Below are 69,878 nucleotides of genomic sequence, written 5' to 3'. Positions count from 1 at the left end.
AGGCTACAAACCGCCAAAATTTGATACGTTCAATGGAACAGGCTACTCTCATACACATTTAAGGGCTTATTGTGACAAACTGGTTGGAGTGGGCAGAGACCAGAACATAAGGATGAAGCTCTTCATAAGAAGCTTATCTGGCGAGACACTTACTTGGTATACACAACAGGACGTCCGTAAATGGCGTGGTTGGAGTGACATGGCACAAGACTTTATGGACAGATTCAGTTTTAACACCGATATCACGCCGGATAGAGTCTACATGACTAAGTTGACCAAGAAAGTAGCTGAGACATTCCGCGAGTATGCGCTACGTTGGAGGTCAGAAGCGACCAAGGTTCAACCTCCGATGAATGATAGAGAAATGACTGCTACCTTCATTGAATGCCAGGCTGGCATATTTTACGAGAAAATGATAGGTATGATGGGACAAAAATTCACAGAAGTTGTCCGAATGGGAGAAGCCTTAGAAGAAGGAATCAAATCGGGGAAAATTCAGGATCTTATTGCTTTACAAGCAATAAACAAAGCTATTCAATCTGGTTGTATCAACGGGGTTAAAAAGAAGAAGGAGGATGTCGCTGCAGTCATGAACGTCCGAGGGCAGGAGCCGAGCCAAGCCATTCCATATTTTAACCACCCACAACAACCTTTCTACCCTTACCACTACCCCGAACCCTACCAAGCTCCACTATCTCCTTACCCTGTCTACAACACCCAAGCTAACTACTACCAACCCCGAGCACCTCCACATCAAAACCCACGTCCGTATCAACCCATCCAAACTCCAACTTACCAAAATCGACCACCTGCTGCACCTAGAGCTCGTCCAAACCTTGACACCAGAAACACCCGTAACTACACTCGGATCGCTGAACCCTTGGCTCAATTGTTTGAAAGAATAAAAGAAGCAGGCGTAATACAACCGATTGAGGGGAAAATTCCCGATCCTATCCCAAATGGTTTGATGGTTCCAAGCGTTGTGCCTACCATTCTGGAGTGGCTGGGCACGCCATTGAAGATTGCTATGGGCTTAAAAACAAAATCGAAGCCCTGATTAAGGAAGGAGTGATCCAGCTCGCTGAAGCTAAGCCCAATGTGGTCAACAATCATTTGCTTGCTCACGGAGATGCCAAGATTTGAAGGAGTCCAGTGCGGAAAGGGACCTGTCATCAACTTTTGTCGTTCCCGTGAACAATCCAAAGACAAACACATATGAAGATTACTGCTACAACTACTCACAACACCGAGACACCGACCATCCGGGATGCCGAACCAGGAGAGACATTGGAGAATTGGATTCTTACTCCGGGAGACTCGGTAGTTTGAACATATAGTAAAATTGTTTTTTTTTTAAATTGAGGCTTGAATCACGCACAAAACTTTTGTTGCTTTGCCTCGTCGTTGGGAAGTTTAAATTGCAGAAACTATGAATGCATTTCTGATTTTCCTTAATCATCTATTATTATTATTTTTCTACTCAAATTTGCCAACTCTACGATTGTGACATAAAACGAACGAATAAATAACATACAACAAAGAGTTTAAAGGACAAGACAAGATTCCACTAAAAAAAAAGAATTGAAATAGCCGATAGGTGATAACATAAGCCTGAAAGCTAGCAATCCAAGAAGAAATCAAAGGATGACATTAGGTAAGACGACCTAGTTTGCAACCTTTCCTTTAACAACCAAGTACGAACTACGCTGACCTGATTCCCATGGGGGGATACGTAGGCAGCCCACATAGGGTTCGGTTGCTTTATAACAAAAATCCAAAATATCTTATGCGTACGAACTACGCTGACCTGAATCCCATGGGGGGATACGTAGGCAGCCCACATAGGGTTCGGTTGCTTTATAACAAAAATCCAAAATATCTTATGCGTACGAACTACGTTCCGACCTGATTCCCGAGGTGGGATACGTAGGCAGCCCACATAGGGTTCGGTTGCATTTAGAACAAAAAATCAAACGATTTTGCATGCTTACGAACTACGTTCCGACCTGATTCCCGAGGTGGGATACGTAGGCAGCCCACATAGGGTTCAGTTGCGCTATAACAGAAAATCTAAAAAATTATTACACAAAGAAAACCACACAGGGCCTGATTCCCTTGGCAGGATTCGTAGACTATCAACATACAGATCCGTCGCACCTAGATAAAAATCCAACAAACCTTTTACCGTTTACATAACAGAACTACGCTGACCTGATTCCCTTGGTGGGATACGTAGGCAATCCAAATCGGGTTCGGTCCCTTTATTAGAAAATTTCAAACCATTTCATATGTACTTACGAACTACGTTCCGACCTGATTCCCTTGGAGGGATACGTAGGCAACCTATACAAGGTTCGGTCACACCACAACATAAATTTAACATACCCTTCTGAACCCAAAACTGGGGCATATTTTGAAAATATATATAGACAAAAGAACGGTTGGACATCGACAAGATTGAGGCTACCAGATAGGAAGTATTATAGACCAATTACTTTAGAAGTGTCACAATCTGAAGTTGGCAGAAATATTTTACAACTTGCATACATATTTTCATATATATCTTTCCTTACATACATACATTTACATATACATATTTCACAACTTATATACGTATAGTACATTTCCTTATACATATACTTACATACCTACCTTTCAAATGAAATACTTTCTTGTAATTGTTTCACTACTGTTCACCTACCGAGGCTTGAACGGAGATCACAAGATCCAAACAAACAAGACGAATGGAGAGCCAACAACGTCAAGCTTCGAGTCAACACGAATCAACTTCCCCTCCCAAACTAAGATTTCTTTTTTGTTTGAGTGCAGGAACTTAAAATCGCGAGATCAACAGTCAAGTCTATCAATCAGGGCCATTGTGGCCTCGCCTCAAAAGCCATACGGCTTTACTTCCAACCTTATCTTTTAATTTATTTTTATCAAAATAATTTTATAACTTTATACACCTGTTTTTGTAGGTTGACGAGATTGAAGGCGAATTAAATCAGGATTACGTGTCCTAAATTTGGCCTGTCACGATACCATCAACATCATGAGCCAAACGGCTATTCCACCACTTTACTCCATACTTTATCAATTATTTTATCATATACTTTACCAGCTTTAACCATTTCACTCTGAACTTTGCAGGAATCATTGTTAAGTTTCCAAAGACAGCTGAAGACATCTCCCAAGACCACTGGAGGCATCAATATCACACCCCGAGGATAACTATACATTTTAGGCTCGTCCGCCTTTAATAGGACATCATTTCTTCAAAAGCATCGCACTACATATGCACTACTGCTTTCGAATGCCCGCACTGCAAAAACACCGCCCTGCATATGCACTACACCGGCATTGCATTATTACTTTCAAATGCCCGACAAAGGGACAACATCATTGTTCGCAAACGCACAGTATTTAGGATCGTCCGCCTTTAATAGGAGACATGCTTTAGGCTCGTCCGCCTTTAATAGGACACTTTAGGCTCGTCCGCCTTTAATGGGATATCATCTCTTTAAATGCCTCACACGGCATATGTATCATGTCCTCGAAAACAACCGGAGACATGCTCGGGTTCTTCCACCCTAAAATAGGATATGTGGGTTCATCCACCCTAAAATAGGATACATTGGGTTCGTCCACCCTAAAATAGGACATATTGGGTTCTTCCACCCTAAAATAGGATATCGGGTTCTTCCACCCTAAAATAGGATATATTGGGTTCGTCCGCCCTAAAATAGGACATATTGGGTTCTTCCACCCTAAAATAGGATACTTGGGTTCGTCCACCCTAAAATAGGACATATTGAGTCATTCTACCCTAAAATAAGAATTCACATATTTATCTTGAATTTTACAAGATTGGCGTCGAGTCTCTGAACACAACCGGGGGCATCATTCGGCTATACAGTCTCATATGCATAAGCCAGACGGCTACACTATGACACTACTCTCTACTTTATCATTCACTTTACCAATGCTAACGATTTTACATTGAACCTTACAGAAATTATCATTAAGACAACCGGAGACATAGCATCAAGTCCCCGAAAACAACCGGAGACGTAGCATCAAGTCCCCGAAAACAACCGGAGACATAGCATCAAGTCCCCGAAGACAACCAGAGACATAACATCAAGTCCCCGAAAACAACCGGAGACATAGCATCCAGTCCCCGAAGACAACCGGAGACATAACATCCAGTCCCCGAAGACAACCGGAGGCATAGCATCAAGTCCCCGAAGACAACCGGAGACATATCATCAAGTCCCCGAAGACAACCAGAGACATAGCATCAAGTCCCCAAAGACAACCGGAGACATATCATCAAGTCCCCGAAGACAACCAGAGACATAGCATCAAGCCCCCGAAGACAACCGGAGACGCATCATCAAGTCCCCGAAAACAACCGGAGACATCGCATGTCTACACGGCCTCACCTGCATAAGCCAAACGGCTATACACTTATTTTACTCCTTACTTCATTTCTTTATTTCATCATCTACTTTGCCTACTTTCACAATTTTACCTTAAATTTCGCAGACATCATCAAGTCCCGGAATACAGCCGGAGGCCTTACTACTATCATCTCCAACTGCAACTAGAGATATTATCACATCCTCAGCATACGCATCACGCATTCATTCAAGTCCTTGAAGACAACCAGAGACAACATTGGCCACACGGCTTCAATTTTCATTCCCACACTCATATTTACTATCATTTTACACTCTTTATAATTTTACACTCTTTATAATTTCAACACGAATTTCAGTTTTGGCAGAAAATACAACCTGCAGAGACGCAACACAACGTGGAACTTTATCTTACGCAGTGAACTGGGCAAATTTGCTGAAGAGGAATATCAAACTCACAAGCAAGGGTCACAGATCTACTCTCGAACTCAATTCCGCCTACGTCCACAAACACGTGACACGTAGGTCAATTTCTCTTTCATATTCCCCACTAAAACTCTATTTCAATCAACTCTTTTCACAATCTCATATTCCTTTCTACATCCCCAGCGTCTCCATAACTCAACACTGGGGCATTTTTGGAGAATTTACATCATGTCTAGTAGAGTCCTACTTAAAGGTGTGTTGCGCGCCACATATATAATTAGGAGGCTATAAGCATATGTTCCATTCTCATCACCTGTCTACAACCCCCGAAAGATTATGAATCCACAAAAACTTTCGAACTACACATGGCCTGATTCTCGTGCAGCCCGAGATATGTAGGCAACTCGAAAATGAGATTCGAGTTCATAATTTTTCATAATTCCTTCGGTCCTCATATTATTTTCCACCAATTCTCCTAAACCGCATTTCTCAAGTTCATATTTGTTGGTCGGAACAAAATTGGCTACTACGTCAACTTTTTCGCCCGAAGACTCTTACATCATCTCCGGTCGAAGAGGGGCATCTGTTGACACCCAATTTTGTCCCTCTTTTATTTTATTCACTCGGGCATCTAAATTTATTGACGAGCTAAATACTTTATTTTCACTACTTTTATTTTCAACATCACGAGCATTACTTTATCACAAATTTTTAAATATTCGTCATCGTTCCATTTTTTTTCGGGTTTAGAATCGTTAAAATTAATTACAAGACAACACTTTGTTAAATTCTTATTTTCTACATATTAATTATTAATTGTCTTCACATAGTATATATTGTACTAGTTACTAAATTAGAAACCCAAGAATAATTAAATAGAGGAGGAAGAATCAACAATTTTCACCTCATAAGCAATTGCTCGGAAGTATATCAATGTTGGACTCATTTTGAAGCTCGTATTTTAAAACACCGTATTATAATTTTTATTTCATCAAAATATTATTTTACAAGGGGTAAATTCTTGATAATAGCTATCTACCCCCAAAAGAAAAAAAAAAGAAAAAAAAAAGAAAGAAAGAAAACTTTGCATTTGTATTCCTCTTTCCACGCCACACATCTCCCCACAATCTGATTTCTTTTTCCCCTTTTCTTTAATGGGCTTCACATATTTTTTTTTTGACTACATCTCAACATCTAACCTAATTTCTCTTTCTCTTTTCCCTAAAACCCTTCAGCCGCCCCCCTTTCTTTATTTTCCCTCTCTCTCCCTCACGTTCCCTTCCTCCCTCTTTTCCCTCATTCTCGCCTCATCTCCCTCGTCCCACTCACCCCCACCCTTTTCAGCTCTCTCTCTTTCTCTTCTTCATCTCAATACCGCCGCACCCCCCTACCCTACACTCCCCACTTGTTCCCCCCGCTCTTCTTTCATCATCACCTACGCTCCCCTCCGCTCCTCTCTTTCCTCACTCTATAAAGGAGAGGAGCAAAATCTGATTAAAGGGGTGATTTTTGGAATGGTCGAGGGACGGGAGCCGAAATCAAATAAAAAAGGGGATTGAACACGATTTGAAGAATTTCTAGGCTTGGAATTCTGTTTTAGCCACTTAGATTCCTCTGAAAACATTAATATTCTTAAGCCTTAACACTTTCGGGTAGCGATTCAAAATAGCAAACCATATTTTTGCTCCTTTTCTCCCCCTTGCTACTAAATTTCGATTTCAAGCATAGACGAGTTGAGGTTCGCTCGTGTTCGGGTCTATTCATAACGAGAGTGTAGATTCGACGACTTCGACGCCTCAGTTCATTGGGCGCAAAACAGGTGAACCTCGATACATTTATTACTTCTAGTCTTTAATTTCTGCTTTTAGTTAAATTTTAGCTGATTCTGCTATTTTCTAGTTATGTAGTTTCTTTGTCGTCATGTCATTTCTTTGATGTTTGGATGCTGTTAGGATAGGTTGATTAATTGCTAATTGAACTTAAAAATGTCTATTGTAATTCGGATGATTAGATGGAATTTACAGGACTTAGAACTTATTTAAAGTCGAATATACATAGAATATACAATGGGTTATCAAAATAAGAAGAACATATACATCTGATATACACGCCATGGTGTATATATCTTAGGTATATTCTGTTATATAATTAATTTATTTAGATTTGGGTATGATAGAATGATTATGCCACATGTCGATGTTGTTTGTTGATTTGATTTGGTTTCAAGTTTGTGTTCTCTGCTCAGTCCCATTAGCGGCCATATATTGGACCTAATTCTATTTTCGATTCGATGGTATGTTTAGGTAAAAGATAGATATATCTTAGACCTCGACGTTGATCGTATCCGAGGGTTCTGTTTGTAAGGCTTACGAAATAAAATCATGTCGAGTTTGTTTCTGGTTATCAGTCCAGTTGTATCAGCAGATTCAAGCACTAGTTCTTTTTCCGCTTTAGAATTTCATCCTGCTGATCTGTTTACAATTTTTGCAAAAAACAGCCTTAGTTCAAATCCCGCTTGAAATAAAAAAGATTAGATTTCCTTTCAACCCATTTATCTGAATATGCAGGATAATGGTCTGGTCCTGTCCTGTTTTGGTTTCCATCTGAATCTAGTTTATTTGATTACTTACAAGACTATGCTAATGCATAAGTGTTGAACATGTGTATGGTATCCTTCTGTTTTTGAAATGGGATTTTTCCTGTGCAAATCTGTCTCCTTTTAAACCTCTGAACTAAACATCAGCTAGACTAAAGGTATTGCAAACAGTAGGAGCTATCTGGAATTTTTGCTTGATTGCTACAGTTTAAACCTTTAAACTTAAGATCATATTGTATTCTCAAATTTCTGTCAACTTAAGTGATACAATTGTTACTTGTGCCTTGCCCTGTTAATAGCCCAAATCAATTAATTCCCCGCACTAATTCTGCTGGTACTGTTTGCATATTTGTGTATATGGAAGAATGATATCGCCCTCTCTGTCCTGCCCCTGTCGTTGCGGTATTTTGGGAATTTGGTTTGGTGAAAAAATATGGTTTCAGTTGCCGTTTGGCAAAAGCAATATCAGTGTTCATTTTATCGGAAAGTTGTGTGATTTAATGCTGTGATACCACTATAATGCTTCTTTTGTTGTTTGATTAACAGTCATACTTAAGCTTTTTTGCATAATATCTTAGATTTGTTTCTTGTTTGATTGAGTTCTGTATTCGGGTTTGTCATGAGATATGAATTCACTCTTTCCACACTAATATCAAGGCTGTGAGCTTGGCTTTTTTTGTTTCTTTTGGGTCTGTAGTTGCTACTATGTCGAAACTTTACCATATATATCTGTTCCAGGTTAGTGACAGACAAAAGTTTGTCTTACTATGACAACTGGTTTGTTCATTAGGTAAAAAAAAAAAAAAGTTTTGTTAGAGATCTTGGTCTACAGCTAAATATCCTTTGCTCTTGTTTTTTTTTTGGCCTGGGAGAGTACTGCTTTAGTATTATCACCTTATGATTTAACTTAATATCTATTACTTCAACCAATGTAGCATCTCATTCTTGAAATTTTTTGGGATTAGTTTTTACTGGGTTGTGGAGTAGCTAATTTTGGAATTTCCTTTTCTATATGCCCACTGCTGGAATGGAAATGAATGAATGGAATCCAATCGGAAAAACAACCGTGAATATAGGTTCATCTGTTGTCGATGTTTTTAATATCTTTCAGAAATATTTTCGTTTATGATTTCAGTCTTATTTTTCTCTGCAGTGATATTTTAGTAATGATGCTACCAAGCATGGTGAACTTGGTGGATATTAACTTGGAATCAATTTGTTTAGCAGCACCTATTTTACTTTCCATAGTTCGTCGAGAATTAAATTTCACTTTACTAATCTCCTTTTTTTATGCATGATTATCGCGTACGAGTCCAAGGGACTCGTCATCTTCCGCATCCGGTGTCGGGCTAAAAGCCCAACGTAACATTCCTCGAGTCAGCCCCCATACAGTAGCAGCTAATTTGCAGATATTTGTTAGGCCGAAGCCCAATAGTCAACAGACCACAGCAGTTCTGGAAAGTGGGTTGAGCCCATTAATTATATTTGCTCCCCCTTTTATTTTATTTTGTGGGTCTAAGTTGTATTATGCACCTAACATTTTACTTTGTTTTGTTTTTCTTAGCTAGAAAGAACTTTAGTAGGATTAATGGGTTAATGTTGGTATAATGGGTGGTTAGTCTAAAAGAGAAACCAATAATTAATTTCATAAATTTCATTTTTTCTTCTTTTTATGTTAAGTTATTTATAATACTCATAATATTCATCTTTCTTAGAATTATTCGTTTTCAAAACAACATGATTATATATTTCAAGTCAAAGGAATCATACTTTATTCTTACTATCTTAAAATTCTCAAAACGTCACTAATATGTAAATATTAATCCGAGTACTCTTTAGAAACATTATTTTTAAGACGTATTCAATTATGCATACCTTTAGCCGAATTAGTTAAATAAGTTAATAAAAAAGAAAACTCACCTCCTTTTGCATCCTATTTATAAAATAAGTCTAGATTTTTCTACATCACAATATTCATACAATATAATTTTTATCTAAAGTTCACATTTGTGGAATCTCCTCTACAAGTATTATTTTAAACAATACTATTATACTTTCGTTTAAAAACTTAACAACATTTATAAGTCGTATTTTAAAACAACATTAGAAGTATTCTTTTTATACAAATTATTACCTTCTACAAATCCTATTTTCAAACAACATTTCTATATATCTATCTGTAACTTTAGCTATATTTACAAAGCTATTTTCTTTCCCACAATACTATATTTACACTTAGCTTAATTAATCATAAGTCCGGTCGGTTAACCATTGTTAATGGGTCTTAAAGGGTGCCTGATACCTTCCCTTTAGACTAATTGAACCCTTACCTAGAATTTTAAGTTTCGCAGACCTTAAACAGACTTAACTTTAAAAAATAACTTTAATAAACTTTAGGTGTCCTAATTCACCATAAATAATTAGGTGGCGACTCCTTAACAACAAACAAAAAACAGGAATCTCCAATATGTCGTACTTCTAATTTGACTCCGGTTAAAATGGGGTATGACACCATCTCATGATGATAAAAGATATTTCATGACATTAGTAGATGACTACTCTAGGTATACTTGGATATTCCTAATGCATACCAAAGCTGATTCTATTGTAGTGTTGAGAAATTTTGTGTCATTTGTGAAGAATCAGTTCAATTGTGGTATTAAATGCCTCAGGTCTGACAATGGCACTGAGTTCTTTAATGATCAAGTAACTAGATTATTCATAGATTTAGGTATAATCCATCAAAGTTCCTGTGTCTACACTCCTCAACAAAATGGAGTTGTTGAGAGGAGACACAGATATATTCTTGATATGGCTAGGGCTATCAGGTTTCAAGACTATGTACCCTTAAAGTTTTGAAGTAAATGTGTTGAAACTGCAGTGTACCTTCTTAACAGACTGCCTACTGTGCTATTAAATGGTATGTCACCCTTTGAAAGATTATTTCACTGAGTTCCTTCCCTACACCACCTCAGAGTTTTTGGGAGTCTGTGTTTTGCTACAAATGTCAAAAAATCTGACAAATTCTGTGCCAGGGCTATACCAGCTGTACACTTAGGCTATTCTTCTACTCAAAAGGGTTATGTCCTCTATGATCTTATCTCTAAAGTGTTCTTTGTCAGCAGAGATGCTGTATTTCAAGAGCATGTTTTTCCTTTCAAAGACATTTCCTCTCATTCTCACATATCTCCTTTGTTTCCAGTTTTGCCTCTACCTACTGAGCCTTATTCTTCTGGGCCATCTCCAACTCTCACCTCACCATCTTCCCCATCATCCTCTCATCCATCTCATCTATCAAACACACTCTTATCTGATGAGCCTTCTGCTGCTCCTATGCCTGATCACACTGATCCTATTCCTACTTCCTCAGCAAGTCCATCTAGTACTCCATCTATTTCTTTACCTACTCTTAATCCTGCTCCTTCAGTTACACTCAGAAAATCATCTAGATCAACTAAACCTCCCATCTGGATGGCTGATTACATAAGTCATCCCTCTTCTTCTGCCTTTTGTACTTATCCTCTATCTAACTTTGTCTCTTATGAACCTTTGACTCCTGCATATAGATGTTTCCTCTCTGCCTACTCTGCTGTACTAGAGCCTAAATCCTATGTTGAGGCTTGTTCCCAACCCCAATGGGTTGATGCCATGAAGGCTGAGATAGCTGCCCTATAGGAAAATCATACTTGGTCTCTAGTTGAGTTGCCTGCTGGCAAGGTCCCTATTGGGTGCAAGTGGGTGTATAGAGTCAAGTACAAATCCTCTGGTGAAGTAGAAAGATTTAAAGCCAGGCTTGTGGCAAAAGGTTATTCTCAACAAGAAGACCTAGATTACAAGGAGACTTTCAGTCCTGTTGCTAAAATGGTAACTGTCAGGTCAGTGGTTGCTTTGGCTGCTGCATCTCACTGGTACATATTTCAGATGGATGTACACAATGCCTTTTTGCAAGGAGATCTGATGGAAAATGTCTACATGATGGTGCCAGATGGCTTTTCAAGCCAGGGGGAGTGCAGTAAAATGGTATGCAAACTTCATAAATCTTTATATGGCCTAAAACAAGCACCTAGGCAATGGAATCTTAAGCTTACACAGGCACTGGTGGATCTGGGATTTAAACAATCTCATTATGACTATTCCTTATTTACTAAAAAAGTTAGCACTGAGATCTTGCTAGTATTAGTATATGTTGATGATTTACTGGTCACTAGTAGCAGTCTATCTCTGATTAAGAAGGTCAGGTTGGATCTTCAAACCAAGTTTAAAATGAAGGACTTGGGTGAATTGAAATATTTCCTTGGCATAGAATTCTCTAGATCAGAGAAGGGAATCCACATGTGTCAAAAGAAATACTCCTTAGAGCTAGTATCTGAGTTGGGACTGTCAGGAAGTAAACCAGCTATTACACCCTTAGAGTTCAACCGCAAGCTCACATCTGTGGAATATGACTCTATCATCAGTGAAAATGCATCAGAGAATGATCAGCAACAGCCAACCACCTCTGTAAATGACAGGCAGCTTGAAGACAAAGGGTGCTATCAAAGAATTGTTGGAAGGTTGCTATATCTGACCATGACCAGGCCAGACCTTGCCTTTGTAGTACAGATCCTGAGTTAATATATGCATGATCCAAAACAATCTCATCTAGAAGCTGCCTTGAGAGTAGTTAAATACATAAAAGGCACACCTGGCCTTGGGTTGTTTATGCCATCTTCAGGAGGAAACAAACTAACAGCATATTGTGATTCAGACTGGGGATCTTGTGTAGAATCAAGGAAGTCAGTAACAGGCTATGTTGTAAAATTTGGTGATGCCTTAGTCTTATGGAAGTCAAAGAAACAAGAGATTGTGTCTAGAAGTTCTGCTGAGGCTGAGTTCAGAAGCATGGCATCAACTGTTGCTGAGATCACTTGGTTAACTGGATTGTTTTCAGAGTTAGAAGTGACTGTTGCAACACCAGTTCAGCTGTTTTGTGACAGCAAAGCTGCCATACAAATAGCAGCTCATCCCATCTTTCATGAAAGAACTAAACATATAGAACATTAGCTACTTTCTTCTTGTACTTAGAATCAGATGGATAACCATGCAGCTTGTAGCATGTGTCCCTTGTATGTCCTTTAAAGTTGCAAAAATCACAAATGAGTGGGGACTTGTTGTGATAACTTTGATTGTTTTGATAGTTTTGGTTTCCAAAATTGTTTCTAGGACTGTAACCACCACTAGTTTTCCCATTTTGAGATCTGTTATAACCTCCAGTATTCACACCACCAGAAATTCTTTGATTGTTATTCATAAGAGCCTAGTTCCTGTTACTCATAAGAGCAATTGACTCATGTTGCTCAGAATGAACAACAGAGTTGCTAACACTGTTTCTCCTTTGGCTTTCAACATTAACTATCATTGCATATGCCTGGTTTACATTTGGTAGAGGTACAGTCATCAACACTTGGCTCTTAGCATGATCATAGGATTCATTTAATCCCATTAGGAACTGCCACAGTCTTTGTAGGTGAAAATGCTCTTTGTATTGTTTTGACTCAGGGCAAGGACATGAAGGTGGTGGAATTAAGGCTTGAAACTCATCCCAGAGTTCTCTAAGCCTTGAAAAATACACAGATACAGATGATGTTCCCTGAGTTAAGGTAGTAATTTCCTTGGGTAGGTAAAAGGCTCGAGAAGCATTTACTTTATCAAATCTTTCCCTAAAATCTTCTCAAAGTTTGTGAGCACTAGAAGAGTGAATTACAGTGCTGATTAGATCTTTTGACACTGTATTCATAATCCAAGCTAGAACTATAGCATTACATCTATCCCACAAATCATGCAAATTTGACTCATAGTTTTCTTTTATACATGTACCTAACACAAATCCTAATTTGTTTTTACCACGCAGAACAAGCATCCATGATTTACTCCATAGAGAATAGTTTTCTGTACCTTGAAGCTGTACTGCAATGAGTACTGAACCTTGTGTATCTGAAGGATGAATGTAGAGAGGATGATTGTGGTGAACTTCATCAATTCGTTGTGAATTTCCATTTGTGTGAGTTGCATTTACTGTCTCTGTAGCAGTTTGTTCACCATTGAGAGAAGATTCAGTCCTTGCTGGATTTGTCATGTTGAATCTGATTCAATTTGATAACCTAGATTTTGCGATAGCTTCAGCTGAATGATTTTTTCACCTCAATCACCTATAACTTCACTTCGAACCTTGAATACACACACATATACAGTTGAATTGAAAGTTTGATTGCTCGAGAATGATGAATTTCGAGTTTGAGCAATTTGATAAATTGAGGAACCAGATTAGATTGAATTTGAGGAATTAGAATTAGCCTAGCTTTAGGATCTGTAAGCAAGGCTCTGATACCATGTTAAATGCTCAGCCATGAACAGATCAGAAACAGAAATAGGAAGAAGAAGGAGTTCTAGGGAGGCTGGAGAAGAAGAGAACACTTTTATTCATATTGACTCATTTACAGAAAATTATGAAGTGTTCCATCCAATACAAAATATATCTCACTCTATATATCAACTACACTGATTTAAGAAAAAACAGATCCCACTAACTAATTACAGTTGTCTAACTACTTTTCTAACTGCCTAACTAACTCCCTAACAACCTTTAAGTTATATCCACATTGGACCTGTGGGACCCCTCTTCTTCATAAGGACAAATCTAACCTTCCCCACTTATTGTTGTACTGTGTATGATATGTTGGACTGGTTAAATGCATAGGAAATTCAGTACTTTCGATTAATATTCCTTGATCCAGTGCATATCTTTAACGTACTACAGTGTTTACTTTCTCTTTGGGAGTTGGGAGGCAAGAATTTGTCACCCAATGTCTTTGTCCCAGTATCACATAGTAATTATTTGCTTGGTAAATTGGCCAATTATATAAGGTAGTAAAAATCATTTGTCACTCCTTTGATCAATATATTTGGTAAAAAACTTGGTGGACAAGTGGGAATGATTTTTAACCCACTCAGTCTGCAATTCTGGCAATTGGATAGTTGGCATCACGACAAAAAAAAAAAAAAATTGTCAAGCATTAGATGCAATCAGTTAAAAAGTATGTCACAATGTCAAATTAGTTGAATCCATAAAATGACAATCAATTAAAGATTTAAGTCTTTTTTTCTTTCTTCCTGAAATGAAAAAGACATCATTCAGAATTTCAGATTGGTTACAAAATACTTGTATCCTTTTGCTTTTCAGATGATTCATCATGATAAGAGTTTAAAGACCTCGATACACAATTTTGAGTGTAAAACAGTGTTATCTTCATGTCTACTTGATCCCAATATAAATGAAGAGACACCAAGACAAAAGGCGAAGCAAGGATTTGAACTTTATAGGATATGAGTTTACGATTTTACCATAACTAATTTGATTTACCAAGTACGCAATCATTTATGGGAAAAAGACACAAATGGCCGCTGAGCCATAAATAATCTCACGCGTTGGCCTATCTATTCTGAAACCCAAAAATTAGCTCATAAACTATTCCCATCCAGTAGCCAAAATCTGTAGCAAGCCTTTTGTGGCGACCACAAAAGATTTAAAAAGTCGCCACTAAAGGCTGACCGGTCCAACAGTGTAAGCGCTTTTTTTTTCAAAAAAGTCAGACTTTTTGTGGCGACTAAAAGTCACCACTAAAGGGCTGCTACAGAAAAATCAGAATTTTTAGTGGCAATTAAAAAAGTCGTCACTAACGGTTAAATATCCCAAAAACATGTATAATATGTGTATATTTAATAAGAAATATCCCAAAATATGTATAATATGTGTATATTTAGTAATATATACAAGAATGATACAGTTTATATACATATACTGGAATTAATTATACATAAATTATATGTTAATTATACATTTATTATACACATATCATACAATAATGATATGATTTTTTTTTTACATATACAATAGTGATACATATTATATACCACAATGATGCAATTTCTATGATACATTTTTTATACGTATGATACACTTTCTATACAAGACTGATACAGTTTATATACACATGCTGGAATTATATATACACTTTCTATACAAAAATGATACATATTATATATAAAAATGATACAAGTTTCTATTCGATAATACACATTATATACACAAATGATACATATTATATATAAAAATGATACATACCTTAGTGATTCATATTTTATACAGTTTCTATACATTACAGATAGGTACTAATACATATTTTTATACACAAATGATACATATTATATACAAAAATCGCCTCAGAGTTTTTTGGGATATTTCTTACTAAATATACACATATATATGTTTTGGATATTTAACCGACTTTTTTAATTGCAACTAAAAATTCTCATTTTCCTGTAGCAGGCCTTTAGATTTTTATTTTAAGGCGCTGGGCTGCTGGCATTATTTTTTTGGCCTTTTTTTTTTGCGCCGATTGCCCTTTATTTGGGGTGGTCTTTAATTTTTGCCCTTCAAATTGGTGGTCTTTATATTTTACCCCTCGCCTAACACCCCAAGGTTGTGAGTTCGAACCCTAGCTCAGTTAAAAAAAATAACAATCGTAAGGCAGAATTTCTACCCATGCAAATTCTGCCTGAAGGTAGAATTTCTGCCTTAAGGCAGAATTTGCACTGGCAGAATTTCTGCCTGAAGGACAGAATTTAAAGACCACCATTTTGAGGGGTAAAAATTAAAGACCACCCCCAGCGAAGGGCAATCCTGCAAATTGCCCTTTTTTGTCATTATTTTGGGCCGAGCGGACTCCTGAGGATATTAGGCCTAAATATTGGCCAAATATGACATTACTTTGAGCCATTAGAAACATAGTGTTCTTTTCCCATCATTTATTTGTCCTTATTAAATGAACTTTTAACACATATAAGGTCCAAACTAAAGTTACTAAGTTCCGATGAACCCATACCTATAACACAACATCCGCTCCTGTGACAATAATCAGATAGTTACAAAGGCAAATAACATAACCATGATCCATGAACATTGTTGAGTAAAAGTCAGCGGGACAAACAGACCTTCCTCAATCAACTTCAAGTGAACAATTACAGTTTCTTCTGTACGGACGAGGAAAGGAAAATAAATATTCTAGAGTACTAGTGTAAAGTGTAAAATAAACATTTTCTTAATCCTATATTTTTTTTCCCTATTCACACTTCAAAATTCGACAGTAATGAAACACCGTGGCAAGAGAATCGTTTAACCGGCAGCCCATATCCAAAACATAATTAGAGAAGATATAAAAATTGTTATCCAACTGAGGAAAGCAAATGCAACCGAGAATTGGAACTTGGTGCATTCCTGGCCGAAACTGCAACCTCCCATATCATGAAAGTACAACACTGTTATGCCAGCTGAAGAAGCAGCTGCAGCAAGCGATAGCATTCCAGTGCACTGCAAGTAAATTTCATTCCAAAGAGATTGATAACAGATAATTAGTAAACGATATGTTCTCTTTGTGTACTCAAATAATACTGTCATGCAGCAGAGACTAACCCAATCTCCAACTACAAAGAGGCTCAGTAAAACATGACTCTGGAAAGCCTTCTTCTTTGCCAGGAAATAGGCATCTAAGAAGGCAAGTCCGATGCTCCAGATGACTTGCAAAACCATCGAGGCTATCAAGTAGCTGCAACAATGACAGTAATTAATTTGACATGTTCACATGTACTATTTAAGATTTCTTGACAGAATGCAAGACCCTGCATGAGTCAGTGGCGTCTTTTTACATGAATAACTCACAAAATGAATGAACTTAGTAAGAAACTAGTACATAGTTCATGGGAGACCACTTCCTGGAAGACATAAGGAGTGACGAGGTTATAAAATGGACATTAGTGCTTCATGAAGGGTCATTTATTTATTTTCCCCTACCTGTGGTTCTTTTTTTTTTTTTTCTTTTCTTTTTTTGATAACCGGGATGTGGGGGCCAGCTCTAATTTCATGGGGTACCTACTTCCTCCCACCAGCACAGGTACAGTTCACCAAGGCTTTAGACAGAAGGGAAGAAATCACCTAGTGTTTTGTCTCTGCTGGGGATTTGGACCTGAGCTCTCATGGTTTTCATCTCACTTTACTGACCAGTAGGCCACACCCAGGTGGTTGTTTCTTTGTTTATCTCTCTGTTAGTATAGTGTTTTCACGGGAAAAATATTTGGCTAAAGAGAAATAAAGGCTAAAGAGTAGATTGAATGATCCATGTCATGCCTTCTAGGCAACAAGAATCTTGGAAGACAAAAAGGGTAAAAGAAGGTTTGCACACACATTACCCAAAGTAGAAAGTATTAGACCTTGCAATATATAACTGGCCTGAGGACAATTACTTTAAAATCAACAGGGCCACTCAATTACCAGATCATGATGTGGAAAGCATAGTGATTTGTAGCAAAGTTCAAAGATCTTTGAATTTCATTACTCACTACGTGTTTGAGGTCATTGAATGTGAATCATTATGAATGACTTTTAACCTATGTCTAGACATCGACAATGAATTGACGGTGGCAGCTGACTAGCATCCCATAAATGCAGAGCCAAGTTTGTTAAAATGTCAATTTAGAAGTTTTTTCTCGCTTTACTAAATTTTAAAGCTTTATTCACATAAGGCACAAGGGTGCTTTCTGTTTTATCCAGTTCTTCAAGGAGGAGTATTTGATATACGCAATTACTGTACACTTGGCATTTAAAACATTTCACAAGCGAAAATAAGATCAAAGGAGTCATTTAGGCTGATAGTTTGACCTACATTGCCAGATTGGGTCTCATATTAGGGAGAACAACCCGGAAGTATGACAGCTAGGAGCAAAATACAGAGATATGAACCAATTATTCTCTCATATTTTGGAATTTTGGGTAAGGGATTGTAATTGTTGTTGTGTTAATCAAAACTAGCATCATCCCAAGGAACTAATGGAAAAATTCTTGAAAGTTCTGATATAACCTTCTTGTCACGAGTCATGAAAGTGTTCGGGTTTTGATATTGAATCATAGAGTTAATGTTTAGACTAAGACAGACGTAAATCCTTCAGAAGTAGCTAGCAATAGTGTTAAAACCGGGTTGATATTTTGAAAAGTAGGCCAGGAAAGTTTTTGCTAGGCTCACAAAATGTTTTGCTGATAAATAGAGAAAAAGATTCAGTGTTGCCGCAACAATGAAATGACCAGAAAAGATGGTTGAGATAATTTTGGCATTTAAATTACTAATTGATTGCACACAAGCTCAAACATTGAAACATGGAATGAATGCTTCGATGAATACATTGTCGCTTGGAGTTCTAGTTCAGGAGTTAACTTTCATCCCTAACCAAATGTATCATACTCTTGCAATGATTTTCAGATGAGAAGGTTAAAGAAAGGATCTATCGAGAGTCTCTCTGACAACTTGGAAAAAGTTTGCTTCTGCTAGGTTTAGGGTTGTACGAGTGCCTTAATTTGCCTCTTATTTCTATTCTATGTTAGTTCTGCCTACATGAGCTTTGCAAAACATAACCCGTCCAAAGCTTGGATAAAGGAGGAGAACTAGTTGATCGATATATGAAGCTTTGTTGATTGTCCTCGAGGAAAGAAATAACAAGGATGAAACTGATCTTTCTAAGAAAGCATTATAAACAGTTGTACATGAGTAATGTTACGGGCTGCTTTCATTGTGCCTTAGCGCCCATAACCCCTTCGCGTCCCGAGCGGGCCAAGCGAGTGTCAGCCGCGCAGGCAGTGTCAGCCGTGCAGGCGACGTGCGCTGACATGGGCTCCGACGGACGGAGTCTAGAATCATCTAGATATGTTGCATTGCATATCCTAAGAGTAGCAAGGAAGTTTAACAAGGATCTGGGATGAGCCCACGGGTCGTCGACGGACGAGCGACCCCATTCGAGCTTGAGTGTCAGTCCCGTGAGTTTTCGAGCTATGGATGGAATCTTGGGATTTCGGGTGAACACCCCATTCCTAGGATGTTGTTGAATATGCTTACTAAGTTTGGCGCCAGTCGAAGATCGTTTACCTATGGCCTTGACTTAGCCAAGAAGTGATGGAATTGCCGAAGCTTCCGAAGGCTATATCTCGTTCCACGAGTATATGGGGATTGCATGAAACTTCATGGAGGAGTGAAGGAAGTCAAGAGGAAGGATTAGGAATAGACGGCGCCTCATTTGGAGTTCGAATCATTGAGAAAGGCCCATTGTGATTCTCGGGCAGAATCATGTCTACTGAGGGAACTTGGGTTTATTTCTTTAAAGCATATATAAGGGGGGCACAGGTGTCTTAGGCTCAGCCAGCCTCCCCCGTGCGTGCTACCATCAAGCCGTACCAAGTCAGCAACCTTGAGGGGCAACCTTAAGGGCCTGCCTAGGCATCTCCAAAGGGTCCTAGGTACCCATACGAGTTACACAACTCTATGGGCGGCGCTCGGCCTCCAGGCCAGCGTTGGGCGCACAACGAGGGCCGGAGGCTTGACGTATGGACCGACTATGCCTTGCGAGCTATCCTTGGGAATGAGAAAGCCCTCCGTGCCGATTGAACACTTGAGGCACCTCTCTTAAGAGTCTCGTGTGTTGACTTGTGAGCTTGGCTTAGGTTCAGCCTTGCGAGCAAGGGTCCGTTGGCCTAGACGTGCAGTCGTAAGGCGACGCTGCACCCTGCAAGATGGAAGTATGTCGCGAGGGCTATGTTTGGCAATGCCACACCACAAGCATACTACAAAGGACGCACATGACAAAGGCCAAGGACTCAAGAGTTTCCCTACTTGGGCAAAGCACAGGCCACGTGCACAGGCACAAGGCAAATGTCAAGCTTGAGGATTGGACTGTGCACGCGCCAGCGTCGCTCAGTGCCAGGCGAGGGACTGTCCTTTCCGTAGCCAACCCCGGGTGTGCGTGCGGACAAGACCCAACATATGAAACATGCCACAGGGGCATGCTAGTAAGGCAAGGCCGAGGCCATGACATCGAACCGGCTGCACCGCTGAAGCTAAGCCTCCGAGGCGTGCTTCGCCATAGGCACAGAGTCGTGCCAAGTATCCTGGGACAATCATTAGGCTGGCTCGTAGTCCGCTTGGACTACGGGCGCTGCACGGGCCATTAGTGTGCCACTGACACTAAGAAGGAGGCGGCCCGTGACAGTAAGTATGATAAGAGGCTATTGAGGACTGTTTTATTCAGTAATTTTCTTCTAGATGCATGTCTTATTTCCAGCAGCAAATAACTCAACTAAATGCCATTTTGAGTAAAGGCAGATGATTAATTTTCTTACCAGAAATAGGAGTGATGAGCCAAACAAAATCATTCAGTTGCTCAAATGGAATGATTAGATAACAAAGAAATACCACACAGCAGAATAAAACTTGAATCTTGAACTTCATTCATCCCAGAAAACTTCAATTTAGTTAATCAATACCAGTATATTACACTCACAAAAATAAACTAGAAAAGTAAAAGAAGGAAGTACCAAAAAGCTGTGACATCGAAGAAACCTTTAGAAGTAACCATTGAAGCAATTGCACCAGCAGCAAAAAAACACTGAGCCAATCTCAAAAAAAGCCCAGTTAAAGTACCAGGTGTGCCAGCAAAATCCTTCATTTTTGTAGCTCCTCAAAACTGAATCAACTATTTTAACCTTTCTTGATGTGCCCAACTAAGAAAATTTATCTAAAGAACCTTTCTTTAACCATTTCTTGAAGCAAAATCAAGTACAAATTTGTTTTCTTGAATCTTGATTAATCATCAACTATTACTAATTACTATGACTTTTCAACAAGAAACTGAAGAATCAAGAAAGTACAGCTACTTGCTACAACCCCTTTCAAGAATTACCAAAATGAATGATGCAAAAGCCCAAAAAAGGTACCCAACAAAACACCCTAATAACACCAAGTTAAAATTAAAGATTTTGATACCCCAGATGCTAAATCCAAAAATCTCTGAGAAATTTTCTGTTTTTGGAAAAAATACAATGTCAAAGTGATAAAGGTAAGAAAAGGATGGGTGTGGGGTGTATGGGGCCGGGGGTGTTTGGTGGAAGATAGGAAAGAAAAGAACTAGCTGGAAACTAGATTATGTACACCCACAAGCCACAGTTTTGTCAAATGTTTTTCTTTTTTTATTCACCGGATGTTCGGTGCCTCTATTGGAGACGTACGTAAATGCTCCCTGTCACGAATTTTTTTATACTCAAAATTCAAACTTAAAATCTCTCATTAAGAGAAAATCAGTCTATCCGTTGTCCTTTGCCTTTTCTCAATTAAAGAATTAAAAGAAGAAAAAGACTTTGTTCACATCAACTTAATCTCCCTTTATAAAATCATTATTGGAATTTGGAACCATCAATGACAAACCATTTTTCTCTTGTGGGGTGGGGGAAGGTTTGAGCAAAAAGAGAAAGAAAGCTCTCGACTTTTCCATGTCTTTATTTGTTTTGTTTTTTTATCTCAACTAATTCATTAGGTATTTAATCCCTCCGTCTCAATTAAATTTATATGACGATTGATCTATTTGGAAAATCAACTAGCTCTTTTTTTACTACTATTTTTAACTCTTTTCATGTATTATAAATTATTAATTATGCAGGCTTGTACTACTTTTTATGTATTTTTTAAATATATAAATTTTATTATAAAATACGCAAAGAATTTATGTTTGAAATTGAGTAAAAAAAAGAGTTGCTTGACTCCTCAAATAGGTCAATCCTCATATAAATTGAGACGAATGGAGTATTATTTTAAGCACAAGTTTCAAGTAATTTTATCTATGAAATTTACGTAAAACTTTATAGAATTATAATAAAACTGCGCTAAAAATTGATTTGTATGATCGATAAGTCTTCTTGTTCCTTTCTCATTGTCATGGAATTTTCTTAATTTTTTTATTTAGAAAGGATAGGGAAGGAATGCGCTGACTTTTCCTTATCTTTTGTTTTATTGGAATTCTTTTCCGTTCCTTTCATTGTCGTGGAAAAATCTCATTTTAACATGTTCAAGTTTGTCTATAAATTTAAGAATATTTTATTACAATATTTGTTTCTGTTGTGTTTACTTAATTTGATGATGGTTGAGCGATAAACATTATTATTGAAAAAAGATGTATCATGAATTTATTAATTTAATAAAAATACAATATATAATTAAATAATTTTCTTTTTTTCCTTCCTCTTTCTCCCTCTAGAAGTCCAAATTAGTACAATGAGTTTGAAATAGTGAATTATTCTCATTGCATTTTCTGTGTAATTTCACTTTAAACGTTTCTTCCACATTTTTTCGTCAAGTAGAGCTTATCCCACAATTTAAATATAACAATTTTCTGCCAAAAACAAGAACAGTAACAACCTTTAAGCAGTATTCTTTAATCCGAGAAAAAAAAATTCTCCTTACCGTATAAGAGTATAAAATACCTGGCTTTATGAAAAAGATAGTACCCAAATACTAGTATAGCACTTAACATTATTGCTTGTACATGGGCAAAATGTCTAGATAGTCTTAATTGTTTTCCTAGAGTGTAAGTTGATTCTGGATTTTTTGTGTGTCCAGATGTAGCTATAGCTTTTGGGTTCGTATTTTTTAGAATCTAAGCTTAGTCCGATAGCTAATTTACAGAACGATTACTGGTTGAATAAAATCTTTTCATTTGACAGCAAAAAAAAAAAAAAAAAAAAAGAAGAAGAAGAAGAAGTTGAGCAATACTAATACTAGCAAACAAGCCCAAAAACAAAAATTACAGTAAGTTGAAATGTAGTTGCCCTCAATTTTCTACTCTTTCGGCTAACTATACCGATATTTAATACAGATATAAAATGCCATCATTTAAACTACAATCGAGGCAAAGATATAGCCACAAATTTAATACTGGAGTGCCGAGACATTCAATTAAAAAGGTGGCAATTTAAGCTCTCCTGTAAATTGTAATGAGTGAAAAAAGAGAAAGTCAAAAGGAAAGTTCCAATATTGACTTTTGATACTCCATCCCTCTCAGGCCTAGGTGTAAGTATACTTACCAAAAAGAACGAAAGCTTGGAGTAAAAAGGCGCACATATAAATTTGGATCAGTATTATTTTATATATATCCTATCTTTTGGGAGAAAATTTTATGGAGATTGACTAGCCCCCTATACTATGCATCAAAAACTAGTATAGCTGTGCTTAGGAAATAATTAGACCGCCTTCAATTAAGAATTAGAGTTTTACATATGGCTTAGGACCTCTAGTTTAGAAAAACTGTACATTAACCATTTATCAGTTACTGTATAACAACTTGGTTGCAAAATCTTCGTTCTATGGGTAGTCGTTAGCCTTCAATTCATTTGTAAACCCATAAGAGTAAAAATCAATAGGAAGTTCAAAACAAGAGCAACATGTTATATTACTGTATAGTAAAGGGTGACTGAAAATTCCATTTCTCAAGTTGTTTTGAGTTAAAACACATATTTCATGGAGATTGAAATCACAGGCATTGAGACTATTCATTCTAATATATTACGACGGTTTGATGAGTTAGGATAAATGGGATTTTGAGATTTCTCAGGTAAATCAGCACACTTGAAACAACCACAAAACCACGCCTAAAATTTAACCCCAAAACTTGTAGTAATACTGGTATATCTTTTTCATTAATCTTTGCTTATTGTCAAACAAAGTTCAAGGGTGTATTAATAGTGCTAGAAAACATTGCCTGGCTTCTGCTCCAAGCTAGTTGGTCATCTGATCCCCGTAACCTTAGTTAACTGCTACAAATCTTACGATCTTTAATGTCATTTTGTTTATCCCAAAGTCATTATCATCTGTTGAAAATTTTACTTCTCTGTGAACAAGTTCTATTCAATCTGTTCACATGGCACACAATAGTAAAATGCTGTCTTTTCCATTCACTCTTTTTCTTTTCCAATCTTTTGCGACCACACTCTAGAGTGAAATTTCGCGGTTCCCTTTCAAAAAAGATATCTCAGTAATGAGGTTAAAAATATCCTCATGTCTTGCATAACCGGTAATAGGCTAGTAGCTGGTAATGCAGAACACTCAACATGGATGGTATATTGACGGCTTCATGACCGATTGAACTAAAGCCATGCTCACAGAGAATGAAGCAAACAATTTGGTGCAAATAGCAGAAAATGCAAACAGGTGGCTGTGAATTTCATGGCAAGAAGTGCTCTAGTAGTTCAAAGGAGAACGTAAGTTCTCTTAGCTAATTACACATTGGTAAAGCACTACTGTGCAGCAAATCAAAAACTTTGACATTGTTATGTAAACTAATGTGCAGCAAATCACAAATTTTCATTGATCAGTACACATGATTATAGTGTTTTCGGAAGGACTATACTGATGTTCACTGCTGCTTGGCGATTTGGCGCCTGGTCACTCTTCACAGTCTGAAAAGATCAAGACCAGACTTATCAAGTGGCTTGGAGAAAAACTTTGTAATGTAATCGCTCGCAAGAAATTCTTTATATAGTGCGGGGTTTTCTTCTGATATGAGCTCTTTGATTGGACCATACATCTTTGGAGGTTCAAAAACACCGGTGAAAAAGCTTGCCACTGACATCCTTGGTCCTATCTTATTCGCTACAACTCTATGGTCTGCGCTTACAAACTTGTCGTTTGATAGGATCTGTTACAAAATCAGACTGAGATAAGTAACAAATTAATAAATATTGAAGATAAATGAGACAAAAAAGCTGTATTTTATTGCAAACCTGAAGAAAGTCAGCAATACTAACAACCAATCCATGTTCAATCGGTTCAACATTGACCCATTGGTTATCATGCATGACTTGAAGGCCGCCAATTTGATCTTGCAGCAGAAAGGCGAGGAAAGCAGGATCTGTATGCTTAGCGGCACCAAGAGTTAGCTCTGGCTGGGGGCATGCTGGGTAATAATGGCATACAAATACTTGTCCTTTATCACATTCTGTGGCTTTCAAGTGGTCAGGTTTTAGCCCAAGAGCTTCTGATAGTAAGCCAAGAATAATTTCCCCTAGTTTCATCACATGATTTATGTACTCGAGAGATGTTTTCCTGGATATTAGAAAAATACCAAAGACACAAAGTTACAGAACTCAAAAAGATTTATGATATTCTGATCTACCATAACAAATCAATTGTGGCCTTTACTGAAAGAGAAACACCTAGATGTGTAGAATTCCCCATATCCAAAGATTTCAGCATGCAGTATCACTGATTAATCTTAGCTGCTTCATGAGGATAAAGTTGGATCAACATATTCCAAGAACCAGGTTCAGGCGAAGCGCCACATCCAGCTGATACCATATATATACACGAGACAACAGAGGAATTTCCTAGTGATATTCCAAGAATAAGAGGTATGCATACACGTATCTGATTCTAACTAAGGAAATGAAAGAGTAAATAATCCCTTAAAACCTCTACAAATCCATAATTGTGCTATGGACGTTACGTTTCATTGGGCAATATCGAACGAGCAATTCCACCAAGAAAGCATCCAAAATTAGGACAATCAGAAGAACCTATGTTGGAAAAAAACAGCTAAATACTACCTCTGTCCCAATTTATGTGACACGATTTCTTTTTTAGTCTGTCCCATAAAGAATGATACATTTTTATATTTAGAAATAATTTAACTTAAAACTTCCCCTTTTACCCTCAATAAAATGATTTACAACCACACAAATATATATAACTTGTTTTAGACCACAAGTTTCAAAAAACTTCTTTCTTTCTTAAACTCCGTGTGTAGAGCCTATTTGGATGGGCTTATGCCTATAAGTTGTTTGCAGCTTATAACCTAAAAAAATAAGTTGGGGTAGTCTAACTTATTTTTTTTGGCTTATAAGCTGTTTTCAGCTTATAAGCTGCTTTAGATAAACTAAATCAAATGGGCCCAATTATTTTTTTGAGCTTATTTTAAGCACAAAATGACTTTAAGTTGGCCAGCCAAACACTCAAAAAAGCGTTGGCCAGCCAAACACTCAAAAAAACAGCTTATAAGCAACTTACAAGCAACTTATAAGTCAATCCAAACGGGCTCTTAGTCAAACTATATCACATAAATTAGGATAAATTAGGATGGAGAGGGTAATACTTAACATCTCTGCTTCTCATATTCCATTTTCTAAAAAGCCAGAACATAAAGCATACAATTGGTCTTGCTATAATTCAATAGTTCTGATCTTTACTTAACCAATTTCAACCAGAACAGGGCTGATATAGAATTGCAATTCAAATGCAGAAGAATGGATAGTTACCTGCAAATTGCTGGTATTTCTTCAGGTTCAATGTGACCAGAAGCTAGTGTAGAAATGCTCAATGTATCCCTCCACTGTGCATTCTTTGTTTGATACATATGAGGATTGCTCTCGTATCTAACGCTTCTCCCTCTATCGCGCGAATAGTACTCTTTCTTCACTTCAGCATCTTGTTCATGAAACTCACGAATCCCATCAATCATTCCTTCCAAAACACTTGGAGGAACCCCATGATTTATCAGTTGGAAAAATCCCCACTTCTCTGATGCTTCCCTTATTTCATCGACAATCTTCTTACGTCGATCTTGAATCTCTATGCCACTGAGATCAATCACTGGAACCTGTAGAGTTGACTTTCCCAGCTTCAACTCTTCAGCAAGTTCATGAGGTGGCCTAATGAAAAATCTTGGTATTTCTACTATGCCAGCATCAACTAGTCCCTTAACACCAGCTTTTGTATCGTCAAAAGCTTTTATTTCCTTCAACGGATCGTAATCCATTGTTAATTCAGCTTGACAATCTGCAGTTCCGGACATATTTGTTCTTATTTCAACAAATCTAGGTTTCCTGAGCAACTATTTCTATTAGTTAGTGGCTTAGTGCTCATAAATAAAGTGGTCCAATGTGAATCAATATTCAAAAATGCAAAGACACGTGTGCGGTTGGGAGATGGTTTTAGCAAAGATAAGAAATGGAAATAATTGAAGTTTGTGTTGTGAACTTGAAGTTCCCACATCGCTCGCACACGGGATTGTGTGCGTGCTTATAAGCAGGGCCTGAAGTCTTTACTTGTAGACGCGTTTTAAAGCCGTGAGGTGCGTCAAAGCGGACAATATCTACAAGCTGTTTATAACACGTTATCAGCACGATGCTCGCGATGAGAGGGTGTGTTGTGAACTTGAAGTTCCCACATCGCTCGCACACGGGATTGTGTGCGTGCTTATAAGCAGGGTCTGAAGTCTTTACTTGTAGACGCGTTTTAAAGCCGTGAGGTGCGCCAAAGCGGACAATATCTACAAGCTGTTTATAACAGTTTGGTCATTTTTCGTAGCCTCCAATTGTTTGATTGAAGTTTTCATATGATTGAAAATGAATGAGTTTAGTATTTTATTTGTCCGCTACCCACTTTATAGCTTTATGCCGGAAAGTCCTATTATGGAGATAAAATGCTCTCTTATCCTAGATCTTTGATAAAGATGAAATAATACCTTATTACCCCAACCACAACTTATTGGTGGTAATGAATTTAGCACCTGAAATTAAATTAGACATGGTACAACAAGATTCCAGTTTTAAAATTATAAAATTGGATGGTTGTTTCCCCTGCTTCATTAATATACAGTATGGTGTTATACTATATTATACTGTATTAATGAACACAATGTTTGGATAGACTGCATTGTTTGTTGTGGTTTAATAACATTTGTATTGTTTGGTTTGAGTTTATAGTGCTTGTATAATAACTTGTAAGTTTATTAAAATACCCTTAACTCTTAAGTAGAAATTAGTTTATACATATCAATAAAACTCAAGTAAAGGATAAAATAGGAACTTTAAAAAATAAGTAGGTGGTGGGTGGAGGTGGTGGAGTGGTGGGTGGTGTGAGGTGGGTGATTGTGGGATGAGGGTGGGGGTAGTGGGTGGTAGGGTGGGGGTGAGTGGTTGTGAGGGGTATTGGGTGGGGTTGGTGGAGGGGTGGGTGGTGTGAGGTGGGTGGTTGTGGAATGAGGGCGGGGGTAGTGTGTGGTAAGGTGGGGGTGCGTGGTTGTGGGGTGGTGAGGGGTAGTGGGTGGTGGGTGTGGTGGGTGGGGGTGATTGGGTGGGGCTAGTGGGTGGTAGGGTGGGGTGGTTGGAGCTGGGGGTAAAGTATAGTGGAGAAATGAAATACGTAACTACGCAAAAACCATCAAATCAGTGGTTACAAAAATTGAGCAGTAAAAATTCCATCAATAATGAAAATCCTAAACAAAGGAATGTTTGTCTAACTTAATAAATTTAAAATATTCAATCTTCCCTGAAAAAAAAAAACTTATTTGCATAAAATTTTGCTCCAAGTGTAACTAACGTAACTCTAAGATATGATACAAAAAATTTGAAAACTTTTTGAGTAATATTAAAAAAAATTATATGATTTAACGTTGCCAAATGCCAATCCTAAGTTGTGTGAGCCTGAGACACGGTATTGTTGTATGCTATAAATTCATTTTGTTTTTTGCTTTTTTTTTTTTTTTTGGGGTCATGAAACTTTTCTAAATTTTAAATGCTCTATTCTAATGTTTGAAATTTTCTTAATTTTTTATCTACCCAACCACTATTGTTAAGGGGATAAAAGTTGTATAAAACAACCTATATATCTTGCATTTATTAGTCTGATACGAACATCGGATTGAAAATTTTCCCTTTTAGTTTTCTTCCTCTTGCTCCTAAATTAGTCCAATGAATATAATTGTGAATCTCTCTTTTCTTTTGATACGGATAGTTAAATTAGACTGCACATCACTTATTTCATTTCATACGTTTGTCCAAGATTTAGAAAAACAAATGTTAATTTTCAAAAAATACAACTAAGCAAAGCTTTTTTATTAAAAAAGAAGAAAAAAAAAAGAGGTAGCTCGGTGCACAAAGCAATACTGTGTGACACAGAGTTTAGGGAAGAGCCACATCCCAAGGAGATTTTGATGTAGGCAGTCTATCCTGATCACAAACATCATTGGTTGATTTCACGACTTGAACCTGTGAGGCCGTGACCTTAAGGTTACAAGGAGACTTGAGTTGCTCCAAGCTCCCCTTTCGAACAGTATATATATATATATATATATATATATATATATATATATATATATATATATATATAAAAGCATATATAAAAAAGAAAGCTAGAGAGATCAATATAAACTTTAAGCTGTAGGCGGTTCAAGAAAACACTTTGTTAAGAAAGGCTGCACTTTGAATTGAAGCACAAATTTGATGCAGTTTGAAATCACAGGCCTTATTTTGCCATTTGTTGGTGAATCCATCACAGGGCTCATTACAGGCAGTCACTGAAACTATACATTTGAAGAAATTAGGAGAGCTAATTAGTAATCAAGATATATAAATGGATGCTGAAATTTCTTGGGTAAATCAGCAGAACATGTATGCAGATACGCCCAGCATTCGAAAGAACCACAAGCCATGCCTATCATTTATCGTAATCATTGCTTAATGTCAAGCAATGTTCAAGGTTGAAATGAGAACTAGTGCTAGAAAACATTGCCTCAGCACATTGTCTCCTCCTGCTCCTAGCTAGTTGTTCATGATCATGTGACCCTAGTCGATAACTATTAGAAGTCTTGTGAATTTAACATGATTTTCTTCGACCAAAAACCATCATATGGTGAACATTTTACTTCTCTATGAACAAGTTATATCGGGCTTTAAAGGTGGAGACATGGCCTATCTATTAACTCTTTCTTACGATCACACAGTGAAATTCTACGGTGCTCTCTTCAAAATATTTCAGCATAATGAGGTTAAAAACATGTTCATGTCTTGGACAATTGGCAGTAGCTAGTTGGTAATGCAGAGCACTTGCCCTGATGGTATCTTCAGGGATCTTGCAAAACAGATTGAAGAAAGAAACAATACTTGCATCATATAGATGAGGTGGACCATTGTGTACAAAGAGCAGAAAATGTAAGCGAGCTCCTCTGAACTTCATGACTAAAAGTGTAGAAGTAGAGCAAAGGAGATGAATGTTAAAAAGAACTGGCAGCACTATGATAGGTGTTCTTTTATATTTATCTACCAAAAGCACTTAGATAATACAGTAGTCGTTGTTAAAGCATGATTGTATAGCAAACCATAAACTTGGACATTGTTCTGCACAAACATTATACTGATGTTCACTGCTGCTTGGCGATTTGGCGCCTGGTCACTCTTCACAGTCTGAAAAGATCAAGACCAGACTTATCAAGTGGCTTGGAGAAAAACTTTGTGATGTAATTGCTCACAAGAAATTCCTTATATAGTGGGGGGTTTTCTTCTGATATGAGCTCTTTGATTGGACCAAGCTCTTTGGAGGTTGAGAAACACCAGTAAAGAAGCATGCCACTGACATCCTTGGTCCTACTTTATTCGCTACAACTCTATGATTCACACTTACATACTTGCCATTTGATAGGATCTGTTACAATATCAGTCTGAGATGAGTAACAATTTGTAACTAAATGAAGATAAATCAGAACAAATAGTTGTGTATTTTGTTGCAAACCTGTAAAAGGTCACCAATATTAACAACCAAACCATGTTCAATTGGTTCAACGTCGACAAATTGGTTATTATGCACGACTTGAAGGCCGCCATTTTGATCTTGAAGCAGGACGGTGAAGAAAGAAGGATCTGTATGCTTATCGGCACCAAGAGTTAGCTCTGGCTGTGGGCATGCTGGGTAGTAGTGGCATACCAACCCTTGTCCTTTGTCATATTCCGTGGCTTTTAAATGATCTGGTTTTAGCCCGAGCGCTTCTGATAGTAAGTCAACGAGAGTTTCTCCTAGTTTTATGACATAATTCAAGTACTCAAGGGATTGTTTCCTGGACATCAAGAAAATACCAGAGATTCCTAAGTTTCAAAATTTGTTAAAAGATTCAAGATACTCTAATCTAGCATGCCAAATAATTTTACCCTTTCCGTGAATTTCAGTATTTCAGTATCATTTATTTTAGATCCTACATGAGCAAAGCAAGAACATAAAAAACTACAACTGATCTTACTAAGTTCAATAGTTCTGATCTTTACCTAACAAATTTCAACTAGCACAGGACTGGTACAGATTACTTACCTGCAAACTGCTAGTATTTCTTCAGGTTCAATATAACCAGAAACTATCCTAGAAATGTTCAAGGAATCCCTCCAATTTGCAGTCTTTGATTGGTACAGTTGAAGATTTCTCTGGTATCGAACTCTCCTCGTCGTTCTATCATGCGAATAGTACTCTTTCTTTAACTCAGCATCTTGTTCATGAAATTTACGAGTCCCATCAATCATTCCTTCCAAAACACTTGAAGGAACTCCATGATTTATCAGTAGGAAAAATCCCCACTTCTCCGATGCTTCCCTTATTTCATCGACAACTTTCTTACGTTGATCTTGAACCTCTATGCCACTGAGATCCACCACTGGAACCTGTAGACTTGGCTCGCATAAGATCAACTCTTCAACAAGTTCATGAGGTGGCCTAATGAAAATTCTTGGAATTTCGACTATTCCAGCATCAGCTAGTCCCTTAACACCAGCTTTTGTATCATCAAAAGCCTTTATCTCCTTCAATCGATCATAATCCATTGTTAATTCTGCTTGAGAATATTCAGTGTTGGCCATATTTGTTCTTAGTTTCAAGAAAGCTACTTTTTTCTTAGAAGACAAGTTAGTTACTTAAGGTCAACAGCTGCTAGTAAATGCAATTTTTCTCTATGAAATATTAATTTTCTAAGAGAGAATGTTTAGACTTTTACTTATCTTCAATTGTTTGATTGGAGTTTCCTGTGATTGTAATGGGATCTCCCTCATTTTTCACATATTCAAAGTTCAACTTTGTCAAACTATAGCTGGAAATGAATGAATTTAGCATTATTTGCTCCACTATCCACTTTGGGTCCGACTAATTTGGGTTTGTGCCGGAAAGTATCTCTTTGGGATTTAAGACTCTCACTACCAAAGGCGGCTCTATTAATAAAGGTGAAACCTGAAATCTCTGATTAAGGTTGGAAGGTACTTACCATCCATCTATAACTTTTGTTGGTAATGAATGTAGCATCTGAAAACTAAATGAAACATGGTACAAGTTGAAGATTTCAGTTGTTTTAAATTAATATAAAAACAGTAAATTACACTAGATGCCCCTGCAATATGACGCAACTGCAAATCCACCCCTGTGTTATGTAAATCCTATACAAATACATTATTGTTAATTTCTTATTCTTGCTTTTCAAAATTAAAGAGTTAAATCTCTTATATAATGAAAATCCTGCACAAAGGAATGTTCGTCTAACTTAGTAAATTTAATTACTCGAAGAGGAAAATAACAAATTAAGCTAAATAAAAAATGAGAATTATTATTTTTTATTTATAATTTTTAACAAGTACAAATAGCTTTTCGAGATGCAAGGTAATAATGAATGAAAGTTTTGATGAGAATGGAAGACTGAAGAGATTTTTGGTCAATTTGTTAATGCGGAAAAGAGCTCACTGAAACATTTACGTATATACCCACATGCAGTCGTTTTTTTCTTGGAAACTTTATTTTGGGTCGTCATTTTTGTATACAAAAGTTAAATTTATCTATTAATCTTACAATTATAGTGTTTGTACTCACATTTTTCATTTTTCATTTTTATTTATTTATTGGTGCTTGACTATATAAATTACTGTATTGTAGGTCATACATAAACCTTGAGCTTATTTTCTTGTAGAGTGATGAAATAGGATTTTGAATATCCCTTTAGTTAAATTTTCAAATAAAACAAGGAAGTTAAATTTTTTTAGGCCATTACAGATTGAAACATCCATAAAATTACACAAGAGCTTCTTGAAGCGGTAGTATAAATGCAGTATAGTTCATGATTTGTGATTCGTTCTAGCAAATTACTTTGTGAGTTCTTTGTGTTGATAGAACCACTTGTCTTTCAACGTATTGTAGGGGGCAAGTTGATAGAAATTAAATAGAAACTTTCAATTTTTTTCTTCTTTTTTAATGTCTCCACATTCAAAAATCTCAATTCACTTGCCAACCATGTATAAGAAAGTTAAAAAAAAAGACTTAAAAGTAAATCTCACAAACAACTTTTTGAGTCTTTCCACTTAGTTTTTATAAACTATACCCTACGATGCGTTGAATGATATGATGTCCTATCAACACAAAAAGGATCCTCTTATTGAATTCAAGTTAATTTGAAGGTCAAATACATAGACGGCCTCTTAAATCAAGCATGCAAAGGCAATAATCAAATATTAATAAGTACTATTGTGCTATACTCACAATTAACATCCACAGATTCTCCACTACGCACTCATCAACCAATTTCTTGTAAAGAATAAAATCTACATAAGAGATGAATACCAATATATTATACACACGTAAATGAATGTCATAATTCCTTTATATGAACATAGACATGAATAACGACAATTTGTCCATTGGCACCACAATTAATTTATGATAGAGAGTAATACTTTGAATGCATAGATTGTAATTATAAGAAGAATGACCATTCAAATATAATTTGTTATTTTGTAGATGAATTTGGTATATATTATATAATTAATTGCAACTCCTTAACTTCTTCAGTTTTTTCAATAAGAGGATCCTTTTTGTGTTGATAGAACAACTTGTCTTTCAACGTATTGCAGGGGGAAAGTTGATAGAAATTAAATTGAAACTTTCAATTTTTTTCTTCTTTTTTAATGTCTCCACATTCAAAAATCTCAATTCACTTGCCAACCATGTATACTTAAAAGAAAAAGACTTAAAAGTAAATCTCACAAACTAACTTTTTGAGTCTTTCCACTTAGATTTTATAAACTATACCCTACAATGCGTTGAATGATATGATGTCCTATCAACACAAAAAGGATCCTCTTATTGAATTCAAGTTAATTTGAAGGTCAAATACACAGACGGCCTCTTAAATCAAGCATGCAAAGGCAATAATCAAATATTAATAAGTACTATTGTGGTATACTCACAATTAACATCCACAGATTCTCCACTACGCACTAATCAACCAATTTCTTGTAAACAATAAAATCTACATAAGAGATGAATACCAATATATTATACACATGTAAATGAATGTCATAATTCCTTTATATGAACATAGACATGAATAACGACAATTTGTCCATTCGCACCACAATTAATTTATGATAGAGAGTAATACTTTGAATGCATAGATTGTAATTATAAGAAGAATGACCATTCAAATATAATTTGTTATTTTGTAGATGAATTTGGTATATATTATATAATTGATTGCAACTCCTTAACTTCTTCAGTTTTTTAGACTAACGAAGAGACACATCTTTTCTAAAGTGAGATTATGGAGTGTCTTAGCCGTTTCCAATATAGAAAGTACTCAAGTTTTGAATATATTTACGTAACGGCTAGACACTACATATTTTTTTTTTTTATCCAAATATGTTTCTTCCTTTACTTCCGTAAATTTTGGAGTACTCAGGGAATCCTCAATCATACAGTAATAATTTGAGATTCTTTCCTTTTCATAATAGGTCTTGGAAATCTAATTTATTTTCATAACAAAGCTTATAGTAAGTAGTAACTCAGGGAATCTTCCGAATAATCTTTCCTTAAAATTGTAGTAAAATCCATCAGCTTCCTTCCAAACTTTGTAGCAAATATATTCAAATTTGAACATCTCTAGAGATCTTTCCTTTCATAGGATATCTTCTTTCCGGAATAACTAATATTTTCCCCAATAATTTTTCTGAACTGGATTGTACAAATATGTCACGACCCAACCCCGTAGGCCGTGACTAGTGTCCGTGCTGGACACCCAAACGTACCCAATAACCCAAACGAGCATATTTGCAGAATATATCAATATAAAAGTCAATTGGGGCTACCAGATATTGCAGATGAACAGATATAGCACGTGGAAGCCGATAAGGCCGTCACAGATCATAGTAACCCAGAAACATATACAGAACCCACACAAGTATATCTACAGACCTCTACAGATCATAACAGAATCATAAGATCGTCATACCCCTGAATAGCGTACATATATACAATAGTAGCAGACTGTACCAAAAGATGGGCTCTGGATAAAAGAGCGCTCCAAATGGCAGAATAGATGTCCTAGGCGGGCGGGTCGGCAAACCTGTCGTCAGTACCTGCGCGGCATGAAAACGCAGCCCCCGAAGAAAGGGGGTCAGTACGAAATATGTACTGAATATGTAAAGCCTGAATCACAGAAACGAAATCATAACCAAAACATAACGTACAGAAAAGTAAGTGTAAAATCCAAGGTATCAAATGCATATTTTCAAAACATAACGGGTGTGTACAGAAACAGATGTCATATCATATCCGGCCCCTGCCCAGGGACTCGGCAGACAGAACGTGGCCACCTTCCCGACGCTGGTGCCACAACACAGAGAAATCAGAATAGGGGTATAACCCCGTAACATACATATCATATCAGATGGCCATAACAGATCGTATCAGAATGTGTGTACATGACACAGCATACTCCACAAACCCATGTACATGTATACCTGCCCCCTCACATCGAGGCACGGCGAACAATGCAGAAGATTGCGCTTGACAACATATCCTGGCCCGGGCTTAGTGTGGGAAACATTGAGGCATACACGAATGGAGTAGTGAGAAACTAAATGCAATAAAAATACCATATATTTCCAGAGACTCTATGAGGCATATCGAATGACAAATCAAATCAGTGAAATCGGACGGAATCATAGTAAGTGAATTTCGAATGTCATAATGGGTTACAGAAGCATAATCTTTCTGAGATCGTTTCCAAGTTCCAAAACAATTCATAAGGCTTAATGAAATATTAAAACAATTTTTATTTAGTAGTTAAAAGAGTAGTTAGAATATTTCTTCAAAAAAAATGCTCGAAGACAAGTCATAAACACGTAAAGGGTAAAATCGAAAATTGTGGGCCCACCTCGGGACAAGCAAAGCGGTGGGCTCAAATTACGCATATTAAGCTTATGGGGTCACCCACCAAGGTCTTAGGGACATTCCATAACTTTCTAAGCAGTTTGGGGAAGTTTGCTTAATTTTTCAACAAAGCATACTTAAAGGGTTCAATCCTATTGAATGAAAAAGTGACAATTTCAAACGCGGATTCCGATGAGCAGAACACTATCCGAGGCTCAAATCCGATCCTAGTACACCTAGGGCATGCCAAAAGAAGAATCGGGATAGCTTTACATACCTTATATGGTCTTTACGCCTTTCCGAATTCAATTCCCGTTTCGCCCGAAATCTACAAATGGTCACGTTTACCAATTGTTAGCCATAAGACTTAAGACCTAAATCTTGAGTCAACATTTTCTACAAAAATTTGGGCAGCATCTCGCCTATACATATAGCGCCCCCGAGAATTCGACTCGGCCAAAACAATCAACAACAACCCAACAACAACACCAACAACAACGATAATCACTACAAAACACAATATAACATAATTAATCATCTTTCCAACATAACGTCGTAGCCTTCATTCCAACTTCGTATTTTCAAATCAATATCGACATTTTCATATTCATTACTAATCAAGATCATTACATCATAATTCGGAAGCATTTCATATCATTTCCACAAAATATTCACAAGATATACAAAATATACAAACTTTCCACCAAAGTCATAATTCATCCAAAACTTCTAATATTCAACCTACATATCCATAACATACTTCCATCTTCCAATTTCATCAACCATAATCATAATTCACATCTTAACAACTTCATTTCCATAATATCACAAAATCATTCTAAAGTGACATAATCTTCTACATTCCAACTTCAACCAAAATTCATTCCCAATATAATTTTCACCATAACCACAACTAGAATACAACATAAGATTCAACTCACCATATGTATACAACATATATACACTCACGGCTACATATATATATATATATATATATATATATATATATATATATACTTTGTAAACTTTCATATTTCCATAGTTTCTACTCATTTCCATATATTACAACACAACCAAACCTTCATAGCATAGTAAAAAGGTATGAATTCTTACCTTTTTCTCCAATCTTCTTCACTTGTCCAAAGTGTGAGATTGATGAAACTAATGCTCAATCTTCCAAAACAACTACATCAAGTTGTAGAGGACACTTAATTTAGTAGGAATTCAATAAGAAAATAATTTTAGAGTCAAGATTTTTTAGGGTGATTTTTCTATGGCCAACCCGAAATGGCTCTTATGTTTGCTCTTGGTTTTCCTCCTTTCTCTTCTTTCTTTGCTTCTTGAAAATTCTATTAGATAATGACCATTTATAATTAATTAGCACATGGAAATATTCATTAAAGCCATGGGTTGGGCCTCACTTGGCCGGCCACCCCTTAAACATTGGGCCTAAATTTTCATTTTATTTTTTTGGGCCAACTCGGTTGGTCCCGAGTTGGGCCTAGCCCACTGACCTTTCGACCTTAAAACGTTCATATCTCCTTGAACCGACGTCACCTGGGAACCCACAACCTATGGATGGAAAGCTAACTCAATTATCTACAACTTCTATTTCTTGGTATTTTTCCAAATTCTAAACTTATAATACCGTTTTTGCCCCTCAAAGTCAGGTCATCCGAAAACGTTTTCTTAAAAATATTCGTTTGGAGTGCTTCCACTTTGATTTGGCCCAAGGGTACTTCATGAGTTGTGTTTAACTTTACATATGTGATTCATATGACTTTTCAGATGTTCCAAAAAAAATCTCGGTGTGTGGGACCCACCCCAGCAGATACTCCGGGGTTCAAAAATACGAGATATAACAAAATATGAGATCTTATTTAAGCGCAAGAGAATATCAAGATCTTCTCGGTTTGACCTTGGTCTTGATTTATATTAATTCCAACTAGTATTCGTATCCGCGCGATGCGCGGACAAAATTAAAGAATATTAATCATATTAAAATGTGATTTATGAGATACTTTTCATTTTTCGAGAGTCAATTTGATTAAACTTTGAAGCTACATTGGAATAGATTAATTCAATATTTGAAAACTAAATGAAAAATAAGTTATAACTTTTATCATATCAATTTGGTAAAATAATATATCTCAAGATGATGATCAAAATTCCTGCAGTTTGAATGTTGAGAAGCGGAAAGTATACATAAATTGGGACATAGGAAGTATAAACTTTTGTATCCAAATCAAGCATTCACCAAAATTACCAACTATCAACACTATGAATAATTCAAATCATTCGCGACAAATAATTTTCTTGTTCCAAACATACGTTGTGAATTTAGCGTTCAACCTCCATTAGCTCTTATTTGAATTAGTGATGTCCTAGAGAAAACTTCTCATCAACATGCTTGATCTCAAACTTCTCATCAACATGCTTGATCTCCTACTCTATCAAAACCTGGTGTTGAAAGGATAAAAAAGAAAAAGATCAAGAAAGTCAATTACCTTTATATCATAATATGCAAAACAACATAAAATCAAGAAACTACACATGTAATACAAATTATAAACACTGAAATTTTAAGCAATGAAAAGCAAAAGCAAGGAGCATGTTTGGAGAGTTGGTTGATGGCATAAATAGAACGACTCCAGAAATTTATCACCCTTTTTTGCTTAATAATTTGCACAAAAGTAAATATACCATAATTATGTATCATTATTGACTGATATTCTATTATTTCATACCTTATTTATGTGCCCGCTTCATCATTTTTGTAACTTCCACTCAAATCTTTTTTAATGAAGTTCTCCTTAAATCTCTCTTAATTTTATGATTTGATTATATGTAACTGATTTTTTAATTATCTCCACAAATTTCGGGAAGATTTTCTGGACTCATATAAGGCATCGGTTGTTTTTTCTAATTAGTGATTTTTTTTTTATTATTGTTTAAATAAGATATAGCTTATTAATAAGAGAGAATGCAAAATAAAAAATATATACAAATAGAGAAAATCCGAAAAATGAGATAATTTTTTAACCATTTTTCCACAGAATATGGCTAACTACTTCAAATTCAGAATTTGAATTAAACATTTTAGAATTTATAATCAGTTACCTAAATTTTAGTGGGTATAATCAATTTTAATTTTTTATTGCATTATAAATTCATTACAAAGATAACTCAATCTACCGGAAAAAAAATTCTAATATTCCTTATATGATGATATTTGAATTGCACATGTTTTACCTTTTAATTCAAATTCAAATTTTTATTTCAGTTCAAATATTTGTATTAGAATATTTTCTCTACATAGAAAGAGAAATATAGAAAAGGAAATTGATATTTATTTATAAAATTTAGTTCATCAGAGCCATAAAACTTGTCGATTTGATTCTGTTAGTACCCTAGCTTGAAAGAAAATCTTATTCTTAAAAGGAAGTACCAAAAAAACTTTGACGTGTTCCATATTTTTTACTTTTAGGAAGGATAGTCATTTGATTTGTTTAAAAAAGGTAACTGTCTTTCAATTTAATTCAAATTATATTATTTATTTATTTATTTATTTATTTATTTATTTTAAGTTTAAATTGTTTTACATCTATATATAGTATGAACTTGGTTTAAAATTCAAAGTAGCTTTATATATTTTTTCCTACTAATTACGCTAATATTGATTCGTTCTATTATTAATAAGAAAGGTGATAAAATCTAAATGTTGATATCTCAATTTCATTTAGACTTATCATTTTCTATATTCCTAATAGATTACTTAAACGGTAACATTTTAAAGTGAAAACATTAAACAAATGACTTTTAATCATGATTTTTTTTGATACATTTTAATTTTTATATTGCATTCAATTTAATCGTATGGGTGCTCTTCATATGGGCTTGAATATCTTAATGGAAGAAAGTAATAAAGGACATATTATATCTTACCATTTAAATAAGCATTGTTAACTATAAATTAGAATCCAAGAATATCGATTAATAATTTTCTCCAATCAAATACACCAAATTCGGTGAGTTCATTTAATATGTCAATTAATTTCTTTTTAGAATTGATACAAATAGAATTTGTTGCCAAGTGGCTTGTTCATATTACGCCACTTGGCTTAATATTAAGCTAGATTGCCCTTCTTTTATTATAACATAGATATAGATATTGATATTATTATTATTATTATTATTATTATTATTATTATATTAACAACTCTACTACTATGTGTTGATAATATCGTATGAGTATATTAGGTGAGTTCATTATTATTATTAACAACTACTACTACTATGTGTTGATAATATCGTATGAGTATATTACGTGAGTTCATTATTATTATTATTATTATTATTATTATTATTATTATTATTATTATTATTATTACTACTACTAAATTAGATAATATTTTGAACTACAATTACTAACTTCTTTAATAATTAATGCAAATAGAATTTGTTGCCAAGTGACTTGTTCATATTACGCCACTTGACTTAATATTAAGCTAGAATATTTTCTTTTTATATATATATATAATATATATAGATTATTATTATATTAATAACTCTACTACTATGTGTTGATAATATCGTATGAGTATATTAGGTGAGTTCATTGCTATTTTCATTATTATTATTAACAACTACTACTACTATGTGTTGATAATATCGTATGAGTATATTACGTGAGTTCATTATTATTATTATTATTACTATTATTATTATTATTAATTATTATTATTAGTAGCAGTAGATTATTAAATTAGGTAATATGTTGAACTACAATAAATAACTTCTTTAATAATTAATGCAAATAGAATTTGTTACCAACTGGATTGTTCATATTACGCCACTTGGCTTAATATTAAGCTAGACTACTCTCCTTATATATATATATATATATATATATATAGGTGATTATTATTATTATTATTATTATTATTATTATTATTATTATTATTATTATTAACAACTCTACTACTATGTGTTGATAATATCGTATGAATATATTAGATGAGTTCATTATTATTATTAATAACTACTACTACTATGTGTTGATAATATCGTATGAATATATTAGGTGAGTTCATTATTATTATTAGTAGTAGTAGATTATTAAATTAGGTAATATTTGAACTACAATTAATAACTTCTTTAATAATTAATGCAAATAGAATTTGATGCCAAGTGGCTTGTTCGTATTACGCCACTTGGCTTAATATTAAGCTAGACTACTCTCCTTATATATATATATATATATATTATTAACAACTACTACTAATATGTTTTGGTAATATCGTATGAGTATATTAAGTGAGTTCATTATTATTATTATTATTATTATTATTATTATTATTATTATTATTATTAGTAGTAGTAGTAGTAGTAGTAGTAGTAGATTATTAAATTAGGTAATATTTTTAATTACAATTAATAACTTCTTTTATAATTAATGCAAATAGAATTTGTTCTCAAGTGGCTTGTTCATATTACGCCACTTGGCTTAATATTAAGCTAGACTACTCTCCTTTTATATATATATAGAAACAATAATAATAATAATAATAATAATAATAATAATAATAATAATAATTATTATTATTATTATTAGTAGTAGTAGTAGTAGATTATTAAATTAGGTAATATTTTGAACTACAATTAATAACTTCTTTTATAATTAATGTAAATAGAATTTGTTGCCAAGTGGCTTGTTCATATTATACTATTTGGCTTAATATTAAGCTAGACTACTCTTCTTTTATATATATATATATATATATATATATATATTCTGAATTTGAACTTTGATCACTCAAAATGTGAACTCTTTTGTAAACTTGAGACTTCTAACATATCTTGATACTCCATAAATTTTGGACCTTCCTTAAATAACATATTGATCTTGATATTTTCCTTTTGTAGATTTTTTTCCCCCATAGAATCGGAGTAATATTCTTCCCTTGAAGTAGTAGATTTTCCTTCCAGATTTTAGCAAGCTTCCTTCCATAGGTCAAAAGTTATTTCTTCCATTAAGCTTGGAAATATCTTCTTTCATTATTTTTGTTTGGATCTTCACAAAATCCTTCACTCATCTAAACCTGCATAAAAAAGAATTTACAACAATTAAGTAAATGTTCCTTTAGAGCCTGTTTGGAAAGCCACGCGGTAATTGGAATTGGTGTAATTACTATCCTAGTAGTTACACAGCCTAGTAATTACACAGTATTGTAATTACAATGACCTATTTGTTTGTCATAGTGTAATTACAAGCGTGCTGTTTGGTTGTACAAGTGTAATTACACAGTTAGTTTAATTTAGAAATAACATTTGATTATAAAAAAACTAAAATTAATATTTAAAAAATATGTGGCTTTATAAATGATATTTGTCACACCCCGACTTTACTAGGGTGTGATGGGCACTCGACCCCACATTCGGAGCCGAGCGAACCCGCTGACTCTTATTACACATATAATCTTTTGAATCAATTAAGAAATAAATACATAGTAAGCTCTCCAATATTTTTTTTTCTTTTTCTTTTCATAAGTAAAGTCTATAATCATGTGGGACCCGTGACATGAGACATAATAACATATCGACTGGCGAAGCCGTCTACAAAGCTGACGCTCTATACCCACGACTCTGTCTGCAAAGCCTCTAACCTCGAACATAGCATCATAGTACATATACTCTGACTCGGCAGCACTCCAGGACAAGTGGAGCCTACCAACCCCGCTGGAACATCTTCTATGCTAGCTTCGCATCATCTGGGTGTGCCTGCGCGACATGAAACGCAGCCCCCGAGGAAAGAGGGGGTCAGTACGAGCAATGTACTGAGTATGTAAGGCATGAATAGTAACATAGTAAAAGATGTAAGCAGGAATAATAACTGTATGGAACATAGAACATGTCATAAGATAAAAGAGTAACCTGTACATATGAGTGCCTCTGAGGGCGAATGCCATGCATGCTTGTCTGGTCGTATCATATCATGTCATGTCGTATCATATCATGTCATATCATATCATGTCATGTCGTATCATATCATGTCATATCATATCATGTCATGTCATGTCATAGCGCCGAGCAACGTCGGCTCGCCCACATAGCGCCGAAATACGTCGGCTCACCCATATATCCCGCGTCCGGGATGATAACGCCAGCTGACCAGGTGGCAATGCAACATATGTCCCTTCCCCTTCCCCATATATCCCTTCCCCCACCCCATGTACATATACATATCTCATATATATGTCATATAAGCATGCAGGAGAGCCCAAAGAAAATCATGTGTCCATCGGAGTGACGTAAGGTCGGTAACCTCCGATTATATTATGGAATAGCCATGGACGTCGTGTCTCACCTTGAAGGGACAATTAATATAAGGCGAGACTATCAATGGAGAGTGTCATCATGAGAAAACATAGAACCGGGTCATAAGGCATCGTTTCACATACTTGGAACCTTTAAAATAGTCCTTATCCATAATAGAATTGAGAAATCAAGAAATAACTTAACATTTTCATATTGTCATATTCATGGTAGGAACATATTGTCAACATATCTGTCATAGACATTTTCTCACATTTGACGTCAGCGTTGTCATTGTAATACATATCCATCATTTTTGTCATAAAAGCTTACAATACCATAAACCTTTGTTTTGGAAAAATACAAACATTTTGGAAAACGTTGACGGGTTATCGGGAAAGTAATCATACCTTAGAATCATAGACTTTTAACTTTTAAAAACAAGTAAGATATGGAGACAATTTTAAATTCACAATATCGGGATCATGCCTTTGAAAGAAAAGGGACGAGCCTTAACATACCTGTTCCACGTCCTATTAGCTACGCTTATGTGTCCGAGCTTGTAAGTCTACATTTAAGATAATTCACACTAATGTTAGCCTTTTCATCGTACACTTGTACCATATTTCAAATTATACTATTTTATATTCTGCCGAAAATCGGGTAGCATCTCCCCTGTTTATGTGCCTAGCCCGAATTTTTAATTCAGCAGCCAACAACAACAACAACAATACCAACATCAATTATAATGTTTTTAACTCCAAAATATCTCATAAAACAGCCCACACGCTGTTTTCCAACTTTCATAACTAATTAACTCAATATACAATTATTTAATCGCGTATTCTTCGTAAATAAACTAGTATTAGCACAAATAGAAAGAGATTCATACCTTTCTCCCTTTAATATTTCTTAATCTCCACTTTTCCATGATAAATTTAGGCTACCACACGCCTGCCATATGATTCTGCAGCGAAAACTATACGCTATCCGGACTGGAATTGGGAAATTATACCTGGTTTGGGCAAAATTTGGCTTGGGGAGTTGGGGAGAACTCTCCAGATTTTTGGAGAGTTTTTGGGGGTGTTTTTCGTGTTTGTTGATCTGAAAATGAGGGGGGGGGGGGGGGGGGGGGGGGTTTCCCCCTTTTTATGATGTTTAGAAGCTGCCAGAAGCAGCTGGAAAATTGTTCAGCGCGATCGCGCTGCCTTCTGGCGCGATCGCGCAGAGTTAATTAATTCCTTCTGCGCGTTCGCGCAGGGTTAATTTTTTGACTGGATGTTCGTTCGGTAAAACGGTCATAATTTTTGATCCTGATATCGTATAAGGGCCCACGACCTATGGTTGGAAAGCTAATTCAATTATCTACAACTTCTATTTCTGAGCGTTTTCCCAAATTCTAAACTTATAATGCCGTTTCTGCCCCTGGAAGTCAGATCATCCAAAAATGTTTCCTTAAGTCGTCCTTTTGGAGGGCTTATGGGTCCTTCTTAGGACTTGCTCAACTTTCCATATACTATCCGTATGTATCTTCATATGTCATTTATAAAACTCCGACATGTGGGCCCCACTTAGCTTGCAACAACGAGGGCTTTTCGTCAATTAACATAGGAACTTATTTACACCATATGGTCTCCAAATGTCATATATATGCCATTATTACCTTCTTATAACACAACCTTCATTCTGAAATTGATTTTCAGATTTTTTTGTTCAGCGCGTTCGTGCCACGTGGGGGCGCGTTCGCGCTGTATTGGCCCTTTGGCCCATTCTAAGCCGTCCACAGTTTTTGGTGACGCAAAAATTTTCCGGGGTGTAACAATATTAAATTAGTTATTTAATAATACATTGTTTTTTGAAAATATGTTAATTAATAATCATATATTTGTAACTAATATTGTAAAAAATAATTGATATATAATTTCAAATTAATATTATTTTAATTTTAATTGATTATAAAACGTAAAAGCATACATTTTTTGTGAGAACATCATGGGATTGGATGTTTGACAAAAAAAAATATTTATAAATATAATGCCATAACATTATTTAAATGTTTGACAATAATTCTATCAACTGTAACTGAAAAATAAACAGCATGCAATGTCAAATAACAAGTCAATAGTACTAAAACAAATATTTTTAAAATGGAAAATATAACCCAAAAGAAAAATCCAAAAGAAAAAACATAATACTCTTATGTCAAATTCCTTCGTTACATAAGTAAGTTTCAACGTAACATAAGTAAATACTCCTATAATTCAAAAGAAAGGGAAAATATAAGCCTATAACCTTATTCACAACGAAATTCTACTTTAATAACGTCAGTCATTATATGCCAAGTTTGTTAATGACTTATTCTTTCTAATATTAAGAGATGTAGTTTCAAAAATTAGAATATTAACATGGCCATGCTAAATGAATAAAATAAAAAAATACGAGCAATTACATGGAACCACAAAAAGTAAAGGTTGGGAATGAGAAAAAAAGAAATGAAATATAAATACTATAAAAAGAAAAATATATTTTAAAAAATAAAAATAAAAAAGAAATTAACTAATAGAAAAAAATTAGAAAAGAAAGGAAAAGAAATAAAAATAAAATAAAATAAATAATAGAAATTAAAAAGAAATTAAAAAGAAAAGAAATTAAAATAAAATTAAAAAGAAATAAACGAAAAGGTAACCCTGTAATTACACCCAATTCTCAGCCCTCCTTTGAGAATTGGAGAGTGTAATTACACTCTCTCAATTACACCTAATTCGCACCTAACTGTGAAATTACTTGGTCAAACAAACAGGCCAAACTGTGTAATTACGCCCAATTCCAATTACCTGGCTGGCTTTCCAAACAGGCCCTTGGTAAAATTTATGTTGGTTTGTTGTCATCAAAATCAATAGGAGAAACATTGGCGCTAATACACATTTTTCTATTAACGTACGTATAGATGTTATTTACATTTTGCAGGCAATTTTTTGCTAGATTGATCACACAAGCTTCAAGAAATAATTTACTATATGCTTTACGTTAATTTTATTTTTTAGTTAATTTGAATTATTAAGTTCAATATACAGAAACATCGTGTTCTTTTGGTCACATGAATACTATCTCGGTCTCATTTTTTTGGAGTGATTCATAAAAAATTGATAAATCAATAAAAGTCTAGATAACATTGAACACAGTAGTTATTTGGTTAGTCTTGAATTCGACGAAAATATAAAAGTTTAATATATCCTGATATATAAACATGAAAGAACAAATAGATTGACGCATGTCAACAACACTTGATATAAGAGTGATGATACATGTTGAATTAAGCATTATTCAAAATATATAGAAATTTAATGTACTGTATAATTCTATTAAATGTTACATCCAATGAGAGAATCACAATTATTTCTTGACATGCTTTTGAGGAAATTTTTATATAAAGTCTTGAAAAGATACATAAAAATGATATATTTATACATTGGTTTGGTTCGATTTTCTATTACTCGATACCAAATCAATCCTATCCAGTTTTTTCTTATCGATTTGATTAGATTTTTTGACTTGGTTTGAACACTCCTAATCATTAGATATATCCCTATTTTAAAATACATTTAACTTCATATGAATCTCATATCATTTAAGTTTTATGTCTGATCTGAAACAAATGATACTTGTCATATTACTTTTCAAAAAGATCAGAAATACCGACTTCAAAAGACAATAAAACATTTGTAATTTGTAAGAATAAATTTGTTGGACTGCACTATGAATCACGGGGGTTGCATTTGGGTGTGAGTAAATGGCAGGCTTCGTTGATTAATTATATTTTATTCAATATTGTTTTAATCATTTTTAGATAACTACTCTAAAGTGTATCTCAACCATGAAATAATACGATTGATATATGTAATAAATCGGCTATACCATTGAACAAAACTGACCAAACATCACTGGAGTGGATCTTCCGCCCAATCAATACGAGTATATTTAGAAATAAATAAATTAATTCCTATACGCATCGAGTCAAGTGTCCAAAGTGAAGCCGTAAAATTGATTTCTACCATGTAAAATGAGTAGCATCATATCAGATCATGAAATGAAGTTCTATCTGCCACTTTTGGGTGATATTCCATTGTTCTATATAAGGATAAATGTTGGGCCGTGTGATTAAGAGCAATTTCGAGTCATAAGAATTAATTTGGACATATATATATATATATATATATATATATATATATATATATATATATATATATATATATATATATGTAATGTTGGCCCGTTAGTGATTAAGGACAAATTTCGAATCAAAATTATAATGGAGAGAATACGGATGAATCAAACCTCTAATTGAGGGCAAAGATAATTTGTTTGCAAAGTACAGGGGCAAATTTGAATTTTTTACCAAAATAAAAACACAAAGATAAATAATAAAAACACAAAGATAAATAAGAACGAAAGGAAAACTAAAATTCAGTCTTATTTTTCCTTCTCACTTTATATAAACAAGAACATCATATTCCCTAATTAGACCACTCAAAATAGCGATCCATATAATAGGTTCCATTGCCGGCATTATATTGTTCCAAATAAAAACCATCTGGCCTCACCTCCCATTTACAATAATTCAGAAGATTTAGATTTTTTCCATTTTTGATGCAATAGTTTTGTTTGTCAAACACATGAATAGATGTATCCTTTGAACCCCACCAAAAGTGACAAAAGTACAAAATATTATTCAAAAAATTCCCACAAAACGACCAACTTAAGTCTCCATCTACGGGAAGAAATTGGTTCCCAATTTCACTATTCTTCGACGCGCAATGAATTTGCAGTTGTGAGGAATTAGAAGGAAGTTTGTTGACAACATGTACCTGATACTTCGCGGAAAATATACATTTTTTTGCTGATGAAAGTTCAAGAGGAGTGATCAATAACAAGAGAGAGCCATGTGGGAGAAGATAAGTATTGAAACTGAAAGGGGATAGAGGGGCTATGGTGTTTTATACAAAAAAAAAAAAAAAAAAAAAAAAAAAAAAATCTGAGTTTAGTAATGTCCCCCAAATCTTGATGATATTCTGTACTTTTATGAGGTTACTAAATCACTATATTAAAGAACTTGATCTTCTTATATTTAGAAGAATTATTTTTTGAACCGTATCAATAGATCCAAACTCTTTAAAATCAAAAGAAAGTGTTTAAACACGTGTGTGATATATTATATAAAATCAGAAAAAAGGCTCAAGAACAAAACATACAACATAACCACACAAAAATTAACCGATAACTACAGACCCTTTCTAGATAAGAAGCAAAATTTGAGGTTAAACAAATCAAATAACAGAAAATGCATAAAAAATGAAACTTGAATTGTTAAAATTTACTTTCCTTCTATGTTATGATTACATTAATGGTAATACTTACCTTTTTTTTTTGTTTAGAAATATTCTAAAATATTTATTTTCTTTCTAAGTCTAGGATCTAGATTAAATATAAAATATTTAGTTTAGTATCTACAAGAAAAATAGCATATTTCATTTTATTTTACTTTCTTTAGTTCTCTATAAATAGTGATTAGTCTTTGATTTCATAACATGAATAAACATCAAAAGCCCAAAGTACTAAATACTAAATAGCCACACATAATTAAGCAAGTCCGACAAAATCTAATTCACATAATAAGTAAATTTTAAGGCTAAATAAAAGAGCATAAAATTTAAGAAAAAAAATGAGACTTTAAGAAGCATGCTTGAAGAAATTAAATAAAATCCAAAAACTCTTTTCAAAATAATAGCAAAATTCAAGGCTATAATATAACAGAAATTTAACTCAAAAATATAACTTGTAGAAAAAACGAAGAATACACGAAAGAAAAATATGCATCTTTTAAAAGTCAATAAAAGAAATGTTTTTGGACGGTATCATTTACTACTCCCATTTGGCAGTAAATTTATTTCCCAGTTAATTCAATTCATGTATGATTTTTGGACGGTAAATTTACTGTACTCCTATTTGGCAGTAACAAAGTATGTAGTACGTAATATATAGATGAACGGTAATAAAGTCCATCAATTTAGTGGGATTTAGGTCTTTTAACTTTTAACTTTGTCTCTTTCCATTTTTATTATGGTATGGTGATTTCTATAGATATAATAAAATCTAAGTATTAATGTCAGTTGCAACCAAGGCAAAGATGGAATGCCATACATAGAGGTGCATATACCCTGCCTCAAGCAGTGTTATGGGACACTGCTTCATCGGAATCTTTACTTAGATTTATAATTAAATAATAAGTAAAATAAAAAAAGGCATAAGTGTAAAAATTACACCCTATGTTACGATAGTGATTTATTCATTTGTTGGCTTTTTCAAATATTGATACAACAACAATAACAACAACAACAACAACAACAACAACCCAGTGAAATCCCACATCGTAGGGTCTGGGGAAGGTAGAGTGTACGCAGACCTGACTCCTACCAAGGTAGGACGGCTGTTTCCGAAAGACCCCCGGCTCAATAAAAGCGTAAAAAGAAGTCAGATAAGGTTAGATAAGGTTAAGAGATTCGGATAAGAGATTTAAAGCGATATGGAAATGAAATAATGCAAGCGACACAGATAATACAGGATAATCAGAGCACAGAAAATAACCGATAATAGCAGAAATCGGAGCAGATGACACAGGATAACCATAACACAGGAAATAATAGATAATAACAAATAATAGCAGAAATCGGAGCACAAGAATCTTACGTACGCCACTAGCAATAGAGATTCATCCAGGAAAATGTTCATGGTTGAAATGAAAACTAGTGCCAGATCGAAAACACTGCTCAGCACATTGACTCCTCCAGCTCCTAGATAGTTGTTTATCTGATCATGTGACATTAGTCGATAACTATTTGGAGATCTTCTGATCTGTAACATGATTTTCTTCGATGAAAAAAAATTATTTGCTGAAAAACTTACTTCTCTATGAACATTAGAGCAAAGGAGATGAATGTTAAAAAGAACGGGCCGCACAACGATAGGTGTTCTTTATATTTATCTAACAAAAGTATTTAGATAATTCAGTAGTCGTTGGTAAAAAAACATTATTGTACAACAAACCGTAAACTTGGACATTGTTCTGCATAAACATTATAGTGATTTATTTCACTGCTGCTTGGCGATTTAATTTAGAGCCTGGTTGCTCTGAGTCTGAAAAGATCAAGACCGGACTTATCAAGTGGCCTGGAGAAAAACTCAGTGATGTAATCACTTACTAGAAATTCTTTATATAGAGGCAGTTTTTCTTCTGATATGAGCTCTTTGATTGAACCATACATATTTGGTGGTGCAAAAACTCCAATGAAGAAGCATGCCACTGACACCCTTGGTCCTACCTTATTCGCTACAACTCTATGATTTACACTTACAAACTTTGTCAGTTGATAGGATCTGTTAAAAAAATCCGGTTGAGATACGTAATAATTCGTAAAAAGAGGTTAAACAAGACAAAAAGAGCTATGTTTTGTTGCAAACCTGAAGAAACTCACCAATATTAACAGCCAAACCATGTTCAATTGGTTTAACATCGACCCATTGGTTATAATGCACGACTTGAAGGCTGCCACTTTGATCTGAAGCAGAATGGTACGTTCAATTGGTTCAACATCGACCCATTGGTTATAATGCATGACTTGAAGGCCGCCACTTTGATCTTGAAGCAGAATGGTAAGAAAATCAGGATCTGTGTGCTTATCGGTACCAAGAGTTAGCTCTGGTTGTGGGAATGCCGGGTAGTAATGACATACTAATGTTTGTCCTTTGGTACATTCCATGGCATTCAAGTGGTCAGGTTTTAGCCCAAGAGCTTCTGATAGCAAGTCAAGAAGAGTTTCTCCTAGTTTTCTGATATGATTCATGAACTCAAAGAATTCTTTCCTGGACATTTGGAAATTATCAGCGATTACTAGATAACAAAATTTAATGAAGATCTAAGATATTCTAATCTAACATGTCAAAGCAACTGTGCCCAATGGAAGACAGAGCATTTTCAGAATACAACTGAAGCATAAACACCTAGATGGAATAAATTCCCTAAACTCAAAGATTTCAGCATGCAGTATAACTTAGACTAAGATGCTACATGAGGCCAAAGTTGACCAGAACATCTCTGTGAGTGACTTAGCCTATTGTTCTCAAATCGGTTTGAAGAAAAAAGCAGTTGATTTAACTACTTCATGAAAAATCAATGGCGTGAATAGAGACACTCGATAACGTTAGTCATCTCCACCCAGCTGCATTTAACAATGCCTCGAGGTTACATCTGCCACGAAGTCTGCCAAGATTTGAGACTTTATGGCTGTTCAGGGTTTGTACTTTATGTCATACCCGCTGATTTCAACCGCCCATTTTGCTAACCTACTAGATAATTCTGGTTTGTGCATTACGTCCTAATAATTTTAATGGTGAATTAGTGTAATACCTCGACTTTTAACCTAAGCTTTGACCATGATCCTAGACTTAGAAAATCAGATAAAGAACGTGGGAATTGGAATTTCCCTTTTCAGTTGTAAGATGGGGGTTTACGCTCATGAACAGTGACCATATTTTAGTATACGAGTCGTATTTCAAAAAGTAAAATGGTACCAAAGATTTCTGAGCATTTTGAAATTTGGCATTTGGATGTTACATTGTTAAATACAGACTGTATTTCAGAATATGGCCTGTATTTCAAAAAGTATTTGGAATTTGAGAAAACTTCTTGGATGAAAGTTGTAGAGCTTTGAAATACCTTTCCAACGGTATATTATGGAGGTCAAACAGACATCTGTGTAAAGAGTTATGACAATTTTACTGAAGAGACGCAGTGCAGTCCATACGGAATACGGACCTTATTTCAAAATACGGCCCGTCTTTCAAAATATGGCCAGTATTTAACTGGGTGTAAAATTCATTTTTCTAGAACAGTATATATTCTTCCATATTAGTTCAAATCATTATTTTTCATTCCTTCAAGCCCTAGAACGACCTCCTACCCTCTTCCATCATCAAGAACACTAAGGTAAGCCTACTCTAATTATTCTAAGTCAATTCTAATACATATCCTTGTAATTTAAACAAGAAATTATCATTCCTAAACTAGGGTTTTCAAGAAAACCCATCTCAAGGTTCAAGAATTCAAGATTTTGGAAATCCTCTTCAAAGTTAGAGTCTTTAATTCAAGTTTGGAGCATTACCAGGTATGCAGAGTTACTATCTACATGTGGGAACATCATTGTTCTTCCCCACGCCTCATAATCCATAAATTATGATTCTCTACTAAAACTAGGGTTTCTATACCATGCTCATGATAACCCTAGGTCCATGTCCATGATTATATTATGTATGAATTATTATAATTCCATCATTGAGTTCTTAATATTTCTTTATGATTATTGAGAATCTGTCCGTAATCCATGAAAACCCATATCTTGTCTTCCATGGGTTCTTGCATGCATGTTTTTAAATAAAAATGCTTATTTCATGAATATCCTCCATGTCTACAAGTTTTCATGCAATTGTATTATACAACTATGTTCATGCCATGACTCAAGATACATACATGGTAAATACAAGTTATTTCATAAAACCACGTTTACAAGTTATTGCGTGAAATCATGATTACAAGATAAGTACAAGTTAATTCACGAAAATCATGGGCTTCTTAGCCAATATATCATGTTCATGTTTTTGGAGTTGCACGAATTACCGAGAAGGCTTAGATAGCCTGAAACTACGTAGCCACCGTAGGACAAGGATTGCTCCGCCCAGTTAGGACGATTCCTTAATTTCACACTGAATGGATCTATTAGGCACGTTACCACCTTATACCCTGGCAAGATATGAGGGCTCTGCTGGTCCGGCGAGGTACCAGACTCCACGTACCCACGTGGTGATATCATGTTGTCGGTTTATGAAAATGTTCTCCCTACTTATCATGTTTTACTTATGTTATATATATGTATCCATGCTCATGCTCATGCTCATGTTCATATCCAGGTTTTCAGTTTCAATTCTTATCATGTTATTCTATGTCCCATGTTATTTCTTTCAGTTTCTTTACATACCAGTACATTCAATGTGCTGATATCCCCTTTTATTGCCCGGGGGCCTGTATTTCACGATGCAGGTACGGATTTACAGGACGACGCCTCTGCTTATTAGGATCTGCACGTACCAGTTTATTGGTGAACCCCATCTCATTCGGGGTTTAGACATTGTCTTTTTTTAATTAGTTTTGCATCTAAAGGTATGCTGGGGGCCTTGTCCCCGCAAGTATGTTACGTGTTTCAGACTCATGTTAGAGGTTTCATAGACAAGACAAATGTCATGTTAGACTTCCAGAGTTGGTTAGCCGATTTGGCTCATTTATGATATTGTCCGTATTCATGACTTAACCAAGTACTTATGTTTAATATTATGACTTATTATGTTTTATAAAAGCTCATCATGCACTTCACGTTATATTCCCGCTTATGTATGCCTCATAATGATTCAGCAAGCCATGTGGTTCGCTCGGTCACAAGCAGTCAGGCACCGAGTGCCGTGTTACGGTCAGGCCATGGTTTGGGGCATGAAAAAACTTGGTATCAGAGCCTAAGTTCAAGTGTCTTTAAGGAGTCTATGAAACCGTGTCTAGTGAGGTCACTTTTATATGTGTGAGGGCCCCATACATATAAATAGTTGACCACCAAGTCATTCAGGATTGTCTCACTTCTTTCATATTCTAGATCGTGCAGTTAGAGCAGTACTTTTAGGATGTCTTTCTAATTCGTGAGTGTACGTATTTTCAGAAAATGCCTACGAAAAGAAAATACACCAGAAAGTCTACAGCCACCAGCCAAGGGGCTACTGCGAAAGCAACTCGCGAAGAGACCGTTCCGACTCAGACAGGAATGCTATCAATACGCTCACACAACTGGTAGCAGCTCAGGCCCAACGTCAGGAATCTGGGTCAATTTCAGGAGGCAATGGAGAGTCTTCTAAGACTAAGGACTTTATCATAATGAATCCCCCAGTCTTTACGGGGACAAAGAAAGAGGAGGACCCTCAGGACTATATTGATGCTCTCTAGAATATCTTCAGGATTATGACAGTTATAGAAACTGAAGCAGCTACTTTTGGAGCTCATCAGCTACAAAGCATTACTAACACTTGGTATGAATCTTGGGAATTATCCCGAGGTGAGGATGCACCTGATGCTACATGGGATGTATTTACAAGCGTATTCCTGGACCACTTCTTGCCAATAGAAGTCAGAGAGGCTAAGGCTGAGCAATTTCTGAAGCTTAAGCAGAAGGGCAGGTCAGTTCAGGACTACTATTTGAAATTTGTCAGTCGGGCTAAGCATGCTCCACATATGGTACCGGATATAAGGGCAAGAGTGAGGAGGTTTGTTGGAGGACTTGATTCCTATTTGTATGATGGGGCCAATATTGCTGCACAGAATGGGGGAATGACCATCTCCAAGATGGTTGCTTTTGTACAGGGTAATGAGACAAGGCTAAAGGAGGAGGAAGCCTTGCAGAAAGAGAAAGACAAGGAATTCAACAAGAGGGTCAAGTCTACCGGACAGTTCAGCGAGAACGGAAACAGGAAATTCTTTAAGAACAGGTCAGCAGGACCTGCTCCGTCCACAGCAAGTGCCCCAGTCCCCAAGTAACATAATGATAAGAAGCAGAATTTCAGGCCATCAAGCTCTTACTCTCAGGCTAGTGTGGGTCAGTCGACTTATACTCATTCGATATACGGCAAGTGTAACAGGAGACACTCAGGTGAGTATCGTGAGGGTACTTGATGAGTCGTGAAATTACGGCTCATTCGACGCCAATTACTTGGTCTTTTGTAAATCCCCAAGTACTTTTGATGTCGTTTCTCATGTTTTTGTGTCAATTTGTAGAATAACATGTGCCGGAAGCAACTTGAAGCAACTTAAAGCAAAACGAAGCAAAATGAAGCAAAATGAAGCAAAAAAATAGCAAAACTGAACCAGGGCATCACCTGCAAATCGCAGATACTACATGCGAGTCGCAGGTGGTGTCGCATCTGTTGAAAAAGATGGCCCAAGAAGAAACCACATGTGACACCACATGCGAAACCACATGCGAGTCCCAGGTGGCACATGCGAATCACATCTGGTATCGCAGATGCTGCTCAACAGATAATTGAAGATGCGACACCTGCGGTGATATGGTGAAACCTGCGACTCGCAGGTTGAACATGCGACACTATGTGCTATTTGCACCTGATGCGCAGGGGCATTTTTGTCTGGAAATTGTTTCCGTTTTGGACATGCTATAAATAGATTTGCTAGGGTTTTGGATTGAATTATTCTGCAGTTTTTAGCATAGACTCTTGTGAAGTTCATTTATTGTTGGTTGGTGAAGCATTTAAGAGATTCCTTTTAGCTTTGTCATCTTCTCCATCTAACACTTTTGTAAGATTTATGAATACATTTTACTTGATTGATTTACCTTTAATGAATATTAGTAGCTAATCTTACAGATAAGGTTGTAGGATCCAATGTGTTAGTTTTGTGATTGGGTTTCATATTCATACTGTTATGTCCCGTATTTTTATACATTGGGACAGTTTGGATTAATTGTGATAAGTTAGGGTCAACACCATTCCGGGATACAAAGTCGGGACTTTTGACCTTTAATTTTGTTTTGAGATATAATGTGTTCATGAATTTGTTGCCATGTAAATATTTAGGAAAATTTGGGACCAAAAGTGATATAATTGAAATTTAAAAATCTTGTGCAAAAAGGCCTTGTGGCCGTGTAGCTTTGGATTGGGTCCCACACATTGTTGTGGCCATTTTTAAATGGTCCAACACATGTGTGGGCCATAAACAAATGGAGATATTTTGTGGGACTTAAAATATGACTTTCAAGTCATCTTTCTTCATTATACACTTAGCAAAATAAAACAAGAAGGTGAAGAACACCAACCAACAAACTCACGGCCAAGAACCATGGAAAACCAAGTCCAATTCAAGCCACCCCAAAATTAATTCTTTGGTACAAACCCACTAATTTGAGGTCCCTAAGTAGCGTGGAAGTGTTGTTTGGGTCATCTAACTATTCGTTGTGCCCATTTGCAAACCCTAGCCTATTTGTGGAATTGAAGAGGAAAGGTAAGATTTGATCTTGTTTATGTATTGTGAATGTTTTATGCATATTGTAGTATGTTAATATGGATGAAAATCATGAAATATGGTATGTTGAAGTTGGGCCGTGTGTTTGGTGGGTTGGTCGTGTGAAGTGTGTGTGTGTTATGTGGTGTTGAGTTGATGAATTGATTCTTATGCATCATGTTAAATTGTTGTAGTGTGTAGGATGGCCAAGAATCATCAATATAGGTATATGTGTAGGGTAGCCGAATGTGGGTCTTATTATATGCCGAAGATCGCATTAATATCGCTTAGCGTTTTAGTTGTCGTCGTTATAAATTCTAGTTTGGAATTGAGCGTTTGATGACTCAAGAATGATGTTGTGATTGTATGGGCTGATTTAAGGCTTATTGTGTGTTTGATGTAATTCGTATATTTGTGAAAATGACATTGTTATATTGTGGATTGTTGATACAAATCATGAATTGAAATTGAGGAGTGTGTTATAGGGGCTGCTCTCGGTTTTAGGGGCTGTTTTCGGGCAAAATTGGAGAAATAGTTGGATTGTTGGAATTATTATGTAAATGGTTTAAAATGTCTTTGAATATTGTTGGTAAGGATTCGGGTTAGTATTTGAATGTATGAGCGTTGATGTTGGCTTGAAGGTAAGCCGTTGATTTGAATATTTGGAAAGTTGTTGAATGATGTAAAAGAGAGTTACTATTGCTATATTGCCTTTCTAATTGATTATCGATGTTGCTAGGTTGATTATTGTTGTTGTGTTGTTGATTTTGGCCGAGTTAAATTCTAGGGGTGGCCTATTTACAGGGGAAATGCTGCCGAATTTTTTGTAGAATTTAGTGTTAATTTGGAATAAATTGCTTAAGTACCTATAGCTAATGTGAGATATTCGTTGGCGTATTTGTAGACCTTAGGGAGCCCGAGACGTAGGTTGGGATTTACTTGAGTTGGGCTATCTTGGAGTGCGTACGAGGTATGTAAAGCCCAATCCTTCTTTCTTTTGGCATGCATTAGTTTTCAATAGGCTAGATTATAAGCCTTGAGGAAAATTTTAAGATTCGAAATCCGAGCACGCTATGATCCTTATATCTATTCCTTGGCATTCTTATGTATGATGTGATGAAATATGAACCATTATGTTTTCAAAAGAATTAATTTCCAAACTTTGTACAAAAAGGTTTGTTTTAAAGAATTTCGTAACTATAAACGCCATATTTTTCACGGCAAGGCTCGGATTGCGTCAATATTTTTGTAGGAGTTTATATGGCATATGATGAGTATATTTTCCATAGGCAGGCCCGGCTCGGGTCGATACTCGTCCGTGGGTCCCGCGACTTTCCTTTATGTAATTCGGAGAACTTTTGAAAGAATTTGGTATGACTATTATTCCGATTTCAAGTATGATCACTTCACTTATGTTTGAGTCATGATAATGATTTTATGCATATGGTTACTCACTACTCTACTCGTGCATTTTGTTATACCTTTCGCCGAGTCCCGGGCCGGTTCTGTTGTCGTGCGCACTTTTATATACTCCGGAGTTATGCTGTGTTTATGATTTACCGAGCCACTCGTTAGAGGGCCAGATTCCACTTATATTTGGTGTTATGCTGTGTATGGCGCTATGCTGTGTTATGATATGTGACGGGGATATGGAGATTCGAAACCTTCCGGTATTATGCTGTATTATGGCGCCATCGACGGGCGGGCGACCATATTCTTCTGTACCCTATGCATGACTTATATTTTTAAATTAAACATTTTAATATGTTGGACTTGTACTTATGTTCGGTACTTCTATTTTGTTTATATCCATATTTGTTTTCTGTATCTTCTGCTTTGCATACTCAGTACATATTTCATACTGACCCCCCTTTCTTCGGGGGGCTGCGTTTCATGCCCGCAGGTACAGACGCACAGTTTGGTGATCCATCAGTTTAGGACACCCTCTTCTGCTGTTTGGAGTGCTCTTCTCATTTCGGAGCCTACATTTTGGTATATATAGTAGTTCGTTGCATATGTATATATTTGTTCAGGGGTACGGCGGGGCCCTGTCCCGCCATATGTTTCGGTCGGTCTGTTTAGATGTCTGTAGACGTATTTATGGATGTGTGTGCCTACTTCTGCACAGGTGTGTTTGTATGATTCCATTCGTTGGACTCGTCTGCGTGCATTTTGTATATGTTTTGGGGCCGTTGTGCCGTTTCATAGCCTTGCCGGCTTCTGATATATACATATATATATATATATATATATATCTATATATATATATACGTATATGGTTGTGTTGAAATGTGTTTGAAACAGTTTGATATAATTTGAGGCAGCGTGTGATATTTGTGCCGTATGCGCTATCTGTATGTGATTCGTTCAGGTTGAGTGTGTCAGGGTGCCCAACTCGGGCACCAGTCACGGCCTACGGGGTTGGGTCGTGACAGAAGTGGTATCAGAGCGGTTTGTCTTCGGAATGTCTACAGGCCGTGTCTAGTAGAGTCTTGTTTATCGATGTGTTGTGCACCACACCTATAAACAGGAGACTACAGGACATTTAGGGTGTTTCCTTTCTTTGGATCTTAGATCGTGCGATAGAGCTGTGCTATTAGGATAATTCTGTTCTGATCCGTTGTTGTTGTTTTTTTTAGTAATGCCTCCGAAAAAGGCGACGGCTGCCCTGAAGAAAAAGGCGGTGGTAGGAGAGACTAGCCAGGCGCAGCGAGTTACCCGGGCTCATGTTCAGGGTTTGCCCGAGGTTGTGCCCCACTCAGAGGGTTCTGCTACCCCACCGGAGGAGCCTGGAGCAGGTCCATCATTAGCTCCAGACGCTCCAGCGCCTGAGCCTCCAGCTCCTCAGCCAGGGGCAGAGGATAGGACGTTGAGGGAGGCCGTACAGTTATTGACTACTTTGGTAGCGGGACAGGTTCGCAAACGGGGGCTGAGAGCTGATGATGATGATGACAGGCGTGATATCCTGAGAGTTCGTGACTTTCTGACATGTGGTCCCCCAGAGGTTTTCGGGTCTAAGCCCGCGGAGGACCCCCACGACGTCATTCGGGGGATGCGGCGCTCATTAGATTTGGTCAGAGCTTCAGAGACTGAGTCCGTTGAGTTGGTCTCGCACAGATTACGAGATGTTACTGCTAATTGGTATGAGTCCTGGGAGCTGTCCAGGGGTGAGAGTGCTTCCCCAGCTACTTGGGATGAGTTTGTGGCCGCTTTTACCCGCCACTTTTTGCCCTCGGAGTTACGGCAGGCGCCGGTTGATAGATTTTTGCTGTTGCAGCAGAGGGGCCGGAGTGTTCGCGAGTATAATCTGGAGTTTGATTCTTTGGCTTGATATGCACCTGCTATAGTAGCGGATATGGCTGACCGGATGCACCGGTACGTGATTGGATTGGACCGCTACCTGATTGACAGTTGCATGGCGATGGCATCACAAACTGATATGGATATCGCCCGGTTACAGGCCTATGCTCAGGGTATGGAGGACCGACACAGGGCCGATTATGCTGGTAGGGATCGAGATAGGAGGCCGCCCAAGAGGGCCAGGTCCGCGGGGTATTCTGGAGATTCTCGAGTCGGACAGCCTCAACAGCAGTCGTCGGGCAGATATTTTCCTCCGTCAGGCCGGGGTACACAGTCAGCCGGCAGACGATTTGACAGTGCAGGGCCATATGGGGCTGGTCAGAGTTCCAGAGCATCAGGTTCACAGACAGCCAGGGGTCCCAGCCAGTCCAGACCACCCAGGTCCCGTTGTACTTATTGCGGGAAATCGCACCCAGGGGAGTGCTATCGAGCTACCGGATCCTGTTTTTCTTGCGGCCGTCAGGGCCATATTATGCGTGATTGTCCGATGTCGAGTAGTTCTGGCAGTACAGCTCAGCCGACGGGATCAGCCGCAGGTTCATCTTCTACTCCCTCAGCTGTGCGCCCTGCGGGGCGAGGTTTGCCGGCGGGTCGCGGTCGAGGCCATGGCAGTGTTTCAGGTTCTAGCGGTCCTTCGAACCGCATATATGCATTGGCTAGCCGCCAGGATCAGGAGGCTTCGCCAAATGTTGTTACAGGTACCTTACTGGTTTTCTCCCGATCTGTATATGCACTGATTGATCCTGGTTCTACTTTATCGTATATTGCTCCACTTGTTGCTAATGAAATTGGGATAGAATCTGAGCCGATAGAGCCTTTTGAGGTAGCTACACCTGTAGGGGATTCTGTTATAGCCAGACATGTTTATCGAGATTGTTCTGTTATCATATATGATCGTTGCACTAAAACTGATTTGGTAGAGTTAGATATGCTGGAATTTGATGTTATTATGGGCATGGACTGGTTAGCTTCCTGTTATGCTAATGTTGACTGCCAGAAGAAGGTAGTTCGATTCCAGTTTCCAGGGGAACCAGTTATAGAGTGGTTCGGGAGTACAGCGTCGCCGAGGGGTAAGTTTATTTCATACCTCAAGGCTAAGAAGATGATTCAGAAGGGTTATATTTATCATTTGGTCCGGGTGCACGATACTACAGCCGAGACACCTACTCTGCAGTCAGTTCCGGTTGTTAATAAATTTTCAGATGTATTCCTAGATGAGCTTCCGGGTCTTCCGCCTGAGCGGGAGATAGATTTCACTATTGATTTGTTGCTAGATACGCAACCCATATCTATTCCTCCATACAAAATGGCACCGGCAGAATTAAAAGAATTGAAGGAACAGCTGAAAGATTTAATAGATAAAGGCTTCATCAGACCCAACACATCGCCCTGGGGAGCGCCGGTATTATTTGTGAGAAAGAAAGATGGGTCATTGCGGATGTGTATTGACTACAGGCAATTAAATAAGGTAACTATAAAGAATAAATATCCCCTTCCCCGGATTGATGATTTGTTTGATCAGTTGCAGGGTGCTAAATATTTCTCGAAGATAGATTTGCGCTCGGGGTATCACCATGTACGGGTACGAGAGGCAGATATTCCGAAGACTGCGTTTTGGACCCGGTACGGGCATTATGAATTCAGAGTGATGTCTTTCGGGCTGACTAATGCTCCAGCGGTATTCATGGATTTAATGAATCGGTTATTTCGATCGTTTCTTGATATGTTCGTGATTGTGTTTATTGATGATATTTTGGTTTATTCACGATCGGCAGAGGAGCATTCGGATCATCTGAGAACAGTGCTTGACACTCTTCGGCAGCGACAATTATATGCTAAATTTTATAAATGTGAATTCTGGTTAATTTCTGTGGCATTTTTGGGGCATATTGTCGGAGCAGATGGTATTCAGGTTGATACGCAGAAGATTGAAGTTGTACAGAATTGGCCCAGGATTACTACACCTACAGAGGTACGCAGTGTTCTCGGGTTGGCCGGTTATTACAGGAGGTTCGTAGAGAATTTTTCTTCTATTGCGGCGCCATTAACAAAGTTAACTCAGAAGGCAGCGAAATTTCAGTGGACTGATGCATGTGAGCGCGACTTTCAGATGTTGAAGCAAAAATTAATTACAGCTCCAATTTTAGCTCTTCCAGAAGGGCCAGACGGGTATGTGGTTTATTGTGATGCCTCTGGTATGGGTTTGGGTTGTGTGTTAATGCAGCACGGTCGAGTCATAGTCTATGCTTCCCGGCAGCTCAGACCGCACGAGAATAATTATTCCACTCACGATCTGGAGTTAGCCGCGATGATTCATGCTTTGAAGATTTGGCGGCATTATTTATATGGGGTCCACGTTGATATTTATACGGACCATAAGAGCCTTCAGTATATTTTTAGACAGAAAGAACTGAATTTGCGGCAGAGGTGGTGGTTAGAGTTGCTGAAAGATTATGATGTTGATATTCTATACCATCCAGGGAAAGCTAATGTCGTGGCAGATGCACTCAACCGCAAGTCCATAGGCAGTTTGATTGATGTACAGTCTGGTAAGAAAGAAATGGTTCGTGATATTCATCAGTTAGCCAACCTTGGAGTTCGCTTGGCCGATTCTGGAGATACTGGGATTTCTGTTCGAGGAATGGCCGAATCCTCTATTCTGGGTGAGATAAAGCAGCGTCAATACGAGGATCCTGTTCTGATGCAGTACAGAGACGCAGCCTGTGAAAAGGAGCAGACCCCGTTTGAGATTACATCCGATGGAGTATTATTATACAAGGGCAGATTATGTGTACCTGACGTTGCGGGGCTGCGGCGACAGGTTATGGGCGAGGCACATTGTTGACACCCAATTTTGTCCCTCCTTTTATTTAATTTACCCGGGTTTCTAAATTTACTAACGAGCTAAATACTTTATTTTTTACAATATTTTAATATCATTATTTTTATTTTTCAAACATTGTGAGCATCACTTTATCACAAATTTTAAATGTCCGTCATCGTTTCATTTTCGGGTTTGAAATCGTTAAATTAATTACAAGACAACACTTTGTAAAAATCTTTATTTTTCTACATATTAATTATTAATTGTCTTCACATAGTATATATTGTACTAGTTATTAAATTAGAAGCCAAAAATAATTAAATAGAGGAGGAAAGATCAACAATTTCAGCCAAATAAATGGCCTAAATTATTAGCCCATTATCCATTTCACTACCCAACGGACCAGCCCAATTCCTACACCCATTACCTATTCCTACCCGGTCCAGCCCAAAAGTACCCGACCCGACCCATTTATTTTCTTAAAACAACCTACCCTAAATCCCAATCTCTTTCTCTTTCTCTCCTCACCAGCCGCACACCCCCTCCCTAACGTCTCTTTCTCTTCTCCTTCCTCTCTCCTCTCTTTCCTCACGCTCTTTCCCACTTCCCTCTGTCCCCCACGCCTCACGTTCCTCTCCACTTCCCCTTGTTCCCCACGCCGCTCCTCTCTCTCATACGCTCCTCTTCATCCTCACTCTATAAATAAAAAGAATGATTCAGTATGTAGGGGGGATTTTTCAGTAGCTTGAAGGGTTTTTCAGACTTTGAGGGGATTTTCAGCATTTTAGAGGATTTTATTGAGTGTTTTGGGGGAATTTCGTTTTTTTGTTTCTTGACATCAGTTGGAAATTCCAAACATCATTTCTGTTTGCTCTTTTACTATTTCGAAGTCGAGTATATAAAATTCGGGGAATTGAACACTGATTGGGAAGATTATTAGATACGGAGTATTTTTGTCACCAAGTCTTAAGCTTCTTTTATTCTGTTCTTGATTTGGTTTAAAATTAGAAAAAATACTATTGTTGAAAATATAAGATTTGTGGCGAAAGTTAAGTTCTTGACGATTCGATTAACTTTCGTCATTGCTCGGCAAGAATTTTAAACTACGACGGAAGTACTCTAATTATTGACTCGAGTTGCTATTCATAACGAAAGAGTAGATTCGACGACCTCGACGCCCCGTTCACTGCACCCACAAAAGGTCAGTGTGTTCTTTTCTTTCAAATATGAAGCTTTGATATGTTCGTGTGTTTGTTGTTTCAGTTTTGGCTGAATCTCAGTTTAGTAATTTAGAGTATTACGCATGTCAAGTTTAATTTCGATTTCTTAATAATGTTTGTATTCTCATGTCTCAATTTGGTTCGGATTGTGCAGTTAATAGCTGATAGCACCTATATATGTACGTCTTATTTTAATTTAGTTTAATTTTAGTTCTGTTAGTATTTAGAGGTTCGTGTGAATTCATGTTTGGTTGGTTAAGCCGAAGGTGTTTGGTTTCTAGTTTGGCATGTTCGCACTGATGAGACCTGTTCGATTAGTTTAACCATCAACTAGTTCTATGTCGAGATGACTTTTGTGTTTAAAATCGGTATACTCCTCGAATCAATCTCATGTTAATTCAACTCACATGACTTGAGGTTTATGTGTGTTAGCTACCTTGTGGGTCGCAACTGTTCTCCTCCTCTTCTCGCCGCTCTGAAAAAGAAACTGCTCTACCTTCTGCCTGCTTATATGTTACTAGAATCTGTTTGATGTTGTGTGTACTTTGCCTCTGATCATCACCTTCAATCTTATTCATCTGGAACCATGCCCCAGTTTACCTGTCACAGATCATGCGTGTTTATTCTATCTTGACTCATGCTTGACCATATGTGCACATTACAGCCTGAACCTAACCTATTGACTAGTTAGTGTCTTTTAGAAGTATTTAGTGTTTTAGCTCCACATCTGCAGCTTACTACTATGTCCAAAAAGAGATGTCACAGTCCTATCTTGTTCGATCGAATGCTGGCTGTTTTATGCTTGAAATTGTTCATGACTGTTGGTTAAAATATTGTCTGTCGCTCCCTCTACAAAGTAATTGAGCTATAGTGTTGGATGATAACTTGTTTGTTTAGCTTACTGTAGTTTATTTAAGGGATCAAGGCAGTATTCATTTGAACTTATAATATTATAGGACAAAACCTTATAAAAACCCCTGCTTCTCTGTTCTAGGATCTGTCTTTGGCAGGGCGCATGAGCATTCTCTCACCGTTTCATATTTTGTTCGAATTATAATTCTGGTTGGTCTGTTGATAGTCTAGTAACATATTAGCATGACTGAGTTTCTTTTTTTTTTTGTAAACCCAGAATGCTGTATTCTACTTGATAGTCTGATGTCTCTATACCCCACTGTTTCCCCTTTGTTATTTGTAAGGTTTTATAGGAGGTTGGTTCAGGATTGAGATGAGAATCCTGTTTGATGTATAGATCTTTGTTCGCTTAAACTACTTGTTCAATCCTCTTAGCATTTGAAACCTGTAAAAATCAGTATTTGTTTCCTGTTGAATGACCCTATCTGACTTCCTCTCTGTTTGGTTAGGACTGCTCTGTTGAGCTTAGATTTATGCTTTAAGAACCTATTGTATCCAGATATATGGCAGTTTCTTGTATGCTATTGCATTAGTTGATTTATACATGGCTAGCTTGGGGCAAATGTTTCAAGTAAATGGGTAACAAGTCCACTAAAAGGCTTCTCTGTTTTCTGCTTGAACTTATATTGTCATCATGTTAGAGGGCCACCGTGCGCTTATTTAGTCTAAAGGATATGAATTTGAGTTTGCCCTCGCTAGTTTCGTTTCTAGTTTCCTGCCGCCTGAATATCATTCATCTCGCATATTACCTTTCATTTAGGGTCTAGTATGCCCACTGTTTGGATTGAATAAACAACGTTTGCCCTTTGTTCGAACCTGTGCACACTAAATGTTGATTTTTTTTAGAGAGTTGATTGCTGCCCTATTCTTCCTTTTATTTGCTTATGTGGTTGTCCATTGCAAGTGTATTGTGGGATTTTCTATATTGTATAGGACCCTTATATCTTAATTAATATGTTGATAGGAAGGCGGGGTTAAAACTTTCCAATATTTGCCTTCTACACATCCTTATGAATGTGTATGTATGAGATATACATTGATTACACAAAGCATATACATAACCTTCGATCTTTCTGCATATATATTTTACACGTTCAACCGTTATTCATTGATCGTATACTAACTCCTTTCTTTTCGTTTTGTGCATGACCGATCGCATACGAGTCCGAGAGACTCGTTCTTCCTCCACATTCGGTTTGGGCTAAGGCCCAACGTGAACTATTCTTCTCCGAAGCCCAACAGAGGCCCAGATAAAAAAAAAGAGATTGCTGGGCCGAAGCCCAACAGCTACACCCACAGCAGCCTCAAAAAATGGGCTGGGCCCATTTAATATTGATTTACTCTCTTTATTTTTATATATTTGATGTGTATTGTGCAACTAACCTTTTATTTTGTTCTATCTTCTCGTTTAGATGGACTTTAGCGGATTAGCTCAATATAACGGGTAGTCATTTTTTAGGAAAATTAACTATTAACTCTGTAGGTTTTGCGCTTGTTTCCTTTATTTTATTCTTCTTTGCGTCAAAACTATTTTAATACTTATAATATTTATTTTTAGAATAAGTGATTTTTTTTAAAGATAGTATGACTACATAGTTTGAATTAAATCATGCTTTATTTTGCTACCTTAAAATCTCAAGCATCACTAATATATAAATATTAATCGAAGCATTTCTCATAAATATTCTTTAGATTAATCGGATTATGCATACGTCTTAGCCAAATATAGTTAGACAAAAGAGAAAGAAACTCACGCCCTTCGCATCACATTAAAATACAAGCCTAGGCTTTTCTATATCACCATATTCATATAATTTTGTTAAGTTTCCTCTTAAGGAGTTATTATTCATAGGCAAATTATTTATTATTCCTGAGTCTTGTTTTATACTAGCAGCATTATTTTCATCCAAAGTTTTAAACGGCCTTTATAAGTCTCATTTTAAAAGCCTTTCTTTTATGCAAGTTATTATATTTTCCTACAAACTAGTTTAGATAGCATTACTATATTTTGCAAGCTACTTTCTCAAACTTAAACATTACACTTAGTCTAATTAATTATAAGTTCGGTCGGTTAACCATTTGTTAATGGGTCTTAAAGGGTGCTTAATACCTTCCCTTTAGACTAATTGAACCCTTACCTAGAATCTTTTGGTTTCGTAGACTTTAAAAATAAAATCAACTTAGGATAATCACTTTAATTAACCTTTAGGTGTCCTAATTCACCATAAATAATTAGGTGGCGACTCCTTAAAAACAACAAAAAAAACAGGAATCTCCAATATGTTGTACTCTAATTTAACCCGGGTAAAATGGGGTATGACAGCTTGGCGACTCCGCTGGGGAACTCACTTAGGTTCTAACCATAACGGACTTAGTTTAAATAGGCTTTGTGTGCTTATTTGAAATCACTTTATTTATTTGTTAACTATTTTTACATGCTATTAATTGTTTGTTTGATATGAACTGTTTGTTTTGATATAAACTATTTATGTGTTACTGCTTTGATAAATTGTCATTCCGTCCATATTTCCTCCACTTCTGGAAATTTACACTATCACACGTACACGCGAGGTGTGTTTTGCGCACCCGCAAATTTCTTTCGTAGAATCCAAATTTTAGGAGAGTTGGCGTATGCGCGGGGTGCCCGAGTAACGGGGACCGCGTAGCCTTCTCACTCGAGTAGTCCGCTCGGGAACCTTGCGTCTAGTAAACCCACTCTTAGTCAGCCTAAGATAGAGCTAAACCAACACCTTTTATTAAGAGCATATATTTCATGACCTAGGAGGTTTAATACCCTTGGTGTATTAAACCCATTAGATGACTTTACCCAAACGTCCAAGTGGGTTCACGACCCCGAGTGACACTAATCATATTTTATGTGCATGTTTGAAGGATAACTGTGCCTAAATATTGACTATTTGCTCTAATTAATTAAACTTTAGGAGGGAGGGAATGACTAACGTCTCTATGACAGGTATGCATTTGCATCGGAGTACAACAAATGACGAAGATCAAGGACATCAAAACGGAGCTAGAAGTTAGACATAGGAAATTGTATTTACTTTACTTAGATTAGGAAACACTTTATGTTGTATTCATTGGACATGTAATAAATATTACATTATTTTGTACTTTATTTTTTTGAGAAATAGAATCTGTTTAATTAATCAAAGCAACGGGATGACATATTATGGCACATTTTACCCTTCAAATAACGTTAGGCCCACCTCTGGCACAAAGAGGTCACATGCATATTAGGACGCGTTATTTGTTTTGATATAATCGTTTACATTTGTTTGACAACTTGTTCGACTCTACTTGATGAATTATTTGCTACATGCCTTACTTGACTTTACGTGATCGTGACTTTACCTAGATATGTTCATGAGACTAACATCGTTTATACTTTATGTTTCTTTTTTTTATTCCCCAAAAGAGAGTTGATTCGTGTTGACACTCGATGGCCGACCATCCTTACATCACAAGGTCAAAGACGTCATCGCTACCTGAACGTAGTTGGGTTGTCCAAGGAAATGAGATTTCTATGTCTGATCCGGCCGCATCTATTCCAACTGGTGTAGAAAACATCGTGATCTCTAGCGATCCGCCCGAGACTTCCGAACACGGAACTGCTATTCAACGGGATGAACATATCGCCCGCCTGACTCAAGAAATTGAGAATCTACGTGGAGAACTAAATCAGGTTAGGGATTTGACCAATTTATCCATCACACTCCAAAATTCACCTTCTGAACCTAGCAATACTGCACCAGAACCACCTCGTTTCCCATCACTCGAATCCCCAGTTCCTGAGCATTTTCCTCCCCAAAACAATGCACCTACCAACAACAACTTACCTCCGATCACCCCCGCAAATCCACCAAATCCATCATCCGCCTATACTCCCCCACAAAGTCAACCGGCCACTTACACTAACTATACTCTTCCACAAAGTCAACCACCCACTTACACTAACTATACTCCTCCACAAAATCAACCACCCACATACACTGCCTATGCTACTCATAATCCACCAGTCATCAACCCACCAAATCAATCACTAGGTCATACTCCTTACATTCCTTTACCCACCAACACTAATCCACTGCCCACAACTACTCCTCTAAACCCACCAGATCAACCACCTATAAACGCCACTTATAACATGCCACCCCTTGTCCAGAACACCCCCATCGTCCAAACTTATCCAACCCAGCATATTCACGGGGCACACTTTGTCACCCCTAATGCACAATATGTTCCTCCGGTATATGCCGCAGAAACACAAGCCTTTACCAACCCAGTAACGGTCAGGTTCCAACCCGAAGTAGATCAATACGAAGAAATGGAAAGGGATGCAAAGGCAGGGGCAGATAACATATTGCTAAAAGAGATCCACAGTCTCAAAGAAGCAATGAGAAACCTTCAAGTTGCTAGAGGAACTAAGAGTGTAGAATACGAGGATCTCTGTGTTCAACCTGACGTTGATTTACCCGTAGGGTACAAACCGCCGAAATTTGATACATTCAATGGAACAGGCGACCCTCATACACACTTAAGGGCTTATTGTGACAAACTGGTTGGAGTGGGCAGAGACCAGAACATAAGGATGAAGTTCTTCATAAGAAGCTTATCTGGTGAAGCACTTACTTGGTATACACAACAGGACGTCCGTAAATGGCGTGGTTGGAGTGACATGGCGCAAGACTTTATGGACAGATTCAGTTTTAACACCGATATCACGCCAGATA

General features: G+C 36.5%; 3 protein-coding genes and 1 pseudogene across 3 annotated transcripts; all 4 read right to left on the bottom strand.

The window, feature by feature from the left end:
• Nucleotides 1-16,401: 16,401 nt before the first annotated feature.
• LOC132610724 (CASP-like protein 5B3) lies at nt 16,402-21,772 on the bottom strand. The gene is made up of 3 exons (XM_060325081.1): nt 20,891-21,772; nt 16,952-17,084; nt 16,402-16,849 (listed from the first exon to the last, which is right to left on the bottom strand). The coding sequence occupies exons 1-3, from the start codon at nt 21,019-21,021 to the stop codon at nt 16,655-16,657; spliced, it is 459 nt and encodes a 152-aa protein (XP_060181064.1). The 5' UTR covers nt 21,022-21,772; the 3' UTR covers nt 16,402-16,654.
• Nucleotides 21,773-24,539: 2,767 nt separating this feature from the next.
• Nucleotides 24,540-27,311, bottom strand: LOC132610281 (deacetoxyvindoline 4-hydroxylase-like). Its single transcript, XM_060324593.1, has 3 exons — nt 26,654-27,311; nt 25,124-25,445; nt 24,540-25,038 (listed from the first exon to the last, which is right to left on the bottom strand). Exons 1-3 carry the CDS (start codon nt 27,187-27,189, stop codon nt 24,793-24,795), a joined length of 1,104 nt encoding a protein of 367 aa, XP_060180576.1. The 5' UTR covers nt 27,190-27,311; the 3' UTR covers nt 24,540-24,792.
• A 2,998-nt stretch (nt 27,312-30,309) lies between these two features.
• Nucleotides 30,310-32,179, bottom strand: LOC132610420 (deacetoxyvindoline 4-hydroxylase-like; annotated as a pseudogene).
• Nucleotides 32,180-50,824: 18,645 nt separating this feature from the next.
• Nucleotides 50,825-52,078, bottom strand: LOC132611604 (deacetoxyvindoline 4-hydroxylase-like). Its single transcript, XM_060326011.1, has 3 exons — nt 52,023-52,078; nt 51,171-51,572; nt 50,825-51,086 (listed from the first exon to the last, which is right to left on the bottom strand). The coding sequence occupies exons 1-3, from the start codon at nt 52,076-52,078 to the stop codon at nt 50,825-50,827; spliced, it is 720 nt and encodes a 239-aa protein (XP_060181994.1).
• Between the last annotated feature and the right edge of the window lie 17,800 nt (nt 52,079-69,878).

Source organism: Lycium barbarum, chromosome 9 (assembly GCF_019175385.1).
Source record: "Lycium barbarum isolate Lr01 chromosome 9, ASM1917538v2, whole genome shotgun sequence".
In the NCBI taxonomy this organism is placed as follows: Eukaryota; Viridiplantae; Streptophyta; class Magnoliopsida; order Solanales; family Solanaceae; genus Lycium; species Lycium barbarum.
Note: the sequence above shows the minus strand (reverse complement) of the source record. Positions and strands in the feature narration are given on the sequence as shown.

Coding starts and splice junctions, on each gene's coding strand:
- LOC132610724 (XM_060325081.1), bottom strand. CDS start 21,021: ATGAAGGATTTTGCTGGCACACCTGGTACTTTAACTGGGCTTTTTTTG. Junction 17,085..20,890: donor TTCGATGTCACAGCTTTTTG/GTACTTCCTTCT, acceptor TCATTGTTGCAG/CTACTTGATAGCCTCGATGG. Junction 16,850..16,951: donor TCTTTGTAGTTGGAGATTGG/GTTAGTCTCTGC, acceptor ATTTACTTGCAG/TGCACTGGAATGCTATCGCT.
- LOC132610281 (XM_060324593.1), bottom strand. CDS start 27,189: ATGTCCGGAACTGCAGATTGTCAAGCTGAATTAACAATGGATTACGAT. Junction 25,446..26,653: donor GAAATACCAGCAATTTGCAG/GTAACTATCCAT, acceptor TCTAATATCCAG/GAAAACATCTCTCGAGTACA. Junction 25,039..25,123: donor GTATTGCTGACTTTCTTCAG/GTTTGCAATAAA, acceptor ATTTTGTAACAG/ATCCTATCAAACGACAAGTT.
- LOC132611604 (XM_060326011.1), bottom strand. CDS start 52,078: ATGCACAAACCAGAATTATCTAGTAGGTTAGCAAAATGGGCGGTTGAA. Junction 51,573..52,022: donor TGGGCGGTTGAAATCAGCGG/GTATGACATAAA, acceptor CCAAATGTCCAG/GAAAGAATTCTTTGAGTTCA. Junction 51,087..51,170: donor ATATTGGTGAGTTTCTTCAG/GTTTGCAACAAA, acceptor TTTTTTTAACAG/ATCCTATCAACTGACAAAGT.